At 43.3% G+C, this 60,692-nt stretch overlaps 4 protein-coding genes across 5 annotated transcripts; all 4 read left to right on the forward strand.

Annotated features, from left to right (window-relative positions):
• Positions 1 to 3,535: 3,535 nt before the first annotated feature.
• Positions 3,536 to 7,775, forward strand: LOC121840026 (membrane protein MLC1-like; the record flags this gene model as incomplete). Its single annotated transcript, XM_042301173.1, has 5 exons — positions 3,536 to 3,709; positions 3,881 to 3,937; positions 4,036 to 4,134; positions 4,633 to 4,794; positions 7,698 to 7,775. Coding segments are annotated over 5 exons (570 nt in total), but the record flags the coding sequence as incomplete, so codon positions are not given.
• A 2,048-nt stretch (positions 7,776 to 9,823) lies between these two features.
• Positions 9,824 to 26,781, forward strand: LOC112218740 (pannexin-2-like). 2 transcript variants are annotated; one of them, XM_024379816.2, is made up of 7 exons: positions 9,824 to 9,927; positions 14,640 to 14,796; positions 14,891 to 15,510; positions 17,785 to 18,899; positions 21,843 to 21,975; positions 22,231 to 22,419; positions 22,739 to 26,781. In XM_024379816.2, the coding sequence occupies exons 3-7, from the start codon at positions 15,282 to 15,284 to the stop codon at positions 23,044 to 23,046; spliced, it is 1,974 nt and encodes a 657-aa protein (XP_024235584.1). In that variant the 5' UTR covers positions 9,824 to 9,927; positions 14,640 to 14,796; positions 14,891 to 15,281; the 3' UTR covers positions 23,047 to 26,781. The 2 variants fall into 2 exon arrangements, with proteins under 2 accessions (XP_024235584.1, XP_024235583.1); XM_024379815.2 differs by having other exon boundaries at positions 14,640 to 15,510.
• A 5,214-nt stretch (positions 26,782 to 31,995) lies between these two features.
• Positions 31,996 to 39,742, forward strand: LOC112218742 (protein adenylyltransferase SelO-1, mitochondrial-like). Its single transcript, XM_024379817.2, has 9 exons — positions 31,996 to 32,704; positions 32,879 to 33,082; positions 33,187 to 33,364; positions 33,841 to 33,971; positions 34,166 to 34,443; positions 36,387 to 36,555; positions 36,833 to 37,018; positions 38,590 to 38,746; positions 38,889 to 39,742. The coding sequence occupies exons 1-9, from the start codon at positions 32,103 to 32,105 to the stop codon at positions 39,111 to 39,113; spliced, it is 2,130 nt and encodes a 709-aa protein (XP_024235585.1). The 5' UTR covers positions 31,996 to 32,102; the 3' UTR covers positions 39,114 to 39,742.
• Positions 39,743 to 42,471: 2,729 nt separating this feature from the next.
• LOC112218743 (mitogen-activated protein kinase 12) lies at positions 42,472 to 54,774 on the forward strand. Its single transcript, XM_042301643.1, has 12 exons — positions 42,472 to 43,010; positions 45,194 to 45,323; positions 45,797 to 45,855; positions 46,052 to 46,163; positions 46,292 to 46,321; positions 49,472 to 49,519; positions 49,876 to 49,990; positions 51,297 to 51,368; positions 51,609 to 51,688; positions 51,787 to 51,865; positions 53,657 to 53,830; positions 54,308 to 54,774. The coding sequence occupies exons 1-12, from the start codon at positions 42,892 to 42,894 to the stop codon at positions 54,373 to 54,375; spliced, it is 1,086 nt and encodes a 361-aa protein (XP_042157577.1). The 5' UTR covers positions 42,472 to 42,891; the 3' UTR covers positions 54,376 to 54,774.
• The last annotated feature ends 5,918 nt before the right edge of the window (positions 54,775 to 60,692 follow it).

Raw genomic sequence — 60,692 nt, forward strand, 5'->3', positions numbered from 1 at the left:
AGTCACGGCCGTGTATTCCCAATAGTAACTGCCGTGTATTCCCAATAGTCACGGCCGTGTATTCCCAATAGTCACTACTGTGTATTCCCAATAGTTACTGCAGTGTCTTCTCAAGTCACTGCCGTGTATTCCCAATAATGATTTCTGTGTATTCCCAATAGTCACTACTGTGTATTCCCAATAGTCACGGCCGTGTATTCCCAATAGTCACTACTGTGTATTCCCAATAGTCACTGCCATGTATTCCCAATAGTAACTGCTGTGTATTCCCGATAGTAACGGCTGTGTATTCCCAATAGTAACTGCCGCGTATTCCCGATAGTCACGGCCGTGTATTCCCAATAGTAACTGCCGTGTATTCCCGATAGTCACGGCCGTGTATTCCCAATAGTCACTGCCGTGTATTCCCAATAGTAACTTTTGTGTATTCCCAATAGTAACTGCCGTGTATTCCCAATAGTAACTGTTGTGTATTCCCAATAGCAACTGCCGTGTATTCCCAATAGTAACTGTTGTGTATTCCCAATAGTCACTGCCTTGTATTCCCAATAGTAACTGTTGTGTATTCCCAATAGTAACTGCCATGTATTCCCAATAGTAACTGTAACTGCCGTGTATTCCCAATAGTAACTGCCGTGTATTCCCAATAGTAACTGTTGTGTATTCCCAATAGCAACTGCCGTGTATTCCCAATAGTAACTGTTGTGTATTCCCAATAGTCACTGCCTTGTATTCCCAATAGTAACTGTTGTGTATTCCCAATAGTCACTGCCGTGTATTCCCAATAGTAATTGTTGTGTATTCCCAATAGTCACTGCCGTGTATTCCCAATAGTAACTGTTGTGTATTCCCAATAGTCACTGCCGTGTATTCCCAATAGTCATTGCCGTGTATTCCCAATAGTCACTGCCTTGTATTCCCGATAGTCACGGCCGTGTATTCCCAATAGCCACTACTGTGTATTCCAAATAGTCACAGCTGTGTATTCCCAATAGTCACTACTGTGTATTCCCAATAGTCACTGCCGTGTATTCCCAATAGTAACTGCTGTGTATTCCCGATAGTAACTGCCGTTTATTCCTAATAGTCATATTGTGTATTCCCAATAGTCACGGCCGTGTATTTCCAAAAGTAACTGCCTTGTATTCCCGATAGTAACTGCCGTTTATTCCCAATAGTCACTACCGTGTATTCCCAATAGTAACTGCCGTGTATTCCCAATAGTAACTGCCGTGTATTCCCAATAGTCACTACCGTGTATTCCCGATAGTAACTGCTGTGTATTCCCAATAGTAACTGCCGTGTATTCCCAATAGTCACTGCCGTGTATTCCCAACAGTAACTGCCGTGTATTCCCAATAGTAACTGCCGTGTATTCCCAATAGTAACTGCCGTGTATTCCCGATAGTCACGGCCGTGTATTCCCAATAGTAACTGCCGTGTATTCCCAATAGTAACTGCCGTGTATTCCCAATAGTAACTGCCGCGTATTCCCAATAGTAACTGCCGCGTATTCCTGATAGTCACGGCCGTGTATTCCCAATAGTAACTGCCGTGTATTCCCGATAGTCACGGCCGTGTATTCCCAATAGTCACTGCCGTGTATTCCCAATAGTAAATGCCGTGTATTCCCGATAGTCACTGCTGTGCATTCCCGATAGTCACGGCCGTGTATTCCCAATAGTCAGTATTCCCAATAGTAACTGTTGTGTATTCCCAATAGTAACTGCCGTGTATTCCCAATAGTAACTGTTGTGTATTCCCAATAGTCACTGCCGTGTATTCCCAATAGTAACTGTTGTGTATTCCCAATAGTAACTGCCATGTATTCCCAATAGTAACTGTTGTGTATTCCCAATAGTCACTGCTGTGTATTCCCAATAGTAACTGTTGTGTATTCCCAATAGTAACTGACGTGTATTCCCAATAGTAACTTTTGTGTATACCCAATAGTCACTGCCATGTATTCCCAATAGTAACTGTTGTGTATTCCCAATAGTAACTGCCGTGTATTCCCAATAGTAACTGCCGTGTATTCCCAATAGTAACTGCCGTGTATTCCCAATAGTAACTGCCGTGTATTCCCGATAGTCACGGCCGTGTATTCCCAATAGTCACTGCCGTGTATTCCCAATAGTAAATGCCGTGTATTCCCGATAGTCACTGCTGTGCATTCCCGATAGTCACGGCCGTGTATTCCCAATAGTCACTGCCGTGTATTCCCAATAGTAACTGTTGTGTATTCCCAATAGTAACTGCCGTGTATTCCCAATAGTAACTGTTGTGTATTCCCAATAGTCACTGCCGTGTATTCCCAATAGTAACTGTTGTGTATTCCCAATAGTAACTGCCATGTATTCCCAATAGTAACTGTTGTGTATTCCCAATAGTCACTGCTGTGTATTCCCAATAGTAACTGTTGTGTATTCCCAATAGTAACTGACGTGTATTCCCAATAGTAACTTTTGTGTATACCCAATAGTCACTGCCATGTATTCCCAATAGTAACTGTTGTGTATTCCCAATAGTAACTGCCGTGTATTCCAAATCAAATCAAATCAAATTTTATTTTCACCACATGGTTAGCAGATGTTAATAACGAAATGCTTGTGCTTCTAGTTCCGACAATGCAGTAATAACGAGCAAGTAATCTAACTAACAATTCAAAAAAAAACTACTGTCTTATACACAGTGTAAGGGGATAAAGAATATGTCCAGAGCAGCATAGGCAAGATAACTACAGTATATACATATGAGATAAGTGTAAACCAAGTGGCATAGTTAAAGTGGCTAGTGATACATGTATTACATAAGGATGCAGTCGATGATATGTACAGTTCAACGTATGCATATGAGATGAACAATGTAGGGTAAGTAACATTATATAAGGTAGCATTGTTTAAAGTGGCTAGTGATATATTTACATAATTTCCAGTCAATTCCCATGATTAAAGTGGCTGGAGTAGAGTCAGTGTCATTGACAGTGTGTTGGCAGTAGCCACTCAATGTTAGTGGTGGCTGTTTAACAGTCTGATGGCCTTGAGATAGAAGCTGTTTTTCAGTCTCTCGGTCCCAGCTTTGATGCACCTGAACTGACCTCGCCTTCTGGATGACAGCGGGGTGAACAGGCAGTGGCTCGGGTGGTTGATGTCCTTGATGATCTTTAGTAGCATCGGGTGGTGTAGGTGTCCTGGAGGGCAGGTAGTTTGCCCCCGGTGATGCGTTGTATACCCTCAGCCTTACGGTTGAGGGCGGTGCAGTTGCCATACCAGGCGGTGATACAGCCCGCCAGGATGCTCTCGATTGTGCATCTGTAGAAGTTTGTGAGTGCTTTTGGTGACAAGCCGAATTTCTTCAGCCTCCTGAGGTTGAAGAGGCGCTGCTGCGCCTTCCTCACGATGCTGTCGTGTGAGTGGACCAATTCAGTTTGTCTGTGATGTGTATGCCGAGGAACTTGCTACCCTCTCCACTACTGTTCCATCGATGTGGATGGGGGGTAGTAACTGCCGTGTATTCCCAATAGTAACTGTTGTGTATTCCCAATAGTCACTGCTGTGCATTCCCGATACTCACGGCTGTGTATTTCCGACAGGTGATAGAGATGATAGTAGGAATCTCAGCTGTGTTTGGCGGTATCATCGCTCTCAACATGGACGTCTTGCTCCCTGGTCCATACCTGTCTGTCATCTTCTTCTGGATCTTAGTGGCTGTAAGGCTGCATGTGTCACCATTGATTCATAAATATTTTGTACCCCGCCACAGACACAAACCTGCTTCCAGACACATCCAGTCTTTTTTCATGATCCAACAGAGAGTCTGGCTGTGACTCAACAATGGGTGAAAGACTGAAACACCTCTATTTTGTTCCCTGTCTCTGCAGTGTTTCCCCAGTGCCATTGCCAGCCATGTCGTAGCAGAATACCCCAACAAGTGTCTGGTGAGTTTTTAAAGCTTATGTATTCTGGACAGGTGTTATGCTCAACCATTTCCTCACTGAATGAAGACTATCTCTCACTCCTCCCCTCTCCCCCTCAGGTGGATATGTTGATTGCCATCAGCAGTGTGACCTCCCCCCTGCTCTTCTCAGCCTCAGGCTTCCTCTCCTGCAGTGAGCTTAGTTTCATTGACCCTGGATGACACTGGGCCAATTGTGCGCCTCCCTATGGGACTCCCAATCACGGCTGGTTGTGATACAGCCTGGATTCGAACCAGGTTGTCTGTAGAGACACCTCTGGCACTGAAATGCAGTGTCTTAGACCGCTGCACAACTAGTGAGCCCATGTGGTGGTATTAACTCAGATATTGAGGGAATCCAATGTTTTGAGAAAGGGACAATCAACATGTTCAAAACGTGTATACTTAAAGACGTCCTCCAGCGATTGTTGAACTTTTACTGTTGAAAAGTGATATCCCAAGTTTTATCAAATGTGTGTTTTTTTGCCAGAGGAAATATAGAGGAGCAATAGACTGGTGTAATGCCATGACTTACCTGGACCACCTATTGACATGTGCCTTTTGTTAAGTAAATCAGGTGTTAAGTGAGGTGAAAATTAGACTGGAGTGCCACTTTAATGACTCTGTGGTTACAACTCAGATGGTGTACCAAAACAATATGTATGTGTGTGTCCCTAGCAATCATATGACATCCTGCTGCTGATTCTGATGGTGTTGCTGCTGGTGCAGGCTGTTCTGACTCTGGCCACCGTAGTGCACTGTGCCTCCTACAAGAGTCAGCTCCGCATGGGGGCTCTAGAGTGGGATGACAGCCAGCAGCTCCCAGCTCTACACTTAGAGGTACATTACAAACGCATTATGTACCTACTGTTTACACAGTCATGCAGATTCACATAGACATGAACTAGGACTGCTGCACACATCAGGCTCTCTCCTCTCTCTCTCTCAAACGCAAACACATGCACGTACACACACACACTTTGAGTTTTGGCAGATGAGATGTTGTGCTCTATGACTAACTGATGTAGAGCCACTGATGCTTAGATAGGTGGTACATCTCTCACATCAGTCTCTCTGGAAATGTCACTGATGCTTAGCTGGTACATCTCTCACATCAGTCTCTCTGGAAATGTCACTGATGCTTAGATAGCTGGTACATCTCTCACATCAGTCTCTCTGGAAATGTCACTGATGCTTAGATAGCTGGTACATCTCTCACATCAGTCTCACTGGAAATGTCACTGATGCTTAGATAGCTGGTACATCTCTCACATCAGTTTCTCTGGAAATGTCACTGATGCTTAGATAACTGGTACATCTCTCACATCAGTCTCTGGAAATGTCACTGATGCTTAGATAGCTGGTACATCTCTCACATCAGTCTCTGGAAATGTCACTGATGCTTAGATAACTGGTACATCTCTCACATCAGTCTCTCTGGAAATGTCACTGATGCTTAGATAGCTGGTACATCTCTCACATCAGTCTCTCTGGAAATGTCACTGATGCTTAGATAGCTGGTACATCTCTCACATCAGTCTCTCTGGAAATGTCACTGATGCTTAGATAGCTGGTACATCTCTCACATCAGTCTCTCTGGAAATGTCACTGATGCTTAGATAGCTGGTACATCTCTCACATCAGTCTCTCTGGAAATGTCACTGATGCTTAGATAGCTGGTACATCTCTCACATCAGTCTCTGGAAATGTCACTGATGCTTAGATAGCTGGTACATCTCTCACATCAGTCTCTCTGGAAATGTCACTGATGCTTAGATAGCTGGTACATCTCTCACATCAGTCTCTCTGGAAATGTCACTGATGCTTAGATAGCTGGTACATCTCTCACATCAGTCTCTCTGGAAATGTCACTGCCGTGTGAGGAGGACTGACGCTTATGTAGCACATGAAGATGTGGGAAACTTACTCCTCAGCATTGTATCCATGTTTACGTCGCTCAAGAACTAGCTTTTGAGTGGCACGACGAGTATAGATGCTTGAGGGAGGATGGTCACGTGTGTTTGTGAAGCAGAGGTCCCAGGTTCGAGGCAAGTACAGTGCATTCGGAAAGTATTCAGACCCATTGACTTTTTCCACATTTGGTTAAGTTACAGCCTTGTTCTAAAATTGATTGAATATATGTTTTTCCACATCAAATCTACACACAATAATCCATAAAGACAAATCAGGTTTTTAGAAATACTTGCAAATGTATTAAAAATAAAAACAGAAATACCTTATTTACATAAGTATTCAGGCCCTTTGCTGTGAGACTTTGAGTTTGACTTTGAAGTTGAGCTCAGATGCATGCTGTTTCCATTGATCATCCATGAGATGTTTCTACAACTTGATTGGAGTCCACCTGTGATAAATTCAATTGATTGAACATGATTTGGAAAGGCACACACCTGTCTATATAAGGTCCCACAGTGGACAGTGCATGTCAGAGCAAAAACCAAGCCATGAGGTCGAAGGACTTGTCCGTAGAGACTTGTCCGTGGAACCACCAAGACTCTTCCTAGAGCTGGCTGCCCGGCCAAACTGAGCAATCAGGGGAGAAGGGCTTTGGTCAGGGAGGTGACCAAGAACCCGATGGTCACTCTGACAGAGCTCCAGAGTTCCTTTGTGGAGAAGGGAGAACCTTCCAGAAGGACAACCATCTCTGCAGCACTCCACCAATCAGGCCTTTATGGTAGAGTGGCCAGACGGAAGCCACTTCTCAGTAAAAAAGGTAGCCCGCTTGGAGTTTGCTAAAAGGCACCTCTAAAGGTCTCTCCGACCATGAGAAACAAGATTCTCTGGTCTGATGAAACCAAGATTGAGCTCTTTGACCTGAATGCCAAGCGTCACTTCTGGAGGAAACCTGACACCATCTCTACAGTGAAACATGTTGGTGGCAGCATCCTGCTGTGGGGATGTTTTTCAGTGGAAGGGACTGGGAGACTAGTCAGGATTGAGGTAAAGATGAATGGAACAAAGTACAGAGAGATCCTTGATGAAATCCTGCTCCATAGCGCTCAGGACCTCAGAAGGTGAACCTTCGCCCCCAGTCTAACAGCACAACAACCCTAAGCACACAGCCAAGACAACACAGGAGTTGCTTCGGGACAAGTCTTTGAATGTCCTTTAGTGACCTAGCCAGAACCTGGACTTGAACCTGATCGAAAAACTCTGGAGAGATCTGAAAATAGTAGTGCAGCAACGCTCCCCATCCAACCTGACAGAGCTTGAGAGGATCTGCAGAGAAGAATGGGAGAAACTCCCCAAATAAAGGTGTGCCAAGCTTGTAGTATCATAGCCAAGAAGACTCGAGGCTGTAATTGCTACCTAAGGTGCTTCAACAAAGTGCTGAGTTAAGGGGTCTGAATACTTATGTATATGTGATATTTCAGTTTGTAATTTTTAATACATTTGCTAAAATTTCTAAAAACCTATTTTTGCTTTGCCATTACGGGGTATTGTAACTATTTAATACATTTTAGAATAAGGCTGTAACGTAACAAAATGTGGAAAAAGACAAGGGGTCTGAATACTTTCCGAATACACTGTATGTGCTGAATCGAGAGGAAGTGGTACTCGCTAAGCAAGCAGCGTGATGTCCTTTACACTTATGACTAAGCCGGTCATTCATGGAGTAACAGTATGTTGTGCAGTGACAACATGCAGACTGCAGTGACAAAAGTCTCTCTATTTTCTATTCCAACCTCTCTCCCTTCTTCCCTCCCTCCAGCTTGCTCTCTCAGCAACAAGCATCCAACGGAACACTGCGGGACTTTGACAAAGACAAGGCCTGGAAGGCGGTCGTGATAGTGGCACACTGAACAGAGGAGGAGGAGAAAGGGGACAAAACAGAAAAGACAGACAGGGGAGAGGAAATCATAAATATCAGGAGTCAGTTTCACTGTGCGATGGAAGACAAGGCGGAAAAGAGATAGTAAGATGAGAAAGTTGGGGCAAAGAGGAGGATGACAAAAGAGTGAGGGAATCGAGAGGAGGGATACAGGATGAAGTGTGTGATGTTATAAGCATTCAAGTCTCTCAGATATAAAATGTTTATACTTGCTAAAACAATCTGTTTACTGTGTACAATATTTCGACCATTGGGAACTCTCATTCCTCTTTGTGTTGTATTTGCAGCTCTGTATTATTTTGGTCTTTGTCTATATGTAGTGAACTTTACGCATAGGACTTTAGGTCTAATTGATATTGACATGAAGATATGTAGAGTTCATTCTGAAAGTATTCAGACCCATTGACTTTTTCCACATTTTGTTACATTACATACTTTTTCTAAAATTGATTAAACCCCCCTCATCAATCTACACACAATACCCCACAATGACAAAGCAAAAACAGGTTTTTAGACATTTTTGCAACAAAAAAAGAAATTTCACATTTACATTAGTATTCAGACCCTTTACTCAGTAGTTTGTTGAAGCACCTTTGGCAGCAATTACAGCCTCGAGTCGAAATGCATCAAGCACACCCATCTCATTGGTGGTGGTGAGATTAGAGATATATCAGTTTAATTTGCAATTGAATGTCATAGCCTCACATTAAAAGTGTATGATGGTGAGTTGAGAACAACATTAGCAATACTGTTAGAATGTTTTACAATTAACTGCAATAGCTCCAATTTAAAAGTTAACATTGACTGTTTATTACATAATTATTTTTCACATGATTAGGGTCTTGAGAATTTTCAGATATCAAAATGGGGTTGTGGACCAAAAAAAGTTTGGGAACCACTGCCTTAACTCTTTTAGCTAAACCTTCCCCTAACCTGAATAATTTAATAATAACCTAACTCCTAACCTTAACCCTAACCCCTGGCTTAGCTAACATTAGCGTTAGCCACCTAGCCACTTAGCTAACATTAGCAACAACAAATTGGAATTCGTAACATAACTTATTATACGAATCGCAATTCATAGCATATTGCACGAATTGTAATTCGTAACATATCATACGAATTGTAATTCATAATTTATCATCCGAAATTAATGATGAACATCCACAAATTATACATTCCATACAAAACGTAATATATAAAACTAAATGGAGTGTCTCCGGTTGCAGCCACAACACATTCAATTGCTTTCTTGATCACCATTGCGATGCAGCAGTGGTGGAGAGGATCCTATATTTGGAAGCAGTTATGAGGAATGGAACCTAACCGGTGAAAACCGGCTAGGAACCTGACCGTAGTCTGAAGCGCGCGCCTTGGCTTGCTTGCTCGCTTGCTATCGATCTGACCTATACGGGAGTCTTGCCAGAAACAGCCAACCTAAACAGCCTAGCTATAGCCAATCGTGAATAACCAGAGGCACCACATCTCTGAGTAAAAACACAGCTGCTGCGGGTGGCGTGATTGGGGGTGAGCGAGTTAAGACAGAGTGTTTATTCCCTGTTTAGCTGCTGGCTGTTCTCCCACTGGGACTTCATGAGTGTGTGTGTGTTTGAGGGAGTGGGGAGTTATAATGCCTACATCACAAGGAAAGATTGATTGATTCACTGTTCCTCTCCTCCTGAAACGCAAGATAGCGACAGCTTCATAGGCTAGCCGAGACTATATGAGGAAATCCTCAGAAGCTTGCTTCAGTGTGCCCAATTTCTTTTTACTGATAATGTAAGACCTTTTATAAACTACATCCAAAGTGTCGAGTTTGTTCCTCCATCTAAAGATCACAACCCATTGTCTGGGTTTTCACAACACAGTCAAATGGACATTTACAACAGGATTTGTCATTTCAATTTGTGCAAGGAGAGAGGAAGCAATGATTTGTTGAATCCTAATGCGTTACCTATCTCACCTCATCTTTGGTTCTGGGGAAAGGAGAGAGACAAAACCGGGAAGGGAGGGTGAGGACTGAGGAGGGGTAAATGCGGAACAAACCGGTGTGCCCGGATACACGCTGTAGCGGCTCGCCCGCACTGCAGTCACTCTTAGCACGCCGAGGATGCACAAGACCTGTGAGTACATTATATTTCCTCCTTGTGTTAAATGGGTGAATTTGAACCCACGGTGGATTCTCGGGCTTGATCTATTTTCCTTATGGATAGACCGTGAATTGTCTGTGCCTGTCACTGATATGGACAGGTGGACTGCAGCTAATACATGTAGCCTATTGAATCTCAAAGAGCTGAAAGTCTAATAAGTGTCCTTACTAAACCCGTTTTAGACTAATACACTCAGATTTTCAGTGCCCAGTCTACATTTTGGGAGCTGTCCACCGCACCAAGTGCTGAATTGGCGTGCACATTCGTTGACTTGCAGCGGAGAGTTTTGTTTTGTGCACCGCTCCTTTGATGTAAGTAGCCAATAGCATGTGGATGACTAGACAACCAACAGTGCGGCATGTTTGAGAATGACTCTTGGACAATTTCACAAGATTAGTAGAGGAAACTCTATCATATGATAGCCTGTATGTAGCATAACCACAATAGCTTTGTTGCTCTGTTATTGTAGCATTTTGTTTAGCAATGGACTTGCATTTGGTGTAACAGTATCCTAACGCTATTGTTTGCACGGTTAACAGTATTTTTAATTTCGCTTAACCTGTCATTTGGGTCCTTGAAAAAGGCAGAGTGAATAGGCGCTATATTGGGGACTGTGCATTGTTGAGGTGAAATTTCACTATTTGCCATGCTCACTTTACAACAGGAGTAGCTAGTTTGGAAGTTTTTGGATGAGTCCAGTCTATAAACTCATGATCACACTCGGAATGGATGCTCATTAATGAGGAGGACCAGTGAGAGTACTTGAAAGGTCACACAGTTCCACTCACAATCCTTCAAACATGTAGCCTACAGTGAATTGTGTTCACCTCTTCAGCAAAAGTGAGTGATTACACCAAGAATGTCTATCTGTGTAACAGGGACAGCCTAAACCAAACGTGGCATACTGTAGTACTGGCAACTGAATGTGGGCATCCCCTTTAAACACGTGTAGCAGGTCCAACTGTGGGGCATAATCTGTTGTTGGACTGGTGCCAAGGGCTCACCACTGCCAGAAGCTGAGTTACTGAAATTAGATATTGTCTCCTACAAGACAAAATCGATTTAAAATTGGCAACTGTTGGTTGTAAACCAGATTTTTGGAACTGTTGGACAGACAATTACACTAATCATCAGGTCATAAATATTAGGATATTGTTTTATGTTAAGGTCATTTTCGTGCCCAAGTAAAGCATGTTCAATAATGAAGGAACACAAATAATACATGTGCTACACAGAAGCGCCTTTCCCAGAATCAAGTAGCCTGAAATGTAAATGAATTGAACAGGCCCTTTCACCTACAGTATGTCTCAGGGCTTTCTCATTGTCTGATCCAAGGATCCCTCAAAGATCTTCAGAGTAGGAAAGGGTGGTCGATTGCTCCAGGGGTGGTTGACAATGTTTCCCCTAGGTACAGATCTGGGACCAGCTTCCCATCCTCCAATCCTATCCTTAACCATTTGTGAGGAAAATGCTAAACTTACCCAAGAACAGCATCTAGGGGAAACTTCACCCTACACGTTATCTATTTACACATAGTCAGTAGTCACTACCTATGACTAATGTTTCATGACTGGTTGCTTGACAAGTTTATATTTAATCTCACAATGATTTATTTATACAACATTTTACAGCAGATGAACTTCAGCCTATTCTACACATCACATCACGTTATTCTCAGATATGCTCCTTTATGATGACAAATGGAGTGTAATGCTCTCAAAAATAATATGAATGATTGGTCTTAGCCAGGGGCAATTTATTGAGGAGGTCATGATGCTAAAAATTCAGTTGGTAGGCAGGATTTCCATCCCTCTATCCCTGCACAATGTAATCCACTCTATGGGCCTGCTTCTGTGTGGCTCAAGGACTATGGATATTTATTCCAGATTGAGAGAGAATGAGAAGAAGCGAGAAAGAGATGGAGAGAAAAAAAGAGATGGAAAGAGAGGGAGAGAGAGCATAAGATGGAGAGAAAGAAAGATGGGAGGGGTGTGTGGGGTGAGCGGGGACAATGTGATCACACTCCTCTCGAAGGACATTCATGTAACCTTCCTGGAGTGTGCATGCAGCAGCAACCCCCTCCTCACTTGCAGAGTGCAGCAGTGCCAATGACACACACACACCTACCATAAAGCAGCATCCCCCTGACAGGTGTCCTGGATTCTGACATTCAAAATCCCCAGGTTTGACAGTGTTCATGAAAGATAATGTCTCACAGCTCCATGGGAAATGGTTTCACTGTAACGCTGAATGAACAGAACATGAGCATAATGTCATATGACTAATGATTACATCACTGATATGAATCGGAATCTAATAATATCGATTGACTCAGCCAGGAATCAAATCATTTTTTGGTACCATGTTTGGAAAAAAAAGGCATGTCCTTGTACTGATCCATAAAAGTTTTTAAAAAGCTTTTTAAGGTCATCATTCTCATCAGAGTGGGTGACTTCGCCCTTCACAGTTCTTGTGTAATCAAAGGCAAATATCCCCCACAGATGTGACCACACTGACCCACTCACTGGAAACTGAGCTCTCACTGCTACTACTGACACAGTAAGCAAAATTACATAGAACATTTGTCTTTTAGACTTCTTTTTCTGACGTTGAAATCAGCTGCATTTTAGGTGCCAAAGTTGAAAACATGCATTTTCCGGATGTCGAAAACAATATTTTACAGGACATCGAAAATACATAATTTCCAGACATCTAAAATATGTATTTTCTGGATGTTGAAATCAGGTGCATTTTAGGTGCTGAATGAAAGGTGAAAAGACGTATTTTCCGTATGTCAAAAAGATTTACAGACATTGAAAATCCATCTTTTTCAGTCATTGATTCTATGTCCAAATTTCTGGAAATACATTCTTTCAAGCCTCTTAATATACTGTAGGAAAGAGGAACCAACTGAAGATTATTGCCCCCATCTGTCACATGCACTTATGCTAGCTTTTCAAAGCATTCCAACCTACAGAATAAACCAACAGACCACTTCAACTACAATAGCATTCTCAGTAGCAGTAAAAAAAAGAAACCTTGCTATGACTGTGATATGTTTTTGTTTATCTAGCTTAGTTACGTAGCTCTGTCTGCTGAATTACCAAAATGTAAAAATAAAAACAAAAACACAAAGCATGCTGGGTATTATCCTAATGAGCTCCTCTCCCAAACAAGTACATATTTGATCTGAACAAATCATAGACCTCTAAGCTATGTTTCACAAGTTTAACATCACAGTACGACACAGTTTAGTACAGTAGAGTACAGTGCGCTACAGTACGGGATAGGATAGCAGTTTTATTCAGGATAGGATAGGATAGAGTTTTATTCAGTAGAGTAGACTACAGTAGAGTATGGTACAGTACAGTACAGTTTAGTTCAGTAGAATACATTAGAGTAAAGTAGGGTTTAATACAGTACACTTTACTGTACTCTACTGTATGTTTATTTACTGTGCACTGTACTCTGCTGTGCTCTATTGTACTGTACCGTGCTGTCCAAAATTGTGAAACATAGATATCTATGATTGGTTCAGATTTGGTTCTGACCAAATCTGAAACAATTATAGACGTTTATGTTTGGGCCAAATATAGGCCGATCTGGATGTCTGTGGACATTGAAATCAAGGCCGGTCCAGATGGAAGTCTGTTTGGTTCAGATTTGGTCCGGTCTGCATTAATTAAAAAAAGACCGGTCCAGACAGTACTAAAGAAAATACATCTAAAAGACATTGCCGTCTGTAAATGCCTAGCGGGGAGTGAGTACAACAGGAATTTAGCTGCATACGGTGATGCAGAACACTGGATAAAGTACCTTTGAGATGGTGTACCTGAGTGGTGTAACTGAGTATGGTGTTGGTTAGAGAGATAATCTCAACCAGATGATTTACTTGAACTAAACTGTTGGATTTATTTTCAGTGTTTACTGAGCTAGTGTTTTGTTATTGCTCTCTATTTTAGAAGAAAAGGCCAACATTTTGCAAGTATATATATAGTATGTTTCTTGACAATCCAACCTGGTCTCAGAGCATTTCGTATTATTCTTATTGTAAATCTGAGACACTCCATTTAGTATGATATGTTACGTTTGGTATGGTTACATAAAACAGACGGTTAGTTAAGGCAAAAAATGAAAGTAGGGTAGTTGGTTGGGGTGGCTGGAAGGGTGTATAACACAAACGTTGAGCAACCTAAAGGTTGCGAGTTCAGATCTCATCACGGACAAAAAATGTTTTTTGCTAAATAGCAACTTTAACTACTTACTACTTTTTAGCTACTTTGCAACTACTTAGCATGTTAGCTAACCCTTCCCCTAACACTAACCCTAACCTTAACTTTTAGCTAACCCTAACATTAACCCTTTAACCTAACTCCTAAACTTAACCCTAAATCCTAGCCTAGCAAACGTTAGCATGCTAGCTAATGTTAGCAACCTAGCCACCTAGCTAGAATTCGTAACATATCATATGTTTAGCAAATTCGTAACATATAGTACATTTTACAAATTCGTAATATATTGTACATTTTGCAAATTCATAACATATAATACGAATTGTAATATAATCACACAAATTAATACATACCATACAAAACTTAATATTACATACTAAATGGAGTGTCTCGGATTTACATTCAGAATAATACGAAATGCTGAGACCAGGTTGGACAATCTGTCTTTTGCAGGAAGATGGAATCGGAGTAGGTATCCCTATTGATCTGGGTATACTATAAATCCATACAAACTCATCCACCGGAGACCACACTCTTTGAGAACCGAGAGAAAGATCATCTATCCTTCCTTTTACCTGACACACTGTGTGTGGACCAAGGCCAGTTAAAGGTGAGAGAGAACAAAAACTCAGAATGTACACAGCACAACTGGAACCCACAGTAAACCACTGACTGAACACAATGTCCTTCCTCTGTGAGGGAAGAGAGAGTCAGAGAGCATCAATCTGGCTGACTCATCGTCAGTGAACATATCCAAGACTGTCCATCAAAACCCAGTTGTTCCTGCTGCGCCATATGACCAGCCCTGGCATTGAGACCGCCAGTCCTGTGTGAGTTGGTGTGTAACAGTGTGAGTGGACGTAGCTAGGAGGAGGGAGGTCCCACTTACAGTCAGTGACGATCCCAATACACCCAAGAGACTGTCAATCACATCAAGACCCAGCCATTACTGACTTTACATAACCACATAACCAGGTCTGGCCTGGAGACAGCCAGTCCTGTGTGTGTGTGTGTGTGTGTGTGTAAGTAGCCCAGTGTGTGTGAGTGGGTGGAGGTATCTAGGAGGAGGGGGTGGCCGTTGTCTTCTCAGGCCGGATGCAGAACATCCTCGAGCAGAACTTAGACATGGCCACGGCTCTGCTGGCGGGAGAGAAGCTGAAGGAGCTGATCCTGCCTGGCTCTTCCCAGGATGAGAAGGGAGGAATGCTGGCCGGCCTTATGGTCCAGCTTAAATTGGAGCTACCATTTGACCGCGTCGTCACCATCGGCACTGTCATCATACCCATCCTGCTCGTCACTCTGGTCTTCACAAGGAACTTTGCAGGTCAGTGGGTCGGCAAGACGGCAGACCTGGCTTCAACTATTATTTGAAATAATATACTTTAGTTGTGCTTGTCTGGGGAAATTGAACCAGTAGAATAGTTGCAAAAGTGCAAACACCGCCCCTTTTGGCACTCCAGTTAGACTAGAGCAAACGCTCAAAATATTTAAAATAGTATTTGAATCCAGGTCTGGCAGACGACCACTAGCGGGGCCTGTGACAGCGCTATGCTGCTGCTGTAAACACCAAACACACACAGCAGGTTGGGAAGGGAACTGTATGTCCTAACGTGTTGTTGTTAACTCACATCACACATCAGCCTGTCACTTTACACTGAACCAGAACACAGATACTAGTAGACAGCTGTAGTAGCTTTGTTATTCATACGATGGCATTGGTATATTTAAAAAACAACAACAAAGGTTTCTCTCACAGACAATGCCCCAACAACATTGGCATTCATAATGTCTAACAGTAGGACATTATCCTGAAGAGTTTACTTGTGCTCTATTGGTGCTTTTCCAGTGAATCTTACCCCCACGCCAGGTTGTCACCAGTGTTTTATGTTAATGTGAGCTCTAAGGTTATTGTGTTTCCATCAGGAGTGTGACACTAAATATTTGTGGTGAGCTGAATCAACAACCTCGGTTTAATTTCATGTTGTGTTGCTGCCATGCTGTGTTGTTGTCTTAGGTCTCTCTTTATGTAGTGTTGTAGTCTCTCTCTTGTCGTGATGTGTGATGCGTGTTTTAATCCCCTCCCAGGAGCTGGAAAAAAAAAGACAACACACACATTGCGACAAGAGAGACACCACAACACTACATAAAGAGAGACCTAAGACAACAACACAGCATGGCAGCAACACAACATGGAGGCAGGAGGCCTTTTGCTAGGCAGTCATTGTAAATAAGAATGCATTCTTAACTGACTTGCCTAGTTAAATAAAGGTAAATAAAAAAAATTAAAAATCATGACTGTTGGTTTATAAGAAGGTGTTAAAGCTCACAGTTCGCCATTGTTTTGTAAATGCAAGCTGAAAAGTACTCAGAGCCTTGCCTGGCTCCAAGTCAGAGCAGGTCCACTGGAGCCGTGGCCAGTGAGACACGGGGGCCGGCCCACGTAGATGGAAACAGAAAAGTCTGAATCTTTTGGGTAAAACACTCTGGTAAATCCTCAGATGAAATGCACCATACGTTTTTTTTATTTTATCAGAATGATAGATCTGGGAAATGTAGGGTTAAGTATGCAGTGCTTTTGGTTTTTGGTGTGAGAGATCAGTTCCGAGATTAGACTGGGATACTGTAGTGAACAGAGAGGAGAGAAAGGAAAGCTCAATGCTGAGTCAGGCTGTCTGCATAGCAGCACCAACCAGCTGTGACTGAGAATTTCACATAGTACCGGGTGGGAAGCACAGGTCCGACAGAGGATGGGATTGAGTGGGAGCCCATCTCTGCACTGCTCCTCTTCAAAACATGGGTTGCCAACTGGACCAATTTGATAGGCCCCACAAACCTCAAGTGCCATGGCAACAACCAAAAACAGCAGTGCAATGTGCACTATATTACATTTATGTACAATACTTATTGTACTGAAGTCATTGGTTTCTACCCTTAATTTGAACAAATTATGTTGGATTTAAGTCTCAGGCCAATACCAAATGAAGGAGCCTACAGGCCAAATATGAACATGTGCAAATTTGAAGAGCAATCACATAAACTTTGTCAAGCCTGAAAAACAGCCCTTTCCTAGACACCGTACCCACCCCAGCCCTCTGACACCTGGCTCAGCGCTTTGCAGGCAGTGTGTAATGTTCTCATGCTCAGTTCAACAATCATTAAATGAAAGTCACAAGTGCACCTCGGGGCCAGATGCACCCTTGAACCTACCAGACCTTGTCAGTCGACCGTCGAATGGCCTTGCTGCTACCATACTCAAGCATAACAGGGAACGAATGAATGGAATACAGGTGTGGCTTGAAGTGCTGCCTCCTTCTCAGTCTCCTCTCCAGATGGTTTTATACCATGAATCAGCACTTCCAGAAAGTAATGAAATCTGAGAAGTCTTCTGACACAAATTGATTAAATTAATCAATGGTATTTCCCCCACATAGGAAACATCTATAAAATCAACATTATATCAAAGACTGGCTGTTAGAGGAAAGTTTGACAATTCGTTTTAAAAAAAATTCACTTACTGTAAATAGATAACAAACATCCATTACCCTCAGTTGTAATGTCAGATTATGAGGCTAACTCTCTCCTTCTTTTCCCCTCTCAGAGGAGTCAATCTACTGCTACACGCCTCACAACTTCACCCGTGACCAGGCCCTGTACGCACGAGGCTACTGCTGGACAGAGCTGCGTGACGCCGTTCCCGGGGTGGAGCCTGACCTTCGACCTTCGCTGTTTGAGCACAAGTTCCTACCTTACGCCCTGCTGGCCTTCGCCGGCATCATGTACATCCCTGCTTTGGGCTGGGAGTTCATGGCCTCCACAAGACTTACCTCCGAGCTCAACTTCCTGCTTCACGAGATCGACAACTGCTACCACCGGGCTGCCGAGGGCCGGGCCCCTAAGATCGAGAAGCAGATCCAGTCCAAAGGACCAGGCATCACGGAGAAAGAGAGACGAGAGATCATCGAGAATGCGGAGAAGGAGAAGAGCCCCGAGCAGAACCTGTTTGAGAAGTACTTGGAGAGACGAGGACAGAGCAACTTTCTGGCCAAGCTGTACCTTGCGCGCCACTTGGCCATCATGTGCCTCAGCTCCATCCCCATCTCCTACCTGAGCGCCTACTGGCACCGCCAGCGCCAGAACGAGTTCAGCTGTGCCCTGGGGGAGCCTCCAGACTCCAGCAGCATCCCTGAGCTGAGGCTCAGCGTCAACTGCAAACTGCCAGCCGTGCAGCTGCAGCGCATTATGGCCGCCGTAGACATTGCCCTGCTGAGCACCATGAACCTTGTCATCCTGGTCAACTTGCTGCACCTGTTCGTGGTGCGGAAGTCCAACTTCGTGTTCGACAAACTGCACAAGGTCGGCATCAAGACGCGGCGACGCTGGCAGAAGTCTCAGTTCTGTGACATCAACATCTTGGCCATGTTCTGTAACGAGAACCGCGACCACATCAAGTCACTCAACCGCCTTGACTTTATCACCAATGAGAGCGACCTCATGTATGACAATGTGGTGAGGCAGCTGCTGGCCGCCCTGGCCCAGTCTAACCACGACGCTACACCCTCTGTGAGGGACTCAGGCATCCAGACCCTAGACCCCAACATGGACCCCTCTCTCTTGGGAGTGGGGGAGCTGGGAGGGGAGCCGCTGGTCATCAAACGACCACGCAAGAAGATGAAGTGGATCCCCAGCTCCAACCCCCTCCCCCAGCCTTTTAAGGTAGGTCCCCATGCATAGGCGGCCTAAATGCTGCCTGCCACAGGTTTGCCTACACATCACTGTTACCATGGTTACACCATGGATATTCAATCTGAAAGAAGTCTGCCTAAAAGATAAAGTCTACAAGTCAGAATGTTGAATAAAACTATATTTACACTTACTTTACCGGTTATCCGTGCTGTTGGTGCTTTTGACGGTAGGAGGTGGAGGATCCACAGGGAAGTGTTGTTTACCTGACTTTTTGTGGTTCTGTCACTTGCATTTTCAATCTCCTAATGCATTTTGCATGATGTGCAACATGTAAACAATAGCCAAATGTACCGAACATAGTCAATCGAACAATGTTTCCTTGCAATCAGATGGAAGCGTTTGTGAAATTTGACAGCTGATTGTGTGGGACAACATTCACTCTGTGGTTCGGTTAGACTTGGCCATATTGTGCAAGTGTTTGTCACATGCAAAAAATAAAACATGATATACAGACCAGTGTACTGAAGGTCGGGTTGATAACACTTCCCTGTGGATATTTTGTCTCAGATTACCTCCGACATAGGGACAAACTCAGCGGACAATAGGTAAAGTAAGTTGAAATGAAGTTTGTTCAACATTCTGACTTGTAATGGGACTGTTTGTGAATGCTGAGCCTACATGTTAGAGACGAGACTAAATATTTCACTCTCTGATGAAAAGAGGGTAGCCACGGGTTCGCGCCCAGGCTCTGTCGTAACCGGCCGCGACCGGGAGGTCCGTGGGGCGACGCACAATTGGCCTAGCGTCGTCCGGGTTAGGGAGGGCTTGGTCGGTAGGGATGTCCTTGTCTCATCGCGCACCAGCGACTCCTGTGGCGGGCTGGGCGCAGTGCGCGCTAACCAAGGTTGCCAGGTGCATTGGTGCGGCTGGCTTCCGGGTTGGATGCGCGCTGTGTTAAGAAGCAGTACGGCTGGTTGGGTTGTGTATCGGAGGACGCATGACTTTCAACCTTCGTCTCTCCCGAGCCCGTACGGGAGTTGTAGCGATGAGACAAGATAGTAGCTACTACAACAATTGGATACCATGAAATTGGGGAGAAAAAGGGGTAAAATTCAACAACAAAAAAACAAACAAAAAAAGGGGTAGCCACAGGTCTGCATATTCTGGCCAATTATCATGGGCTGGAAATGCGATATGTTTGTCTAAAGCTGAATTACACATAGTAGGCTAAGTCTATTGTTGTTATGACTAATTACCACCAATGAAAAAAGGATATTCCTGATTTCCAACCCAAATTAACTGATATTGATTCATCTTCTCACACTAAAAAAACCAACCTGTGGATTTCCTTCCGATTAATGCCTTAGGATATTCATCTAAATTAATATGCAATAAAATAGTCTTCACCCACTGTGCTGAAAAACCAAAGCACCTGTCACGTGTGCTCCCTCTCAGGCCTCTAGGTCACCAGGCCGCTCGTTATGGTGCACACCTGTCACCATCGTTACGCGCACCTGCGTGTCATCAGACTCACCTGGACTCCATCAATTCCCTGATTACCTTCCCTATATACAGTGGGGCAAAAAAAAAGTATTTAGTCAGCCACCAATTGTGCAAGTTCTCCCACTTAAAAAGATGAGAGAGGCCTGTAATTTTCATCATAGGTACACTTCAACTACGACAGGCAAAATGAAGAGAAAATAATACAGAAAATCACATTGTAGGATTTTTAATGAATTTATTTGCAGATTATGGTGGAAAATAAGTATCCTTGTTGATTATTGTTCCATGTCCATTGGTCTTGTGAGTACCTGTGCTCTGTTGTGTCGGCTTGCGTGTTACTGTGTTAATGTGCACTTGTTATTACGGGTCTCTTCCCATGTCTTGTTATTACGGGTCTCGTCCCGTGTCTTGTTATTACGGGTCTCGTCCCGTGTCTTGTTATTACGGGTCTCGTCCCGTGTCTTGTTATTACGGGTCTCGTCCCGTGTCTTGTTATTACGGGTCTCGTCCCATCCCGTGTCTTGTTATTACGGGTCTCGTCCCATCCCGTGTCTTGTTATTACGGGTCTCGTCCCATCCCATGTCTTGTTATTACGGGTCTCGTCCCATCCCGTGTCTTGTTATTACGGGTCTCGTCCCATCCCGTGTCTTGTTATTACGGGTCTCGTCCCATCCCGTGTCTTGTTATTACGGGTCTCGTCCCATCCCGTGTCTTGTTATTACGGGTCTCGTCCCATCCCATGTCTTGTTATTACGGGTCTCGGGTCTCGTCCCATCCCATGTCTTGTTATTACGGGTCTCGTCCCATCCCATGTCTTGTTATTTATTACGGGTCCCGTCCCATCCCGTGTCTTGTTATTACGGGTCTCGTCCCATCCCGTGTCTTGTTATTACGGGTCTCGTCCCATCCCATGTCTTGTTATTACGGGTCTCGTCCCATCCCGTGTCTTGTTATACGGGTCTCGTCCCATCCCGTGTCTTGTTATTACGGGTCTCGTCCCATCCCATGTCTTGTTATTACAGGTCTCGTCACGTGTCTTGTTATTACGGGTCTCGGCCAGTGTATTTATTAGAGGTTTACACCTCGCTCTTTGTTTGGGTTACAGCCTTGTGATATATATATATACACACACACACACACGTGTTTGTTTTGGGCTTCATCCCCATCATGTTCATGATGTACTCTATTTTGGGTAGAGAAAAAAATAATAATTGTATTCCTGCGCCTGTCTCCTATCATACAACGTAAAAGGATCGTTCACTTTTTAAGTTTGAGCTTTTTTGCAAATTATCTAGGGTGTTGTTTCATCCCAACCATTTAAGTTTGTTAAAACCAGAGGTAATCCTTAGTAAGTCGGAAAAAACACTTGGTAAAATAAGCTAAAACTTCACAAAAGTGAACTATCCCTTCAATAATCGAATTCTGCTTTGGATAATTGTGCTAACTGTCCATGTCTGTCCATGGTGAAGGAACCTCTGACAATGACGCGTTTGGAGAACAGCACTAAGACTGAGAAGCCCAAACCGGTGAGGAGGAAACCAGTTGCAGAGAACTATGTTGCTCCATTAAGCAAGAGCACACAGTACCCACCCTCTGCCAAAGGTACCATACTGAGAGTAGTGACATTACTGTAGAAATTATGGTAATAGAAAGTTTAGTAGGCTAATATACATTTTATGGTTACTCAGAATTTTGATATATTTCTCTATTTTGGATATTTGACTAAAACTGCTTTTGCATAGAAAAGTGCTTCAGGAATGCCACAAACTGTAAATAAAGTTGTGCAACTCATGCACAATTTGGTCCTGCTATTGTGTTCTATCCTCCTTACCATATCTGTTGAATGCCCGACTGTAGATATGAGCGCAATGGAGAAAAAGCACAGTCGCAACTTTACCCTGGATGTCCACCCATACATGCTGACCATCCGTAAGCCCACCAAGGTAGAGACAGTCAGCACAGAGCCTCTGCCCCCTGACCACACCCTGGACTCTGTGTTCATCGAGGGCACACACACCATCGTCCATGTTTCTGCTTCTATCACAGGTAAGATTCCTCCTGAGATGAGGCATGGCAATCTATCACCAAGGCAACAAACCTTATTCTATATATTCCTGTCTCCCCTGATACTTTTTGGCATTTTTGAGAAAGGAAAGAAAGGAGAGAACTGAGAAAAAGCCAACTCTAACAGAATGCTTAACCTAATGCAATGGTGACCCAGAGTTTTGCATGACCACTTTGTCTTTATAAACTACAAGTAGGCTATAACTAGAGTCTAAAAATGTTCCTGGTTAGGTCATGTGGTCAGGAAAAAACTATGGGCCTGTGTACAATACCATTGTTTTCTCTTTCTCTCCCTCTTCAGAAAAGAAAGATTGCACCCCAGAGTCCACCAACACGGTCTTCTCTACAATGACAGTCCCCACTAGTATCTATCTGAACGGTGCCACTCCCAGCCCCCACCCACCCTCCCTCGCTGAATGCCACCCTACAGAGTCCCTCATCGAACAAGAGGAGCCCGAAGCCCAGCCTGCAGTCTTTACTCGGATCCCTTCCCACCAGCTTCTAAGTATGCACCAGATACTCAGTATGGAGGAAGAGGGAGCTGGAGGCCAGGGGGCCAGACTGACTGAGAGACCCGTGGGGGAACTAATCGCTGCTGGGGAGTGCTGAGGAGGAGACACACATGTTTGGGGACATATTTTGAGGGCGGCACACAGCAACATATACTCACCACTTCCATGCCAATCACTGTCTGCCTATAGAAAAAAAAACCTTGTCCTCCTGACCACACAGTTGTGCTGTGCTCACAACGCACCTCTTCTCTGGTGAAGGGACTGAGTGAGGGTGCCGATGGTGCTGAACCATCATTTTTTGATATAGATTTAACAAGATGCAGCAAAAGAGAGGATACTGGTTCAATGTGTGCTAATCAACCCTGTCATCTGATGTAACTCTCTCAGCACTTGATTTGTCCAGGATGGGAAGCAAGGAGACTTTGTTGAAATGCAGACAGCATTTGTTGCTCATATCCTTGACTTGGAGAGGAAGCAGCTCATATTACAAAAGCTAGGAAAGAGAAAAGGGAAGGTGGAATGCTTTTTACACACATTTTAGTAAAGCACACCATGTAAAAGACTGCTTTTACCTACAGTTAAATTCTGAAAACATGTTGATAAAAACATTACTATCATTGCTTATTGTCCCTCTATCCAAGTATACTGAGAGCCCATGCAATACGTTTAAAAATCTGCACTGCAATATATGCAAAAGAATATGCAATAATGTATACACTTCCAACTTAGAAGACATTTTACATACTGTAAATCATCTATAGACTCTGTAGCCCTATGTCAGTTGTGGTGTGCTTCACACATAAATGTTCAATTAGTTAATCAGTGTCATTTGACCACACAGAGGACAGAGGAGGCGAAGTGAGAATGCACCTACCTTACTGAAGATTGGGCTCAGATGTTGCAATCTGTAACTTTAATTTTCCCAGTGGCACACACCTATCCAAGAAGTGAAACAAAAACAAATGGTTACATTCGTTTTAGTTCCTCTTTAGTTTACAAACAAGTGCAGGGGCAGTACTTTTGAGTGGTAATGAAAGTTACAGATGGCAACTTTAATGGGTTCCTCTCACACCACTAGTGCACTTATTATGTGAGGTTGATTGATCCATCCAATAAGGAAGTCATATAATAGATTTTCTTGTGTAAAATACATGTCAGAAACACCTCCACTTTAATGAATATAGGCAAGAATATGCATAATAATTTTTTGCCAACATTTTGCATTCAAGTTCCATTCATCTTCTTGCTATGGATCTACAAATTTGTTCCAACCTTGCCACCTCTCAATGTCAGTGTTTGTCCCTATATGTGCCCTAATTACTGTGATAGTTACTCTGAACTGTTGAGCTGTCAAAGTACAGTCGTCTTTACACCAGCACTGCATTTCAACTGAAACCTGGACACATTTGGGGACATTACAGTCACCCCCAGCTGGACATTGCAGTCACTTCTTGTGAAAGTTTTGAAGAATAAGTGAAGTGATACGTAGATAAAGAAAACATTTGACACAATGAAATATACAGCATCTGAATGCTTTGCTTTTGACTGTCCTACCATTTCACCATAGCCATAGGCCTGCCTTGCCACGTGCCACCACATTGAGAGCAACAGCACCCCATCTCAGTAACACTTTGTCATCATGCTGTCTCATTACTCACCAAAGACAATGAAATTAACGAATGAAAAGTACAGTACTGTAGTTAGTAGAATTGTTATCAGGATATAAAAGCACCTTCCACCAGGTATGATGCCATAGACAGGGGGATATGTGTAGCAAACAACCACCATCAACCGTATGTCTGAGCAATTGGTAGCCAAAACTGAGCAGTGATGGCAGACCAATCTACAACAAGCAGGTATTTTTCATGAACACACTATGAGGATTCCTCTATGCTGTGAATCTGTCATCTTGGGCAATAAAACATGTATAAAAGGGCATGTAAAAAGGATTAGAAAGCCTATAATATTACTTAACCTACCAGTGAGATATAGGGTAAGTGTATGTGGCAATGTAAAGTTGACCTTCCAATTAGATTGATGGTTGTGATGTTCACAGTCTAAAATCCACTAAATGCATGGTTTGGGAAACTACCTGCCTGGGTAGGCTACCTTAGAAATATTATTCAGCAGATGCAATCTGAAGGGTGCTTGTCTGGCAATTTTTTAGATGACAAAAAAAATACATTTAATTTCATGATCTGTGGTTGGCACACTATCCCCTTGATGTACTCAGCACACTAATGCATCCAAAGGCACTTTAAATATGACATGTAGCACAAGTTTATGAGTGTGAGCATGTTGATAGAGCAGCGCTCCTCCTCATGCTTTCTTTGGGGTTGGGGACCTCAGATTGGGGAAAGAAACGGTTTTGTTCCTGAAGGCTCTGTCTTGGTAGACTGCCTACATTCCCTGCCTGGGTACAGATCTAGGAACAGTTTATCCACCCCAAATCCTAGTCCCAGTAAAACAGAGGAAAGACAGTGTAACTTGATCCTGCTCTTTCTTAAGGTGGGTGGTGTTTCTCTGGTGAAATAAGAGTTGTGGGGAGTTATAAAATGTAGTCATGAGTAACACTTTACACTTTACACTTTAAAAAAAATAAAAGTTGAACATGAGTTCTTTCTATACATGTTTCTGTAATTAATAGCATATGCATGAAAATAGATAAAATATAAAATAATACACAATAATAAGAACTATAAGCATATTTCCACCACAAACTACAAGTACCAGAAGGCAACGACAACAGACGAGTCACAGTCTGACTGAGTATGGGTGAGAGCACACAGGTTGGCTAGCCTGTAAGTTTGCATTCCTATTTATTATATTAACGTAGCTTTAATATTGTAAACTAATATACACCTCATAACAAAGGAGTTAGCCAGCTATCAGATATGCCAGCTAGCTAGCTTGTCAAACTTGCTAACACCCTAAATTAATACTGTTACTCATTTCTGTGAGTAAATGTGTCACTAGAAGCTAGCTATCTAGCTAGTAAGTGTGAAACCATTAACTAACGTGACTTGCTAGCCAGCAAAATAGCTAGCTGTCAACAATTGTGTCAACAAACTGTTTATGAAGATGATGTAGCTAAATCTTGCATGAAGTAGCTACATGCAGTTTCGTAGCAGGAAATAGCTATTTTTTAGTCATGATGAAAGTATGGTTGGGCGGTATCCAGATATTCATATCGTCATACCATCCCGCTCTCATACCGGGATATACGGTATTACCGGCGTAGTACACAAGGGGGTGCCAACAAACACAAAACAGACCAGTGGGCGTTTATAACCAGAATGCTAACAAAATGAGCACATTTCGATGGAGGGCTGCTAGCTCCGAATATGCTAATGAGAGCCTATATGCCATTTATCAGATTAAAATAAACTAATTGCAAAGACAGGCAATCCAGCTCATAAAGTTATACATATATAGGTAGGAGCTACCGAATGTCATTTTTGGTGAGTTTGGACATTTACAAGGGAATGTGAACGAGATGCATTGTGCAAATGAATAATGTTTTTATGCATGCTTGTCTGAAGGAAGAACATTACTGGCTCTGGAGCAGTATGTGTAGGATACATGCTGTGTGGAGTCTGGAGTCGCTAGGGCAACGGGCCTACATGCTCTGCTTGGAGAAGAGGGGAGAGGAGAACAGAGAGGAGAAAAAAATGCAAGGAAATCAAGATAGTGGCAGCTCTACAAATAACTTATCCAATGGGCTTTGACCTTCCAAACAAGGCAGAAGGCTAACACAAAGCCCCTCCTCTCCCCTGTAACTATTCCCTAGGTCATTGCTGTAAATGAGAATGTGTTCACAGTCAACTTACCTGGTAAAATAAGGATAAAATAAAAATATATATTAAAAAAATTATGCTGTGCCAACTTATTAATTCAGCCACTCACTTAGATTCACTAGCAAGTTAAACTTAGGGGGTCGCGTTAATGCAGGAAAAAAAGATAAAACGCATAACAAATATCTTGCTGCGTTTTGTAAACACAGATGTAAAATACGTCTTATTTCTGCTCGGCATCAGACTAATTTCGTGCTTCAGTTGCACTTCTCTAATCAGATGAGAATTCACAAAAGAGCATTCTATCAGCAGACCATACTCTGACTGATATGCAGCTACTTTCCTCCAGTACTTTTACAGCCTACTTTTCTTGGAAAAATGCAAGATTAACTTAAGCAAAACATTAGGAAATGTAGCTGGCTACATTCTTTCTATGGTAAACATTAGAAATATGATGGTAATGCATCGTTTTTCCAAAACATACCTTTTTCATTGTTAGCTTATTTACTTGTGTGGCTGCCAAAAAGCTTTGCACATAAGCTGTTTTCTGACGAATATGTTACATGAATGTATTTTCTGTGAAGGAAAACTATAGTTGCACATCGCTGATCACTCTATTTAAGCAAAAAAAAAAAACTTGACTTTCAATTATAAAACTCGATCCCCCACAGCTGGACTCACCTGCTCCTCCCACTTTCTCCCTTTGTGCTGTTTACAAACAAACATTGTTACTGGCTCAACTTGTCACGTCCTTGGAAATGAGCGGACCAAGGCGCAGCGCGAGTATAGTTCGACATATTTAAGTGAAACTAACAAAATAAAATAAAAAACTTACAAAGACCGTGAGGACGTAGTGCCCAAAAACACTAACAAACAATCAATATCCCACAGACACAGGTGGGAAAAATGCTACCAAAATATGATCCCCAATTAGAGGCAACGATTACCAGCTGCCTCTAATTGGGAACCAAACTAAAACACCAACATAGATATTTTAAACTAGAACACCCCCTCGTCATGCCCTGACCTACTACACCATAGAGAAACAAGGGCTCTCTATGATCAGGCCTTGGAGCTGGGCTGGTCGCCATGTCTGGACTAGACACCGGCGCAGAGGAGGGTTCCTGCCATGGAGCTGGACTGGATGCCGTGCTTGGACTGGACATCGGCGCAGAGGAAGGCTCCTGCCATGGAGCAGGACTGGACGCCATGCCTGGACTGGGCGCAGAGGAAGGCTCCAGCCTTGGAGCGGGACTAGACGCCGTGCCTGGACTGGGCGCCGGCGCAGAGGAATGCTCCGGCCTTGGAGCGGGACTAGACGCCGTGCCTGGATTGGGTGCCAGCGCAGAGGAAGGCTCCAGCTTTGGAGCGGGACTGGACATCGGCGCAGAGGAAGGCTCCTGCCATGGAACGGGACTGGACGCCGGACTCTTTGGACCGTCGCCGGAAGCTCCTTCATTGTAGGCCTTCATTGTAAATAAGAATTTGTTCTTAACTGACTTGCCTAGTTAAATAAAAATTATTTAAAAAAAATTGGGTAGTTCTTCCATTCTTCTCTGCAGATCCTTTCAAGCTATGTCTGGTTGGATGGGGAGCAATTGCTGCACAGCTATTTTCAAGTCTCTTCAGAGATGTTTGATCGGTTTCAAGTCTGGGCTCTGGCTGGGCCACTCAAGGACATTCAGCCACTTGTCCCAAAGCCACTCTTGAGTTGCCTTGGCTGTGTGCTTAGGGTCGTTGTCCTGTTGGAAGGTGAACCTTCGCCCAAGTCTGAGGTCCTGAGCACTCTGGAGCAGGATTTCATCAAGGATCTCTCTGTACTTTGCTTCATTCATCTTACCCTTCGATCCTGACTAGTCTCCCAGTCCCTGCCACCGAAAAACATCCCCACAGCACGATGCTGCCACCACGATGCTTCACCGTAGGGATTTCATTAGCCAGGTGATTAGCGTTGCCTGACTTCCTCCAGGCGTGACACTTGGTATTCAGGCCAAAGAGTTAAATCTTGGTTTCATCAGACCATAGAATCTTGTTTCTCATGGTCTGAGAGTCCTTTAGGTGCCTTTTGGCAAACCATAAGCAGGCTGTCATGTGCCTTTTACCGAGGAGTGGCTTCCATCTGGCCACTCTACCAAACAGTTCTGATTGGTGGAGTGCTGCAGAGATGGTTGTCCTTCTGGAAGGTTCTCCCTTCTCCACAGAGGAACTCTGGAGCTCTGTCAGAGTGACCATCTGGTTCTTGGTCACTTCCCTGATCAAGGCCCTTCTCCTCCGATTGCTCAGTTTGGCTGGGCGACCAGCTCTAGGAAGTGTCTTGGTGGTTCCAAATGTATTCGATTTAAGAATAATGGAAGCCACTGTGTTCTTGGGAACCTTCAATGCTGCAGAAAGGATTTGGTAACCTTCCCCAGATCTGTACCTCGACCCAAACCTGTCTCGGAGCTCTACAGACAATTCCGTCAACCTCATGGCCTGGTTTTTGCTCTGACATGCACTGTCAACTGTGGGACCTTATATAGACAGGTGTGTGCCTTTCCAAATAATGTCCAATCAATTGAATTTACCACAGGTGGACTCCAATCATGTTGTTGAAACATCTCAAGGATGATCAATGGAAACAGTATGCTCCTGAGCTCAATTTTGTCTCATAGCAAAGGGTCTGAGTACTTATGTAAATAAGGCATTTCTGTTTTTCAGGTTTAATAAATTTGCAAACATTTCTAAAAACCTGTTTTTGCATTGTCATTATGGGGTATTGTTTGTAGATTGCTGAGTTTTTTACATTTATTTGATCAATTTTAGAACAAGACTGTAACATAACAAAATGTTGAAAAAGTGAAGGGATCTGAATACTTTCCGAAGTTATGTAAGTATGATACATGACCGAAAGTATGTGGACAGCTGCTTGTCAAACATCGCATTCCAAGTCATGGGCATGAATATGGAGTTGGTCCCCCGTTTGCTGCTATAATCTCTACTCTTCTGGGAAGGCTTTCCACTAGATGTTGGAACATGTCTGCTGGGACTTGCTTCCATTCAGCCACAAGAGCATTAGTGAGGTTGGGCACTGATGTTGGGCGATTAGGCCTGGCTCGCAGCATTCCAATTCATCCCAAATGTGTTCAATGGGGTTGAGGTCAGGACTCTGTGCAGGACAGTCAAGTTCTTCCACACCGATATCTACAAACCATTTATGTATCAACCTCACTTTGTGCATTGGGGCATTGTCATGCTGAAACAGGGAAAGGTTCTTTCCCAAACTGTTGCCACAAAGTTGGAAGCACAGAATAGTTTAGAATGTCATTGTATGCTGTAGCGTTAAGATTCCCTTCAATGGGGCATATCCACTAACCATGAACTACTGCCCCAAACTATTATTCCTCCTCCACCAGCACTATGCATTGGGGAAGCAGTATGCATTTGGACAGGGAAAACCCAGATTCTTCCTTCGGACTGCCAGATGGTGAAGCGTGATTCATCATTCCAGAGAAGACATTTCCACTGCTCCAGAGTCCAATGGCAGGGAGCTTTACACCACTCCAGCCGACGCTTGACATTGTCCATGGTGATCCTAGGCTTGTGTGCAGCTGCTCATCCATGGAAACCCATTTCATGAAGCTCCCGACAACAGTTATTATGCTGACGTTGCTTCCAGAGGCAGTTTGGAACTTGGTAGTGAGTGTTGCAACCGACCGAGGACAGGCGATCTTTTCACGCTACGTGCTTCAGTGGTCCCGTTCTGTGAGCTTGTGTGGCCTACCACTTAGCGGCTGTGCCATTGTTGCTCCACTTCACAATAACAGCACTTACAGTTGAACGAGGCAGCTCTAGCAGGGCAGAAATTTAACAAACTGACATGTTGAAAAGGTGACACCCTATGACGGTGCCATGCTAAAAGTTATTGAGCTCCTCAAGTAAGGCAATTCTACTGCCAATGTTTGTCTATGGAGATTGCATGGATGTGTGCTCAATCTTTTTACACCTGTCAGCAAAGGGTGTGGCTGAAATAGCCAAATCAACTCATTTGAAGGGGTGTCCACATACTTTTGTATATACAGTATAGTGTATGTAACTGACTACACTTTAGTTTCCCACTGTTGTGGTAAAGTTCTCTCCCCAGCCAAGAGACAAGATTTTAGTAACTAGTTTTAGTGGTGCTATGCCTACACAGACAGTCAAGTGCCTCCTTTACTGTGTAAAGGGCTCATAGTACATTTGAGGACAGTAAACCCAGGGAATAGGCTATTTCAGTTGTTATAGTGACTACATCTCTCTTCTGGGCACACAATTTACTGTTCCTCAAGGCATAAACTGATCTGTTCTGGTTGGCGTTACACACAACCAGCCATACTGGTGGATACAGACAGAACAATCTAATGCTTAGACGTGTGTTATAAATACCTGTACTGTTGAAGTCAATGCCCAGCTCAAATTTGTACTGGTATTTTAAGTGAACTCTCATGATTACATTTTTTCAAAGAACTGCATGTCAGCAGGTTAGTTGTGTGTATTGGTTGGACTTGGAAGGGTAAAATACCATAACACCAACATGTGTTACATACTTAATTTAAAAGGGCTAATGTTTGATATTTTTTTCATGATGGAGATGCTGAAGCAAGCAATGCATTTTAAATGGGAACATTTTTTATGCTTCCGGAGTGATGGGTCACACTGGACATGATGAGAAAATATGCCATTTGTACAACAAGCCATCAATGAACTCTCTCTGTACAGGAACATCTGACATCCAGATTAAATGACTCTAATCTAAAACGTGCATGATTCTATAACCGTAATCCCTAGGAATTAATGGGTTAATTTAGGGGATTCTGTTGGACTGGATTGAGAGCTGTGGTTGTTCATCTCTATCTGTCCCCCATTGTTCTGTGTCTTCCTGTCTCTGTCTGAATGTCTCTGTTCGTACATACTGCATGTCTGGGTGTGCTGTATGCATATTGGGTAAGACTCTCAGACAACAGGTTGTGGATTCTGTGTATGTGTGAATAACGTTTTTTCTCAGATGGTCTGTATGCCCACCCTCACTGCAGTAGTTTCACTGTAAACAAGCCAAATATTGAAGCCTGAATTATGCATTGAACTATAAAAACTTTAAAATAAAATATATGTTTTATTTTTAAAAAATCATTCTATTTGTACTTATTCTGTCATTTTATCTAACATCTCTCATTAATTTAGACATTTAAGGATTCCTTGGCTGCCATCAGGCTGCCATGGCCAATGCACAAGTCTTAGTTCCGTCTCGTATAGTTTCCGGTAGGACCAATAATAGAGTAGCAAACCATTTCTGACAAACATCCGTAGTGCAGACCTGTGATAGCGTCGTATCTTGGAGGTGTGAATGAGGTCTCTGCTGAGTTTAAACAGACCTACCGGCTTTAGTTGGATGACTTCTTTAAAACTTCGTCTGGCACGATCAAATTTTCTTCGCTCTGGTATTGTCGTCGTGGTTAGATACTTCTCCGCTGTTGTTATGGACGACATGGGTCTGGCGGTCAGTCGTTCACCGCTCGAACGCCTCGAATTTGACAATGTCGCACTCAAGAAACTTCCACTGGATATATCAGAAGAACCTGGTCCGCGAAGGGTGACAGGAGCCTGTTTCTCTCGAGTAAAACCACAACCATTGCTCAAGCCCAGATTTGTGGCCGTCTCGAATGATGCTTTAGCTTTGCTTGGGCTGAACGCCATGGAGGTTCTGAACGACCCACTGGGTCCAGAGTACCTGAGCGGCTCCAAAGTAATGCCAGGGTCCGAGCCTGCAGCGCACTGCTACTGCGGTCACCAGTTCGGGTCATTCGCCGGACAGTTGGGGGACGGGGCGGCCTGCTATCTGGGTGAACTAAAAGCTCCAGCAGACCAGTGCTCCGAGCTGCTGCGAGAGAACCCCAGTGGCCGGTGGGAGATTCAGGTCAAGGGAGCTGGACTGACGCCCTACTCCAGGTTGGACAGTATTGCATAAGCATGACTAGACAGTTCTAAAACTTCTTTAGCTAATGAATCTGTTTCCTCAGTCAAATTCCTCAGTTTAAATACAGTTGACTATCAATTGTAGCCCATGAAAATGTGCTAATGTTGTTGAATACATTTCTATCATACTTTCTCTTCCATTCCCAGACAAGCGGATGGGCGTAAGGTGCTGCGATCCAGCATCAGGGAGTTTCTGTGCAGCGAAGGAGTGTTTGCTCTGGGCGTGCCCACCACGAGGGCGGGGTCGCTGGTGACCTCTGACAGCAAGGTGGTACGGGATGTGTATTACAGTGGGAACCCCCGCAAAGAGAGGTGCTCTGTGGTCCTCCGCATCGCACCCACCTTCATCAGGTGCATAGCCTATCACATGTTCTCAGTCTTACAGTTATGGCAAATGACTTTAAGGAACAATGCTAAAACGTGTCACTCTGATCATTGTGTTTGCGTGCGTGCAGGTTTGGGTCCTTTGAGATCTTCAAGGCGACTGATGAGAACACAGGCCGCCAGGGCCCCAGCTACGGCCATGATGCGATCAGAGGTCAGATGATGGATTATGTCATAGAGACCTTCTACCCAGAGATCCAGCAGAACCACACTGACAGAGTGGAGAGGAATGTGGCATTTTTCAGAGAGGTATAGTATAAACACCACTAGATTCAGTGAAGCATCCATGATTCATTATGTTAAAGGGTACAGTAATGCTCTTAGGCTTTATGAACTTGAAGGATATCCTTTTATGTCCTTCATGAAAGTAAAACTAATTTGACTCAAAGCAGACTGTAGGCCTACATTTGAGCGCTCTCTATCCTTGACCTTTTTGTAATGGATCCAAGAACACTGCTATCCTCTTATCCTGTTAATCTGCTGTCGCTAGGACGTTGAAGAAATACAGTGAGTGTGACACTGTCTTAGCACACACTGTGCTATTAATTAATTTTCTCATGAAAAATATTATTTGACCATCACAGTATATAATCCCTAAATATGTATTGCCTAACCCAGCACCTAAGCAAGAGATACATTTAAAGTTTAAACTACTAGACCCAAGTAATCTCCTCTTCCTTCTGTTCTGACACTGGTGCGTGTATGTGTTTGTCCCTGACTGGTAGGTGATGTTACGTACAGCTCGGCTGGTGGCCCAGTGGCAGTGTGTGGGTTTCTGCCATGGAGTCCTCAACACAGACAACATGAGCATTCTGGGACTCACAATAGACTATGGCCCCTATGGCTTCATGGACAGGTACATCATACAGTACTCAGCAGTCCATCTCTTCCACAGCAGTAGCCTTGACTAGCATGGATGACTGACCTGCTTTATTTTATTTTGATTATGGCCATCTTCAAACTTCAACTTCACTTTTAATGTACTTGTTACTGAATCCAAACAAGGGTCTGGCTTAACACTGCCTAATTTCCCCTCTATCTTGTCTGCAGGTTTGATCCTGACTTCATCTGCAATGCCTCAGACAACTCAGGCCGCTACTCCTATCAGGCCCAACCGGCTATCTGCCGCTGGAACCTGGCTCGCCTGGCCGAAGCCTTGGACCCAGAGCTGCCCCCAGGCCGGGCAGAGGCTGTTCTGGATGAGTACCTGCCCCTCTACAACACCTTCTACCTGGGTAACATGAGGAAGAAGCTGGGCCTGCTGAGGAGGGAAGAACCAGAGGACGAGATGCTCATCACTGAGCTGCTGCAGACCATGCATAACACAGGTAGGGGGAGAGAGAGAGAGAGGGAGAGAGAGAGACATACTCACCAGACAGTTTATTAGGTACATCCATCTACACTGAACAAAAATACATTGCCTGTTTCTTGAGCTGAAATAAAAGGCCCTAGAAGTGTTCCATATGCACGAAAAGCTTATTTCTCTCCAACTTTGTGCACAAATCTGTTTATGTCCCTGTTGGTGAGCATTTCTCCTTTGTCAGGATAATCCATCCACCTGACAGGTGTGGCATAGGTAGAAGCTGATTAAACAGTATGATCATTACATGGGTGCTCCTTGTGCTGGGGACAATAAAAGTCCACTCTAAATTGTGCAGTTTTGTCACACAGCACAATGCCACAGATATCTCATGTTTTGAGGGAGCATGCAATTGGCATGCTGACTGCAGGAATGTTCACCAGAGCTGTTGCCAGATCATTTTAATGTTAATTTCTCTATCATAAGCCACCTCCAACGTTGTTTAAGAAAATTTGTCAGTACGTCCAACCGGCTTCATATCGCAGACCACGTTTAACCATGCCAGACCAGGACCTCCACATCCGGCTTCTTAACCTGTGGAATCGTCTGAGACTAGTCACTGGACAGCTGATGTAACTGTGGGTTTGCACAACCAAAGAGTTTCTGACAATTCATACAGAAATGATCTCAGGGAAGCTCATCTGCGTGCTCATCGTCCTCACTAGGAAAAATGCTCACCTTCGATGGCCACTGGCACGCTGGAGAAGTGTGCTCTTCACGGACTAATTTCGGTTTCAACTGTACTGGGCAGATGGCAGACAGCATCATGTGTCAATTTTGTGAACATGGTGGTGGTGGGGTTATGGTATGGGCAGGCATAAGCTACTGACAACGAACACAATTGCATTTTATCGATGGCAATTTGACTGTGACGAGATCCTGAGGACCATTGTTGTGCCGTTCATCCGCCGCCATCACCTCATGTTTAAGCATGATAATGCACGTCCCCATGTCACAAAGATCTGTACATAATTCCTGGAAGCCGAAAATGTCCCAGTACTTCCATGGATACTCACCAGACATGTCACCCTTTGAGCATGTGTGGGATGCTCTGGATCTACTTGTACGCAGCGTGTTCCGGTTCCCGCCAATATCCAGCAACTTCCCACAGCCATTGAGGAGGAGTGGAACAATATTCCACAGGCCACGATCAACTCTATGCGAAGGAGATGTCACGCTGCATGAGGCTAATGGTGATCACACCAAATACTGACTGGTTTTCTGATCCACACCCCTACTTTTTGTGCCCAACAGATAAATATATTTATTCCCAGTCATGTGAAATCCACAGATGAGGGCCTAATGAATGTATTTAAATTAACTGATGTACAGTTATTCAGTAAAATCTTAGAAATTGTTACATGTTGTGTTTTATTTTTGTTCAGTGTAGTACAGGGTCAGACCCCCCAATACCTCCAGAAAAGTTTTTTTGTTTGTAACACCATTCTCGTTAAACCCTAGACACTTGTGCGTGAAAAGCCCAGGACGGTGGCCATTTCTGAAATACTGGGTCTGGCGCGCTTGGCACCGACGATCGTACCACGCTCAAGTTACTTAGGTCACTCGTTTTGCCCATTCTAACGCTCAATCGAACTGTAACCGAATGCCTGTCTGCCTGTTTTATATAACAAGCCACGGCCACATGACTCACTGTCTGTTGGAGTGATCCGTTTTAATGAACGGGGTGGTGTACCTAATAAACTGGCTGGTGAGTGTACATAAGAAAGCTATGGGGAATGAGGAGGGACAAACAACTGAGGGGTGTGCCGTAGAACACTCAGCACTGATGCATAGAAAGGTGATTCACGGTCACATTATTCACACAGAAGACATGTTGCCAGTAGAAGACAGCTATAACACTGACTAAGCATGACTGATTTAATATCTGATCCTTCTCTTCCTGGACACTAGGAGCAGACTTCACCAACACATTCCGCTGTCTGAGCCAGATCCCCTGCCCCACTGAGGGAGATGGGGAAGCAGAGGAAGGAGTCATCAAAATGGCCAAAGACCTCCTCCTGGAGCAGTGTGCCTCTCTGGAGGAGCTCAAGGCTGCCAACAAGCCCAGCATGGACCCACGGTGAGATAATATATTGACATGAGCAATGAGAACACAGGTAATGGTTTGTTGGAAGCTTCTTGGTCTTGGGTCATTGAAGCTGTAGTAGAGCTTTGGAATTTGGTCAATAATACAGTAGTGGACATAGTTCATTAGATGGACATGATCCTCTGACCCAAGTTTGTCTATTCTAGTCCATCTCTTTCACTTTCCTCTGCCTCTCCCTTCTATTAGTTATTTGTTTTGCGATCACATTTTTGACATTTTGCATTGACACCACTCTCCCTTCACCCTTCAGTGAGTTGGCCATGCTGATGCAGTTGGCCCAGAGCAACCCGTCCCTGTTCCAGATGATATCAGACCGGAGGACGGTGGCCATGCAGCTGGAGAAGCTGGGCAGGCTGAAGGAGCTGCTTGAGGCTGATGAGGTAGAGGTCAAGGCCAAGCACAGGGAGGACTGGGCCACCTGGATCACCTCATATAGGCAAGTGCTTGTATTTTTAAAGCATCTCAGAAAAAGTCCTAGGAATCCTGTTAACCTATTTTAAGACAACAAAAATTCCCAGCTCAGGGTAGGTTTTAGGATCTTGCTAAGACACTGCTCAGACAAACTCTGAGCCAGGAATAAAAATAAACTCACAAAAGTTTCTCAGCTAGTAATCACAACAGTTTTAGGTACCGCAAAGGAAAGATAGTGATGACACTCATTGACATTGGTTATTTCCAATCATTTGTAACAATCGCAATGAGGCATGCCAGCTATGAACGCTATAGCACGCTTCAGACAACCGCTGTGAATGTGACTGTACATCAAATGTTGCCATGGTAAAATGTTTGATATAATTTTTGCTTGACACGATCACTTTGCCTACTCTTAATTGTTGCCGATGTGATTGCACTGAATCATACAGTATGATAGTTTTTAAAAGCGGAGTTTCGATAGTATTACTGCTATATCAACACACTTGTCACTCCCATTCAACTTTTAAATCGCTTTGGCACAGTAGGCATCACGTTACTTGACAATAATGTTGCAGAAAATGTTTGAAAGGTTTATAATTTTCACCGAACACAATCAGTTAAAATAGGGCCTAGATGCTTTCAATTGCACAATTTATAGGCATTTAGGAATATATTTTTAACAATGTGATATTGCTCTCCAAAGGGGTAACTTTAAATAACATAATATAGATTGATTTAAATAATGTATTAGTCTAGTGGTTCTAAGTATTTAGGCATATGATGTGGATTAGGCCTCATGTCAAATCATTCTCAAAATATACTGTTGCATGTAGGCCTAGCTTGTTTATAGGTTGAGCATATCGAATTATCAAAACATTATTTTAACAACTCCGAAGCAATTGCCTGTCTATGGTGCAGGAACCACTGACTCGCTGCCTTTTTCTATCATAACACCTGCTGGTAACTCCTTAACAGGTTAGGATGCCTCATGAGGTCTCCTTAATATCTGTCGACTAGGTGGGACTCTTATGACTAAAGAGGCTTCATGCATAGCTTTTATTTTTACCCATAAGATTAGGGGTAAAATATATTTTCTCAATAGTTACAATTAATTCTCTACTCTGAGACGCTTTGTGGATACAGCCCCAGGTGTTCCTGTCTTAATCATTATGATCCAAAAGGCAAAACTGATCCTAGATCAGCACTCCTATTCCACGCAGTGAATACAGGCCCTGAATTGAACTTGTCTTTTTCTCCAACTCAGTGTTTGACACTATATGAAGGTAACTCTACCATCAGATATATTGCTTTAGAAATGTAGCATTGGGAGATGGAGCGGATGAGATGGGAAGGGAATAAAAGCTTAGAAAAAAGCAGGTTGGTCAAATGTTTGCAGTAGAGGTGGTGTTAGTCTTAGTTATTTGACCATGCCAGCCCATCCTCTCTGAACAGTGGGGGGGTTTCATTAGGCACCAAACGGAAGAAAACTGACATAGGGAGGGACGAACTGCATGCTTGTTTTTGTTCTCGGTTGCAAAGCGTTTTAGTCAGGTGTGTCCTAATTAATCTAATTATGTGTTGTGACTGGTGCAGGGAGCGTCTGGCTAGGGAGGTCGAGGGCCAGAGTGACGTCCAGGCACTGCAGGAGGAGAGAGTGAAGGTGATGGATGGCACCAACCCACGATACGTCCTCAGGAACTACATTGCCCAGAATGCAATAGAGGCAGCCGAGAACGGAGACTTCAGTGAGGTCAGTCTCCGATCAAGCAATGATGTCACCAGAACAGTAGGATTCTCCAAAGGAAGGAAAAAACGTGCTGTCTCTGCCTTTACTTGCTTCTCTGGATTTCCCTCTCATGGTTTGATCTTTCTCCCATCTCTCTGTGTCATAGGTCCAGCGGGTGTTGAAGGTTCTGGAAAAGCCTTTCTCTACCCAGCTGGGTCTGGAGCAGCCGAGCTGGCTGGGCCAGAGGGGGGCAGAGGGGCAGAGGAATGAGGCTGGAGAGGAGGAGGAGGCACAGCAGGGGGCAGAAGCAGCAGCATTCCGAATGCGTGTTCCATATGACAGCAAGCCCCCGGTTTGGGCCAATGAAATCTGTGTTACCTGATCTTCGTAGTCCCTTCCCTGACAGTGAACCCACCTAAAGTTAGAAGCGAGTCATTCAGTATTTTCTTCACCTCTGTTTACCTTTACCTCTCCACTCTCTCGCTTTACTTGGGTGGGTAATGTCAAGGAAAGTACATTTATGAGTTAAGATGCTACTATGTCAATCAGTCAGTCTGTAGAGGAGAGGATGTGTTAAGAGTTTTAGGAAATTTCAGAGTACAACCCCAGAAATTTGAAATCACACCTTTGATCCAAGTGATAATTACATTTAGTAGATCTATACTCTTAATACAGATACAAATCCCTCTCTGTAGATCTGCGTAGCCTATTGACTGTCTGGTTATGAATGACGGCCCAGACGTCCAGTCCCACAGTGACTCGTCTGAGTCTGAGAGACTAGGAGTATCACCTCAATATATCAAATATCATGTGTCTGTATGTGTGTGAAAAGGAATGATTGTAGATGAAGATTTACATATTCTCTGAATCGTACTGAATGGTTCACATATGTGTATGTGACTGACTGAGCCGCAAATGACTTAGCGCACAAGTATAACATAATTAGCAACTTTTACACTACCGGTCAAAAGTTTTAGAACACCTACTCATTCTCATTTGCATATTAAATCATAAAATATATGTATATTTCCCATGGTTTTCTTGGTTGACAATAGCAGTTTTGAAGCTTCCTGGAGAATGTAGGCAATACATAATGTTATCATGACCAACAATGTTGTGGTGTTCTATTTGTGGTCAGTATTATGGCTGCTGTGACATATATACACTACCGGTAAAAAGTTTTAGAACACCTTCTCATTCAAGACTTCTTTATTTTGACTTTTCTACATGTAGAATAATAGTGAAGACATCAAAACTGAAATAACATATGGAATCATGTCATTTCCAAATAATTGTTGAACAAATAAAAATATACTTTATATTTGAGATTCTTCAAATAGCCACCCTTTGCCTTGATGACAGCTTTGCACACTCTTGGCATCTTCTAAATCAGCTTCACCTGGAATGCTTATCCAACAGTCTTGAAGCAGTTCTCATATGCTGAGCACGTGTTTGCTGCATTTCCTTCACTCTGCAGTCTGACTCATCCCAAACATATCAATTTGGTCGGGGGATTGTGGAGGCCAGGTCATCTGACACAGCACTCCATCACTCTCCTTCTTGGTTAAATAGTCCTTACACAGCATGGAGGTGTGTTGGGTCATTGTCCTGTTGAAAAACAAATGATAGTCCCACTAAGCCCAAACGATGGGATGGCGTATCGCTGCAGAATGCTGTGGTAGGCATGATGGTTAAGTGTGCCTTGAATTCTAAATAAATCACAGACCGTGTCACCAGCAAATCACCTCCACACCATAACACCTCCTCCAAGCTTTAGGGTGGGAAATGCATATATGGAGATAATCTGTTCATTCACACCAGATCTCACAAAGACACAGGTTGGAACCAAAAATCTCCAATTTGGACTCCAGACCAAAGAACAAATTTGCACCAGTCTAATGTCCATTGCTTGTGTTTCTTGGCCCAAGCAAGTCTCTTCTTATTGTTTTCCTTTAAGTAGTAGTTTCTTTGCAGCAATTTGACCATGAAGGTCTGATTCACACAGTCTCTGAACAGTTGATGTTGAGATGTGTATTTTACTTGAACTCTGAAGCATTTATTTGGGCTGCAATTTCTGAGGCTGGTAACTCTAATGAACTTATCCTCTGCAGCAGAGGTAACTCTGGGTCTTCAATTCCTGTGGCGGTCCTCATGAGAGCCAGTTTCATCATAGAGCTTGATGGTTTTTGCGACTGCACTTGAAGAAACTTTCAAAGTTCTTGACATTTTCCGTGTTGACTGACCTTCATTTCTTAAAGTAATGATGGATTGTCGTTCCTCTTTGCTTATTTGAGCTGTTCTTGGGCTATGTTCTGTATACTCCCCTTGTCAACTGATTGGCTCAAACGCATTAAGAAGGAAAGAAATTCCACTTAACTTTTAACAAGGCACACCTGTTAATTTAAATGCATTCCAGGTGACTACCTCATGAAGCTGGTTGAGAGAATGCCAAGTGTGTGCAAAGCTGTCATCAAGGCAAAGGGTGGCTATTTGAAGAATCTCAAATATAAAAAATATTTTGAGTTGTTTAACACTTTTTGGTTACTACATGTGTTATTTCATAGTTTTGATGTCTTCACTATTATTCTACAATGTAGAAAATAGTCAAAATAAAGAAAAACCCTTGAATGAGGCGGCGTTCTAAAACATTTTACCGGTAGTGTATATATGTCACAGCAGCCATAATACTGACCACTTAGTGCTTCATTGCACAAATAGAACACCACCACATTATTGTTGGTCATGATAACGTTCTATCTATTGCCTACATTTTCCAGGAAGCTTCAAAACTTTTGTGGAATTTGCTTTTGTAGCTTGTTCCTTGGTCACTTGAATTTCTTTAACTTTTGATATGTTATGGCTCAAAGTTTAGCTGTTCATAATATTGAAAAAAACATTCCATTAAAATTATATTTTTGGAAGTTGGAAGGTTTTACTTGGAGGTAAAAAGGAAAACTGTGTGCACTAATCAAACGGCTTGTCTTCTCTTGGGCAGAGCTCAAGTCTGTTAATATTGATCAGTTGGAGCTTTTCTCTCAAAAGAAAGGAAAAAATGTTGATTATAATAGTACAGACTATCCTAAAGTTATAATCCCTCACAAAAGCCAATGCGATTCTTACATTATCGTTTTTATTTCTTTGTTATTAAAGTAGATATGGTATTCAATATATTTTCTTCTGAGAGCTTCCTCTATATGTGAATTGTAGTCAGTAAACTTCAACAAAAATCTATATTGGCTGTTGTCACTTTATGCACACCCATGCATAGGTCTACATATGCACAACAGTATAGTCTACATTGATTTATATTCCAGCTTGTCTCTTCATGTCTAGGTTATGTAACATTGCATGTGAAGTATTGATGTTGCTCATGTTAAACAGTAAATACTAGAGCCTGCCACACCTACCATAAAATATGTTTTCTATGTTTCTTTGCAGAAATGTTCAGAAAAAAAGATGAAGCAATTTTATTTAACTATTTCAAGATATGCTGTTTCTTTCTCCCAAAGATGTTGGACAAGTTTGTGCAGTGTATCCTGGTATTGTGTATATTATGTATGTTCCTCAGGCCTACACACAACTTTTCGAATCTCTCCAACCAACCTTGGCGCTGTGGGAGGAATGTCTGTACCCTTGTGGACTCCTCAATGCACATGTCCCAGCAAGCCCTGAATACACTACACTGTAGGCTACACCTCAACATGGCCAATGCAGAAAGACATATAAAGGAGCAGCAACATCAAACAGGCCTGTAAAGATTTAACTAACACACAGTCATACTTGTATTCTGTCCTGGGTTTGACTTGTATACAATTGATATTCTGATCTTCCAGGTTATATAGTTATCTAATAATAGGGTGCTTTCTTGAATCTATATTCTACTCTGCAGACATGTGAAAATGACAAACTTTTCACCGTTTATTTGTCCAAACAGAACTCATACAACATTAATAAGCAGTTATATTGTGCACACAGCAGTGGATGTGTTGTCACACCACGCTTCATAAGACGCGGGAGTGGCTGTGCTCTGGTTGACCTCTGCAGGCGGCGCCTAGTTGCGCGTTACGAGAATTTCAAGAACGCATAGGTAGGCCAATGGGTGTGTAAACGAAACTGGGAAATCACCTCTTGGGACACATAGTGAATTTGTTAAAAAGTGGTCAAATAAGATGTCGAGCCGGACCAGACCTGGCTACTGTCGCCAGGACGTGAACAAAACCACCTGGGAGGTACCGGAGCAGTACCGGGAACTGAAACAGGTGGGGATGGGGGCTTACGGTACAGTCTGGTAAGTGTCGTGGCAACTGGGGTCGAAAGAGATGTAACAACTAACGTTATGTATGTCTTGGTGCACTTTGACATAGTTTAGGCTATTCTAAATGTTATAGACCTAAAGCGGTGTGGTTAAATTTCGCATGTGACTGGGTTTTGTTTGTTCTCAGTTCGAGATTAAACAGCACCTTTCGAGTTTCACCCCAAAGCGAGGGGCACTTCCTTATTTGAGGGCAGATTTCTCTGTATCACCTCAACCCATTTTGACATTTCACAGCCTTTTTGCGTTCTCACTGGTCTTTGGAAGTGCCCATCTTGAATAGGATACTCAATCTAATAATGTAGGCTAAACTACAGCCTAGAATAGAATGGCAATATGTATGAAACTCAAAAATTTAACTAAGTGTGTATTATTCCTACATCACTAAAAAGTTAAACGCTCAGAAACAGATCTTTAAATAATATACGCATTGCCATTGCACTGTAGTCACATTAACTTTTTGTGACTGGCAGCATAGGTCCTTACATTGAGTACAACAGCATGAGTCATAATGCATGTAAAAACTAGTGGTCAAACAGGGAAATGGTTCCAATCGTTTTTGCAACATTCATTTAAAAAAATATTATACACTGCTCAAAAAAATAAAGGGAACACTAAAATAACACATCCTAGATCTGAATGAATGAAATATTCTTATTAAATACTTTTTTCTTTACATAGTTGAATGGGCTGACAACAAAATCACACAAATGATTAATGGAAATCAAATTGATCAACCCATGGAGGTCTGGATTTGGAGTCACACTCAAAATTAAAGTGGAAAACCACACTACAGGCTGATCCAACTTTGATGAAATGTCCTTAAAACAAGTCAAAATGAGGCTCAGTAGTGTGTGTGGCCTCCACGTGCCTGTATGACCTTCCTACAACGCCTGGGCATGCTCCTAATGAGATGGCAGATGGTCTCCTGAGGGATCTCCTCCCAGACCTGGACTAAAGCATCCGCCAACTCCTGGACAGTCTGGTGCAACGTGACAACATTCATTTAGTGGATGGAGCGAGACATGATGTCCCAGATGTGCTCAATTGCATTCAGGTCTGGGGAACGGGCGGGCCAGTCCATAGCATCAATGCCTTCTTCTTGCAGGAACTGCTGACACACTCCAGCTACATGAGGTCTAGCATTGTCTTGCATTAGGAGGAACCCAGGGCCAACCGCACCAGCATATGGTCTTACAAGGGGTCTGAGGATCTCATCTCGGTACCTAATGGCAGTCAGGCTACCTCTGGCGAGCACATGGAGGGCTGTGCGGCCCCCCAAAGAAATGCCACCCCACACCATGACTGACCCACTGCCAAACCGGTCATGCTGGAGGATGTTGCAGGCAGCAGAACGTTCTCCACGGCGTCTCCAGACTCTGTCATGTCTGTCACGTGCTCAGTGTGAACCTGCTTTCATCTGTGAAGAGCACAGGGCGCCAGTGGCGAATTTGCCAATCTTGGTGTTCTCTGGCAAATGCCAAACGTCCTGCACGGTGTTGGGCTGTAAGCACAACCCCCACCTGTGGACGTCGGGCCCTCATACCACCCTCATGGAGTCTGTTTCTGACCGTTTGAGCAGACACATGCACATTTGTGGCCTGCTGGAGGTCATTTTGCAGGGCTCCGGCAGTGCTCCTCCTTGCACAAAGGCAGAGGTATCGGTCCTGCTGCTGGGTTGTTGCCCTCCTATGGCCTCCTCCGTGTCTCCTGATGTACTTGCCTGTCTGCTGGTAGTGCCTCCATGCTCTGGACACTACGTTGACAGACACAGCAAACCTTCTTGCCACAGCTCGCATTGATGTGCCATCCTGGATGAGCTGTACTACCTGAGCCACTTGTGTGGGTTGTAGAGAGTTGTCCAGAGTTGTCGACTGGCTGAATGCCAAAATGTAACAAAAGATCACCTCAGCCTTCCAATGTGCTTCATTTGTATTTGTTGTGAGTTGTACTACAAAGAAGCATCGCTTTCTATGTTTGGCTGGGAAATGGTGTACAGGCGGTGGGAAGGGATGTTTAAAAATGGAATTAACCTGATTCTGCAATTGTATAGGACTCAAAGCTTAAATTAAAGTTTTAAATCACTTTTTGAGGACCTTGTACTTCTTTCTTTCTCTCTCCCTCCAACACCTCAACCTCATCTCCATGTCTGTCTCCAGCTCTGCAGTGGACTTCAGGACAGGGACCAAGGTGGCCATTAAGAAGCTCCACAGGCCCTTCCAGTCTGAGCTCTTTGCTAAGAGGGCCTATCGGGAGCTGAGGCTGCTCAAACACATGAAACATGAAAATGTAAGGCCTGCAAGCCTATAGTCCAAAATCAACTCTTATCCTGTTTCAATGCATTACTTTAGTCCTTGAGGTTTGTTGTCCTCAAGGTGTTTCCCACCCTGAGTGACACTAAGTAATTGCAATCAAGTAGGACAGCTGGTGTTGTAATCATAATATTTTTAAAACTTGCTCACCCGCAGAACAGCAAAATAACACGGAAAATTATAAATATTTCAACAAGAACATAACTGTATATCAATATCTTCCCGTTGAGCCAGTTACCGAAAGGTCACTGGTTAGAGTCCCTGAGCAGGCTAGGTGAAAAATCTGTCAATGTGCCCTTGAGCAAGGCAATTATCCAGAGTGACTTACAGGAGCAATTAGGTTTAAGAACATCTGTTTAGTGACTTACATGTAAATGTAGCCTATAATATATCAAATACAACCCTTATTAAATACCTCATGAGTTGTTTGTGTTCTCTCCCTGGGACCAGGTTATTGGCCTTGTTTATGTATTCACTGCAGACCTCTCCTTGGACAGATTCCATGACTTGTGAGTACACTTGTGTTTTCATATTTGGGCACAATAGCTCACGAACCTCAAGTAAACTAAAACAGGAGACACAATATCCACATTCCACCCATTGGATTTTTAGCCAAGTCTTTGTTCCATCTTGGTTGGTTATTGTGAAGATAATAGACATTTTAGTCTCTCGGAATCTGTCCCTCCCTCCCTCGCTGTCTCTCAGCTATCTGGTGATGCCCTTCATGGGAACAGATCTGGGGAAGTTGATGAAGTTACAGAATCTCTCGGAGGACAAAGTACAGTTCCTGGTGTATCAGATGCTGAAGGGACTCAAGGTGTGTCTCACATAGCTACAAACAATCTCATAGATACATATTTCTACACATGCAGTCCATGAATACAACTTGATTTGACCCTACTGCTGTATGTTATTGATGGAGATTGTTGTCGTCTTTTATTACAGTATATCCATTCTGCTGGCATCATTCATAGGGTGAGTGAATCTCCTTTTTCCTGTGTGTATCAAATCAAAGTGTATTTGTCACGTGTGCCGAATACAACAGGTGTAGACCTTACAGTGAAATGCTTACTTACAGGCTCTAACCAATAGTGGCAAAAAATAGGTAAGTAAAAAATAAAAACAACAGTGAAAAATAACAGTAGCGAGGCTATATACAGTAGCGAGGCTACATACAGACACCGGATAGTCAGGATGATTGAGGTAGTATGTAGATATGGTTAAAGTGACTATGCATATATGATAAACAGAGAGTATCAGCCATGTAAAAGAGGGGTTGGGCAGGGGGGGGGGCACACAAAGCAAATAGTCTGGGTAGCCATTTGATTACCAGTTCAGGAGTCTTATGGCTTGGGGGTAAAAACTGTTGAGAAGCCTTTTTCTTCTTGACTTGGCACTCCGGTACCGCTTGCCATGCGGTAGTAGAGAGAACAGTCTATGACTGGGGTGGCAGGGGTCTTTTACAATTTTTAGGGCCTTCCTCTGACACTGCCTGGTGTAGAGGTCCTGGATGGCAGGCAGCTTAGCCCCAGTGATGTACTGTGCTGTACGCACTACCCTCTGTGTTGTGCCTTGCGGTCGGAGGCCGAGCAATTGCTGTACCAGGCAGTGATGCAACCAGGCAGGATGCTCTCGATGTTGCAGCTGTAGAATCTTTTGAGGATCTCAGGACCCATGCCAAATCTTTTTAGTTTCCTGAAGGGGAATAGGCTTAGTCGTGCCCTCTTCACGACCGTCTTGGTGTGTTTGGACCATTCTAATTTGTTGGTGATGTGGACACCAAGGAACTTGAAGCTCTCAACCTGCTCCACTGCAGCCCCGTCAATGAGAATGGGAGCGTGCTCGGTCCTCCTTTTCCTGTAGTCCACAATCATCTCCTTAGTCTTGGTTATGTTGAGGGATAGGTTGTTATTCTGGCACCACCCGGCCAGGTCTCTGACCTCCTACATATGGGCTGTCTTGTCATTGTCGGTGATCAGGCCTACCACTGTTGTCATCTGCAAACTTAATGATGGTGTTGTAGTCGTGTCTGGCCATGCAGTCATGGGTGAACAGGGAGTACAGTAGGGGACTGAGCATGTACCCCTGGGGGGGTCCAGTGTTGAGGATCAGCGTGGCAGATGTTGCTACCTACCCTCACCACCTGGGGGCGGCCCGTCAGGAAGTCCAGGATTCAGTTGCAGAGGGAGGGGTTTAGTCCCTGGATCCTTAGCTTAGTGATGAGCTTTGAGGTTACTATGGTGTTGAACGCTGAGCTGTAGTCAATGAATAGCATTCTCACATAAGTGTTCCTTTTTGTCCAGGTGGGAAAGGGCAGTATGGAGTGCAATAGAGATTGCATCATATGTGGATCTGTTTGGGTGGTATGCAAATTGGAGTGGGTCTATGGTTTCTGGGGTAATGTTGATGTGAGCCATTACCAGCCTTTCAAAGCCCTTCATGGCTACAGACGTGAGTGCTACGAGTCTGTAGTCATTTAGGCAGGTTGCCTTTGTGTTCTTGGGCACAGGGACTATGGTGGTCTACTTGAAACATGTTGGTATTACAGACTCAATCAGGGACATGTTGAAAATGATAGTGAAGACACCTGCCAGTTGGTCAGCACATGCCCGGAGCACACGTCCTGGTAATCCGTCTGGCCCTGATGCTCTCATGCATGCCTCAGTGTTACTTGCCTCGAAGCGAGCATAGAAGTGATTTAGCTCGTCTGGTAGGCTCGTGACACTGGGCAGCCCGCGGCTGTGCTTCACTTTGTAGTCTGTAATAGTTTAAGCCCTGCCACATAAGACGAGCGTCGGAGTCGGTGTAGTATGATTCAATCTTAGCCCTGTATTGACGCTTTGCCTGTTTGATGGTTTGTCAAAGGGTATAGAAGGATTTCTTGTAAGCTTCCGGGTTAGAGTCCCGCATCTTTAAAGCGGCAGTGTGAATGTGAATGTTGCCTGGTTGGGTTATGTACGTACAGTCACTGCGGGGACAACGTCTTCGATGCACTTATTGATAAAGCCACTGACTGATGATGTTAATGCCATCAGAAGAATCCCGAACATGTTCCAGTCTGTGATAGCAAAACAGTCCTGTAGTTTAGCATCTGCTTCATCTGACCACTTTTTTATAGACTGAGTCACTGGTGCTTCCTGCTTTAATTTTTGCTTATAAGCAAGAATCAGGAGGATAGAGTTGTGGATGGATTTACCAAATGGAGGGCGAGGGAGAGCATTTGGTAGAACTGATTTAAATATCCCTGCATTAAAGTCTCCGGACACTAGGAGCGCTGCCTCTGGTTGAGTGGTTTCCTGTTTGCTTATTTCCTTATACAGCATCTGTCTGTGGCAGTAAATAAAAAGCCACGAAAGTATTGCTGAAAACTCTCTAGACAAGTAGTGTGGCCTACAATTTATCACAATATACTCTACTTCAGGCAAGCAAAATCTAGAGACTTCCTTAGATTTTGTGCACCAACTGTTGTTTACAAATCTGCACAGACCCCCCCGTCTTACCAGAGTGTGCTGTTCTATCTTGCTGGTGCAGCGTATATCCCTCTAGCTGCATATCCATGTCATCATTCAGCCACGATTCTGTGAAACATAAGATATTACAGTTTTTGATGTCCTGTTGGTAGGATATTCGTGATCCTACCTCGTCTAATATATTGTCCAATGATTGCACGTTGGCAAGCAATATTGACGGTAACGGCAGCTTTCCCACTTGCCTCCTGCGGGGCCTCACGAGGCATCCCGCTCTGTGTCCTCTAAACCTGCGTCTCCTCGTCTTGCAAATTACGGGGATGTTGGCCGTGTCGGGTGTTTGGAGAATGTCCTGTGCTTCCTGCTTGTTGAAGAAAAAATATTTTGTCTAATCTGCGGTGAGTGATCTCTGTCCTGATATCCTGAAGCTCTTTTTTTGCCCTAAGATACAGTTGCAGAAACATTATGTACAAAATAAGTTACAAATAACACAAAAAAAACACATAATAGCACAATTGGTTGGGCGCCTGTAAAACTGCTGCCATTTCTTATGGCGCCATTTTCACACGCGTGTGTGTATGCACGAACCTGTATAATGCAAGTGTGCGTGCGTGTGTGAGGCCCCGCAAAATGACCCACTTAATGTTTGTATCTGCAGGACCTCAAACCTGGGAATCTGGCTGTTAACCAGGAATGTGAGCTCAAGGTACACAGTCACACACACAGTGCTCTGAAAACCAAAATAAACATTCCACCATTGTGTCCAGCTCCACTGTCAATAACTCAGTCTGTGGCTTAACGGCCTCTGCACAGGCCAACAGACAACATTTCACTCTGTTGTCATGGTTTGATGTTTGAGGACAGTTTTGCAATTATAATAACTTGCATAGTATTTAGTAGTCATAAACTGTCCCATTGATGTGCAATTTATTATTAGTAGGACTGATTTTGTAGATAGCATGTGATTGTTTTACCTTAATTGAATGAAGAGCGTGTCTGCTGAATGACTCAAATGTAAATGTGTTGTCCAGTAATAATAAAAGCATGTTGTGTCTGTGTCAGATCCTGGACTTTGGATTGGCGCGGCAGGCTGACAGTGAGATGACTGGCTACGTAGTGACTCGCTGGTACAGAGCCCCAGAGGTCATCCTCAGCTGGATGCACTACACCCAGACTGGTCAGTACACTACGCAAAACTAATCTTAATTGGTCCAGGATTTGTGTTTGTAAGCCACTGATGGTTAAGGCTAATACTGGGATACATACAATTGATCCTAGATTGGATCCTCTACAAGGATGTAAAGTAATCTGAGTGGTCTACGTAGATGAGTGTCTACCGAATGCATTGCATACTGTATGTAGTGTACATTGAAGCCTATGGATGATGGTAGAATGTCCATTAGGTGGTGCTCTGTTCTGTATTTTTTTCCTGGTGATAAATGCACTCAAACATGGTTTTATCAGCTCTGAACACCAGTCATGTTAATTGAGGTCCTTTCTATCAAAAACGGTATATTCATGACTGCCTTGTCAGGAAACTGAAGGAGAGAGATGCTGCTTACAAACACAGCAAGGTGACCAGGGACAATTGTATGGTTAAACAGTACAGATATGACCTACGGACGACGCATTCGCCATTACACTGCCCTCATCCACCTGGACAAAAGGAATGCATATGTGAGGATGCTGTTTGTCTGCAGCTTGGCCATAGTGCACTCTAAGCTCACCACAAAGCTTACGGCACTGGGACTGAACTCCTCTCTATGCAATTGGTTCCTGGACTTCCTGACGGGCCGTCTTCAGGCGGTGAAGGTAAGCAACATTACCTCCTCCGCACTAATCCTCAACACGAATGCGTCCTCAGTCCCCTCCTGTACTCCCTAATACCCACGACTGCATGGCCTCACACAGTTCCAACTTGGTGGCGGCACGGCAGTAGTAAGCCTGATTACCGACAACAACGAGACGGCCTACAGACACACACTGACAGCGTGGTGCCAGGTAAACAACCTCTCCCTCGATGTCAGCAAAACAAAGGAGCTGATTGTGGACTTCAGGAGGAACCACGTTTGGCACGCCCCCATCCTCATCAACTGGGCCGCCGTGGAGACGGTCAAAAATGGCAAGTTTCTCAGCAGTTTGAATCGGTCAAACCACACAGACACCTTGGTGCAGAAGGCACGACATCGACTCTTCACCCCCCCTGGAGGCTGAAGAAATGTGTCCTGTCTCCGATGGCCTTTAGTGTTCTACAGTATCCCCCCCCAAATGAGCATTTACCCTGCCCCTCCCCTGATGTATATTTATTGTTGTAAATATATATATTTTTTCATTCACTTCTCTTTTTGACCTGCACTGTTGGTGCTCAGAGTTTAAGAATTTCACTGTATCCTGCAATTACATCTGCGACCCTGTTCATGTGACTAATAAACTCATCTAATGTAATCAGTTAACAGTATTCTCTCCTTCTCTTCTCTTCTTAGTGGACATCTGGTCAGTGGGCTGCATCATGGTAGAGATGCTGTCGGGAAAACCACTGTTCAAAGGCAATGACCGTATCCTGATTTGACGTGATCTGACCTGCCCCTGAGCCTTCCCATCCACTGTTGCACAATACACTTATACAATTCTATTACTGTGGTTAATGCGGTTTATTGTGGAGTCATGCGTGGTTCCATTTGTACTTTTCAGTTTACCTGACTATAACTAGATTATACCCCAGGTGGTTCTGTTTCACATTTACTGTAGATATTATGTGTTCACTATGTAGTTTGACCTTGACCTGTGGAGCACAGACCTGGATCAGCTGACTGAGATCATGAAAATCACTGGGACGCCCACTCAGGACTTCATCACCAAACTGCAGTCTCAGGATGTGAGTCATACACATACTGTACTTACAGGTCAAACACATACTATATGCCGACATACACATTGGCCTTAATTTAAATATGTTGACATTCTATTTCTCAGGCAAAGAACTATGTCAAAAGCCTTCCCAAAGTGCAAAAGAAAGACCTTCAGGAACTCTTTTCCAAAGTCAACCCACAGGGTAAAACTATCACCATCGCATATAGTGAATCTGAAGAATCCCATTGGCATGACTACTGTGTGCTGTCTTTATCTCTCTGTTTAGATGTACAGAGGGGCAAAAGAGTATTTAGTCAGCCACCAATTGTGCAAGTTCTCCCACTTAAAAAGATGAGAGAGGCCTGTAATGTTCATCATAGGTACACTTCAACTATGACAGACAAAATGAGGAAAAAAAATCCAGGAAATCACATTGTAGGATTTTTAATGAATTTATTTGCAAATTATGGTGGAAAATAAGTATTTGGTCAATAACAAAAGTTTATCTCAATACTTTGTTATATACCCTTTGTTGGAAATGACAGAGGTCAAAAGTCTTCAAGGTTTTCACCCACTGTTGCTGGTATTTTGGCCCATTCCTCCATGCAGATCTCCTCTAGAGCAGTGATGTTTTGGGGCTGTTGCTGGGCAACACGGACTTTCAACTCCCTCCAAAGATTTTCTATGGGGTTGAGATCTGGAGACTGGCTAGGCCACTCCAGGACCTTGAAATGCTTCTTACGAAGCCACTCCTTCGTTGCCCGTGCGGTGTGTTTGGGATCATTGTCATGCTGAAAGACCCAGCCACGTTTCATCTTCAATGCCCTTGCCGATGGAAGGAGGTTGTCACTCAAAAGCTCACGATACATGGCCCCATTCATTCTTTCTTTTACACGGATCAGCCGTCCAGACGGGCCTGGACATGTACTGGCTTAAGCAGGGGGACACGTCTGGCACTGCAGGATTTGAGTCTCTGGCGGCGTAGTGTGTTACTGATGGTAGGCTTTGTTACTTTGGTCCCAGCTCTCTGCAGGTCATTCACTAGGTCCCCCCGTGTGGTTCTGGGATTTTTGCTCACCGTTCTTGTGATCATTTTGACCCCACGGGGTGAGATCTTGCGTGGAGCCCCAGATCGAGGGATATTATCAGTGGTCTTGTTTGTATGTCTTCCATTTCCTAATAATTGCTCCCGTAGTTGATTTCTTCAAACCAAGCTGCTTACCTATTGCAGATTCAGTCTTCCCAGCCTGGTGCAGGTCTACAATTTTGCTTCTGGTGTCCTTTGACAGCTCTTTGGTCTTGGCCATAGTGGAGTTTGGAGTGTGACTGTTTGAGGTTGTGGACAGGTATCTTTTATACTGATAACAAGTTCAAACGGGTGCCATTAATACAGATAACGAGTGGAGGACAGAGGAGCCTCTTAAAGAAGAAGTTACAGGTCTGTGAGAGCCAGAAATCTTGCTTGTTTGTAGGTGACCAAATACTTATTTTCCACCATAATTTGCAAATACATTCATTAAAAATCCTACAATGTGATTTTCAGGAATTGTTTTCTTCTCATTTTGTATGTCATAGTTGAAGTGTACCTATGATGAAAATTACAGGCCTCTCTCATCTTTTTAAGTGGGAGAACTTGCACAATTGGTGGCTGACTAAATACTTTTTTGCCCCACTATGTATTCCCTCTGTTCTGTTTAGATGTATGTATTCCCTCTGTTCTGTTTAGATGTATGTATTCCCTTTGTTCTGTTTAGATGTATGTATTCCCTTGTTCTGTTTAGATGTATGTATTCCCTCTGTTCTGTTTAGATGTATGTATTCCCTCTGTTCTGTTTAGATGTATGTATTCCCTCTGTTCTGTTTAGATGTATGTATTCCCTCTGTTCTGTTTAGATGTATGTATTCCCTCTAAGTGTATTGAGACTGTGATGATGTACTTTAAAATGACGTTTTACTTGATTTTATTCAATATCTCCCTTCGTTTCATCTCCAGCGGTGACAGTTATAGAGTGCATGCTGCTGCTCGACCCAGAGAGTAGGGTGATGGCGGCAGAGGCCCTCACCCTGCCATACTTCTCAGAGTTTAGAGAGCCAGAGGAGGAGACTGAGGCCCAGCCTTACGACCACTCGGTAGACAACTCTGACTTGTCCCTGGAACAGTGGAAACGTAAGGAGGAGGGGAGGGGTGTATTCACTAGGCACCAAACAGAAGAAAACAGACTGAAACAGGGAGAGATTACCTGAACTTGTCCAATAGCAACGATTGTTTTTGTTTTCCATTTGCAAAACGTTTGCTACTGTTTGCCGTAATGAATACAACCCAGGACAGAGGGGAAGACGTGTCAATAGGGACCAGTTTGTTTTCATTGGTTAACATTATTACATTAAACCGTTTATTGAAGGCATTTTTAAAGGATATCCAGTAGTCTTGTTTGGTGTGAAAGTCGTCACGCTGTGCAGGCCTCCCTGGAATAGGGACTTATTTTTTAGAATGTTTGTGTTGCTGAAGGATTTTACAGTGAGCTACTGCAATATGCACATTTGCAGGATTTCATTCTCTACAATGAATTTCAATGAAAATCCTTCTATATGTAAACACTGTGTGATTTATGTCTTCTCTCTTCCTCCATTTGTTGGTACACAGGTCACACGTTCACAGAGATCTTGTCTTTCCAGCCCCAAGTGGTTGAGTCCAGGGAAACCGCACTGTAAGGTGAAGCGTCACACATGGAAACCAACCCCCACCCACCATTTGTTTTTACAAGTGTCCTCCTCTGTTAATCCAACATTCTCAGACTGTAATGTTTGTATGGGTTTACTCCTCACGTGTGTATATTTTCAGCTATTTTCATACCACTCTTGTTGACTCCTGGATCAAGCGCTTGTCAAGACAGCGATTTTTGTCATTTAGGATAAGACGTTGTTTGTCCTTTGACTAGAATTCTAGGACGTTTCCGTGTGTGTGTAGCTGTGTAGTCTAAACATGTCTGTGACCCCTACTGATGTTTCCTTAAACTTGTCATTTCCTTTTATCACCTTAATGAACAATGGTACAGGTCCAAACATCTGAAACCATTTACTAAAGTGTGATTACAGCAGCAGTTATTTGATGACACAGTTTGCAGACACATAAAAACCATTGGTGGTCTGCAAAACGTTGCACAATTTTTAAACTTTTTTTTTTTTTTTAAATATAAGCCGTTTACTGTAATTTTGCTTACATTGGATATTTTTTTTTTAATTAAAACACCATTGTTTAAAGATGTGTTTTTTTTCATGCATACCTCTTTGTAGATATTTATATAAAGGATAATCCACCTGACTATAAGTCAACTCTTTTGTGAGAAATGCTTTTGTGTTTTGTGTTCCCTTTGCCATCTCTTGTTGGATACAAACCTGTATTGCTGATTTCAAGATTGGTACAATAAGGAAGCTTCTTACCCCCCAAATATGGTCATTTCCTATCAGATGACAGTAGAGGGCAGCACCTTCACAAAAACAGATGTTTTCCAGGACAGACGTGGCTCCCAGTATAATTGTACTCGACAGTTTCCTCTTCATTTATCAAACATAATGAGTGATATTCTGTGTTTCAATCATATCTCAATATTATCTACAGCATGTAGACCCCAAATATATAGCTAATATTGTAAGCCTTTACTTTCCTCAAAATATCAACACGGAGTGTAGAAAGCAGTAAGAACACCTTAATATTGAGTCGCACCCTACCTTTTGCCCTCAGAACAGCCTCAATTCAAGGTGTCGAAAGCGTTCCACAGGGATGCTGGCCCAAGTTGACTCCAATGCTTCTCACAATTGTGTCAAGTTGGCTACATGTCCTTTGGATGGTGGACCATTCTTGATACACACGGGAAACTGTTGAGCGTGAACCCAGCAGCGTTGCAGTTCTTGACACAAACCTGGCACCTACTACCATACCCCGTTCAAAGGCACTTAAATATTTTGTCTTGCCCATTCACCCTCTGAATGGCACACATACACAATCCATGTCTCAAGGCTTACATTTTTTTATTTAACCTGTTTCCTCCCCTTCATCTACACTGATTAAAGTGGATTTTTACAAGTGACATTAATAAGGGATCATGACTTTCACCTGGTCAGTCTGTCATGGAAAGAGCAGGTGTTCTTAATGTTTTGTACACAGAGTATTACCATTCATAATTTGAAATCTGATTCTCAGATTCTACTGTTTCTTCAAATTTCCCACCAACTGCAGAATGTAACATGGTGGTCTTGACTGACCCCTGACCTCCAGGATCCTAGGTCCCCTCAACCAGAGGATGTGCATCCTCTCTAAGTTCCCTCTAACCCTTCGGTGAGTGTGTATGTTGTGTCATCCAACCCTTTAAGGTGCTTGATGGTTCAGTCAGAACTCACTAAGTTCTGTTCCCTAGCTCAGACTCGAAACGGTTTGTAAAACCATTTTTGTACCCTCCTCTACCATCACCTGCTTCTTTTTTTTCTGGTGTGAAGTGAGGATTTGGGACATCCGTAATCTGTTTCTCACCGAAAGTATTGAATACAACTGTCAAAAGAGTGAAAATATTATTTTAACTTAATCAAGCATCTGTTGCTGTTTTTCTAGTTATGTGGAGGGCCTTTCCTTTTGTTTTGCACTCTTTGTTTTTCTGTATTGATGTTATATTTTCTCAATTTCTATCATAGATCAGACTAAATGTGAGATGTGTATTATTGAGATCTTTGTGGCCCAATGGTTATGATACATGATATGATTCAGACCTCCACGGGGCAATGCCTCCTGCCTCAGTACATCAGTTTATGCAATAACAGATTCACCAAACACAATGGAACCTCTTGCTTAATTTGTATACTGCCAAATATCCGATGATGTGAAGCTGGTTTACCGGGTAACTTTATAAAACTTCTGTGAAATTTACACATTATGGACACCGATAGTTCAGCCTAGCTGTGCCCAATCATCTGCCATGATGAGGCAGTCCCTCCTTGTGTGTTCTTTTTATTTACAGCCTGACGAAGACCTTCAGGTCGAAACCGTTGCACAATAGAACTACGGGACTAATCACCAGTGTGCAGGTATCTATTTTTTTCTCATCATTTTACTTCTTGCACCTGCATGTTACTGGATATGCGTACACTACTTCAAAGCTGATTTAGTTAACATACACAGGGATCACTTATGTAACAGACGTGGGCAGTATTTGGAGAATTTGTAAATCCTGAATGATTTTATGATCAAGTGGACATATTGCCCGCTGTCCACCAGAGCAGACCCCAGCATCACGTCTATTATCCCTCACCATGGGTGATAAACCCAAGAGAGAGGGGGCCCAAGGAATCATGGGTAAGTCATTGCTAGGGGGTCAAAGGTCACAGTCTATCACTGTAGTCTTCTTTCTCTTTTTGGATTGGGTTGGAAGGGAGGGAGCGGGTGGGTGGAGGGGGCACTCGTGGTCAGGTCAAGGTTGAGAGAACCGCATGTTCCCAATGGAGTAGTCTTCTAGGAGTAATTAGGACTGTTTCTGGTCGAAGACACCTTCAACTGGTTGCACGATAATTTGTGAAAAAACTTTAAACTTGTTCCAGCCAGGTTTATGCTCTGTTATGTAATGGAATGCTAAGACACACCATGTTAACTTCAATTTAAATGTTACCCTGATTGTATGCAATTATCACATTTTTAAATAAACATCACATGGTTTATATCTGTTTTATCACCTATTTGGAAAGATTAACTGTTCTTTCTCTCGCAGCCTCTTGCTAATGAAATAAAACATATAGCCTTTTTTAAATATATGCCCAGGTTTGAAACCCTTAAACTTAAGATATGGAAGTTTTCACCATCTTCAAAGTCTCTCCAACTTAACACGTTTAGAGTGGATGATGTATTTAAGTCGTACAGCTTTACAGACTTACGAAGAGTGGGGAGTAACAGAAGAGTTAGCATTTTCCCCCTACTAACGGAAACTGATGCAGACACACGTGGAGGAAGGAGGGCTGAGGGCAGAACAGTGAGGCTGAGCTCTGGGGGTGTTGGTTGTGAGGAATGGATGTGGTGTCAGTGTCGAGATATTTTCTGTTTATGGCTGTTTTGTCAGGGATGCCAGGGAGCTCTGTGGTTCAGACTGACTGGGCTGCAGGCCCACAGACAGGCCTCTGAGAGACTCATGGATTCCCATGTGGTTGGGGAAACACAGTAGGCCACATAGTAGACCACATACATCCAAATATATAGAGATTTTTATATACAATAGTAGTATTGACAAAATGTATTGTTAGATCAAATTCCTTTTCCACTTGTGTAAAAACAACTGATCAAATTCATTATTATGCAATTATAATTAGATTCACATGCAATAATTGCTATATCGATACATGACTTTAGCGCATCATAAAGATTTACATTTTAGGATCCAGCTGAGATTTACCTTACACTTTAACAGGAAGCTCTGTACCAATAGGGAATTTGGTTTATGAGTTTAAACCAATAAGGGTACTTGTTGAATTTATAGTGCCAAGTCACTTCTGATCCTGAAATATGATTTACTTTAGTTTAAAGTTGTTAATCTCTGTTTTTGGAAACCTCTTCCTCTGTGTACTTTTCAGCAGAATGCAGGTGTCTTTAAATGTTATTTCAAGATAGACTGAACTGAAGGGAGGTGATGTGAGGTCCTTCTGTGGGTTGGAAGAGGCAAGGAAAGTGTGTGTGTGTACATGAGTGTACATTGTGTGTGTGTGTGTGTGCTGCTGGCAGATGTGCAGGGTTATAATTTTACAGGATGTTTTTGGGGAACTCTGTCGGGGTGACCCCGGTCCCCTGTACCCACTCAATTACTGGCCATGATGATGTGTTTAAATCTACATGATGCTCTGGTGACCTCTTGGTAATGTGAAGCATAATATACAGTACCAGTCAAAAGTTTGGACACACCTACTCATTCAAGGATTTTTCTTAATTTTTTTTATTATTTTCTACATTGTTACTACATTTTTCCAATTCGTTCCAGTCATTGGCAGCAGAGAACTGGAAGGAAAGGCGGCCAAATGAGGTGTTGGCTTTGGGGATGACCAGTGAGATATACCTGCTGGAGCGCGTGCTACAGGTGGGTGTTGTTATAGTGAGCTGAGATAAGGCAGAGCTTTACCTAGCGTAGACGACCTGGAGCCAGTGGGTCTGGCGACGAATATGTGGTGAGGGCCAGCCGACTCGAGCATACAGTCCGCAGTGGTGGGTGGTATAAGGGGCATTGGTGACAAAACGGATGGCACTGTATCCAGTTTGCTGAGTAGAGTATTGGAAGCTATTTGGTAAATGACATCACCGAAATCCGGTAGGATAGTCAGTTTTGCGGCATGAGTGAGGCTTTGTTGCTAAATAGGAAGCCGATTCTAGATGCTTAATACTTTATCTGTTATTTTACCAGGTAAGTTGACTGAGAACAGGTTCTCATTTACAGCAACAACCTGGGGAATAGTTACAGGGGAGAGGGATGAATGAGCCAATTGTAAACTGGGGATTATTAGGTGACCGTGATGGTTTGAGGGCCAGATTGGGAATTTAGCCAGGTCACCGGGGTTAACACCCCTTCTCTTACTACAAGTGCCATGGGATCTTTAATGACCTCAGAGAGTCAGGACACCTGTTTAACATCACCCTACACAGGGCAGTGTCCCCAATCACTGCCCTGGGGTTTGGGGATATTTTTTAGATCAGAGGAAAGAGTGCCACCTACTGGCCCTCCAACACCACTTTCAGCAGCACCTGGTCTCCCATCCAGGGACTGACCAGGACCAACCCTGCTTAGCTTCAGAAGCAAGCCAGGAGTGGTATGCAGGGTGGTATACTGCTGGCTTTCAGTCTGGAAGGAGAGTTTACAGTCTAGCCAGACACCTAGGTATTTGTAGTTGTCCACATATTCTAAGTCAGAACCGTCCAGAGTAGTGATGCTAGTCAGGCGGGCGGGTGCGGGCAGCGAATGGTTGAAAAGCATGCATTTGGTTTTACTAGCGTTTAAGAACAGTTGGAGGCCATGGAAGGAGTGTTGTATGGCATTGAAGCTCATTTGGAGGTTAGTTAACACAGTGTCCAAAGAAGGGCCAGATGTATACAGAATGGTGTCTGCAGTGATACGCCACACCATCCCATCTGGTTTGCTCTTAGTCCCACTATCATTTCTTTTTCAACAGGACAATGACTCAACCAACACACCTCCAGGTTGTGTAAGGGCTACTTGACCAAGAAGGAGAGTGTTGGGGTGCTTCATCAGATGACCAGGCCTCCACAATCACCTGACCTCAACCCAATTGAGATGGTTTGGGATGAGCTGGACTGCAGAGTGAAGTAAAAGCAGCCAACAAGTGCTCAGCAAATGTGGGAACACCTTCAAGACTGTTGGAAAAGCATTCCAGGTGAAGCTGGTAGAGAGAATGCCAAGAGTGTGCAAAGCTGTTATCAAGGCAAAGGGTAGCTACTTTTGAAGAATCTCAAATATAACATATATTTAGATTTGTTAAACACTTTTTTGGTTACTACATGATTCCATATGTGTTATTTCATAGCTGTGATGTCTTCACTATTATTCTACAATGTAGAAAATAGGACAAATAAAGAAAAACCCTTGAATGAGTAGCTGTCTAAACTTTTGACTGGTACTGTATATGCACTGTGGGGGATACAGTGTGCATACATAGGCATATTATTTATTCAGCCGATGATACAAGGTAGTGAAATATAAAGTTGTTGTACTTTCCTTGAGGGAGAAGAAACAGTGAAAAAATGATTTAATTAACCTGCAAAATTCCAAAAAATGTTTTGCTTAAACTATGTTCAATTTAATGAGCATCTTTCTGTTTTTTTATTCCCCCCAGTAAAATTGGCATATATAAGAGTCAAAAGGCCAACAAAAAATATTTATTTATAGCCTAAAGAGGTTGAGGTTCCTTTAAATTGAAATAACATATTTGCTTGAAATAACACACTATGCATATGTGAATGCATGGTGTAGTCAGTGTTGATTCATTATTACTAT

This window comes from Oncorhynchus tshawytscha, linkage group LG19, assembly GCF_018296145.1.
Source record: "Oncorhynchus tshawytscha isolate Ot180627B linkage group LG19, Otsh_v2.0, whole genome shotgun sequence".
Lineage (NCBI taxonomy): Eukaryota > Metazoa > Chordata > Actinopteri > Salmoniformes > Salmonidae > Oncorhynchus > Oncorhynchus tshawytscha.

Excerpts from the sequence above, each read along its gene's own strand:
- LOC112218740 (XM_024379815.2), top strand. The coding sequence starts at position 15,282 with ATGCAGAACATCCTCGAGCAGAACTTAGACATGGCCACGGCTCTGCTG. Across the intron at positions 15,511-17,784 it reads CTTCACAAGGAACTTTGCAG|AGGAGTCAATCTACTGCTAC; the intron begins GTCAGTGGGTCG and ends TTCCCCTCTCAG. Across the intron at positions 22,420-22,738 it reads TGTTTCTGCTTCTATCACAG|AAAAGAAAGATTGCACCCCA; the intron begins GTAAGATTCCTC and ends CTCCCTCTTCAG.
- LOC112218743 (XM_042301643.1), top strand. The coding sequence starts at position 42,892 with ATGTCGAGCCGGACCAGACCTGGCTACTGTCGCCAGGACGTGAACAAA. Across the intron at positions 45,324-45,796 it reads AACACATGAAACATGAAAAT|GTTATTGGCCTTGTTTATGT; the intron begins GTAAGGCCTGCA and ends CCCTGGGACCAG. Across the intron at positions 49,991-51,296 it reads GATGCACTACACCCAGACTG|TGGACATCTGGTCAGTGGGC; the intron begins GTCAGTACACTA and ends TTCTCTTCTTAG.